At 35.8% G+C, this 67,779-nt stretch overlaps 3 protein-coding genes and 1 long non-coding RNA gene across 4 annotated transcripts; 3 read left to right on the top strand and 1 right to left on the bottom strand.

The window, feature by feature from the left end:
* Nucleotides 1-2,700: 2,700 nt before the first annotated feature.
* Nucleotides 2,701-11,457, top strand: LOC128554354 (heat shock 70 kDa protein 12B-like). The gene is made up of 9 exons (XM_053535638.1): nucleotides 2,701-3,095; nucleotides 3,328-3,452; nucleotides 4,754-4,861; nucleotides 5,728-5,820; nucleotides 6,844-7,062; nucleotides 7,376-7,535; nucleotides 7,982-8,572; nucleotides 9,550-9,612; nucleotides 9,925-11,457. Exons 2-9 carry the CDS (start codon nucleotides 3,336-3,338, stop codon nucleotides 10,329-10,331), a joined length of 1,758 nt encoding a protein of 585 aa, XP_053391613.1. The 5' UTR covers nucleotides 2,701-3,095; nucleotides 3,328-3,335; the 3' UTR covers nucleotides 10,332-11,457.
* Nucleotides 11,458-20,327: 8,870 nt separating this feature from the next.
* Nucleotides 20,328-44,588, top strand: LOC128554355 (heat shock 70 kDa protein 12B-like). Its single transcript, XM_053535639.1, has 7 exons — nucleotides 20,328-20,355; nucleotides 28,963-29,078; nucleotides 33,329-33,547; nucleotides 34,570-34,725; nucleotides 34,983-35,175; nucleotides 36,836-37,087; nucleotides 44,347-44,588. The coding sequence occupies exons 1-7, from the start codon at nucleotides 20,328-20,330 to the stop codon at nucleotides 44,586-44,588; spliced, it is 1,206 nt and encodes a 401-aa protein (XP_053391614.1).
* A 271-nt stretch (nucleotides 44,589-44,859) lies between these two features.
* Nucleotides 44,860-46,241, top strand: LOC128554353 (heat shock 70 kDa protein 12A-like). Its single transcript, XM_053535637.1, has 2 exons — nucleotides 44,860-44,929; nucleotides 45,760-46,241. Exons 1-2 carry the CDS (start codon nucleotides 44,860-44,862, stop codon nucleotides 46,239-46,241), a joined length of 552 nt encoding a protein of 183 aa, XP_053391612.1.
* Nucleotides 46,242-62,846: 16,605 nt separating this feature from the next.
* LOC128554356 (uncharacterized) lies at nucleotides 62,847-65,581 on the bottom strand. Its single transcript, XR_008369581.1, has 3 exons — nucleotides 65,437-65,581; nucleotides 63,619-63,689; nucleotides 62,847-62,972 (listed from the first exon to the last, which is right to left on the bottom strand). It is a non-coding gene; the product is annotated as an uncharacterized LOC128554356 (long non-coding RNA).
* Nucleotides 65,582-67,779: the final 2,198 nt, after the last annotated feature.

Raw genomic sequence — 67,779 nt, 5'->3', positions numbered from 1 at the left:
GGCTGTCGCCAAGATTACTTAAAGAACTTTCTCTCGAAACAGCTCCTTTTCTCACTAAAGTCTTCCAGAACTCACTGAAAACTGGTATAGTTCCAGAGGACTGGAAAACTGCTATTGTTGCACCTGTATACAAAAAGGGTCCTAAATATAAAGCCAGCAACTATCGACCAATTTCTTTGACTTGCATAGATTCCAAAATAATGGAGCATGTCATGGTCTCAAACATTATGCGCCATCTCGACAACAACAATCTTCTCACACCTTTCCAACATGGCTTCCGTTCTAAACATAGCTGTGAGACTCAACTTTTATCCTTCACACAGGAAATTTTTGACAATTTCCAAACTGGAAAACAAACAGATCTCATTGTAATGGATTTCTCGAAAGCTTTCGACAAGGTCGATCATCAACTTCTTCTCTATAAACTTATTAAACTTGGTGTCAACTAAACATTTTTATCCTGGATTCAGTCTTTCCTTAGTAATCGTTCTCAATCTGTAGTAGTTGAAGGCTCACACTCTGATTCTTTACCAGTTCTCTCAGGGGTTCCCCAAGGTTCAGTGTTGGGTCCTTGTCTCTTCCTTTTTCATCAATGACCTTCCCGACTCTGTTAAAAGTAGAATACGCTTATTTGCTGATGACACCATCATATACCTCACTATCGACTCATTAGTAGACTCCTACAAACTTCAAGATGATCTGACAAAATTAGAAGAATGGGAACGTAAATGGTCCATGGAATTTAATCCTGATAAATGCGAAATCATAAGAATCTCTAAAAAAAGAAAAAAAATCATCTTTCCATGTAAGTTACATAATCAAGAACTAAAAACCACAGAAAATGCTAAATATCTTGGGATTACTATTAGTGAAGACTTTAGTTGGAAGAAACATATTGAATTTACATCTTCAAAAGCTAGTAACACCCTCAGATTTATAAAAAGAAATGTACAGTGTAATAACCGTAATATCAAAGAAACTGCCTACAAAACATACGTTCGCCCACAACTAGAATACTGTAACACCATATGGCATCCATGGCAGAAAAACTTAACATATGAGATAGAAAAGGTACAAAGAGCCGCAGCCAGATATGTTATGAATGACTACTCATACCAAAGCAGCGTAACATCAATGCTTGAAACTCTTAAATGGCAGACATTAGAACAAAGAAGAATACATGCATCTTTAATTATGTTGTATAAAATTTCACACAACCTCGTCTCTGTAGATCATAACCACCTGACAACCTCTAGAAATTTAAACTTTATCATTTCATCTTCAAGAACACAATATCATATGAACTCCTTCTTTCCCCGCGCAATCAGATACTGGAACGCCTTACCTTATAACATCAAGGACAGTGTGAACCTTCAGTGCTTCACATCTGGCCTAGATTCGTATATGTACTAATGTCATCGTCCTGTGTTTATTTTTAACAAGCTGTATATATTACTGCTCTTACTCTTTTAACAACATGAATATCATGTATCATGCAACATAGCAACATGCTTTTAGCAACTGCCCCGACCTGCCAGATATGATCAGAGATTGATTGTTGGGAGTATCTCCCTAGAACAAAGATCTCGTGACCACAAAACAACCAATACTCCAATCTTATTGGACGAAACAAAGTGAAACTAGCCAATCTAAAAATAATCAGTTCGTGGAAATGGTGACAACATCTCAACTTTCTATACTTTAAAGGCCCTATGTTAGATAAGAAATAAAAGGTTTAAGGCCCATGATGTTGACAATTCTGAAATATGAGATGAGTTAAAATATTAAATGGACAAAATAATGCAAGTGTAAAAATGACACTGCTACAATATGACTTTGATGTTTTCTCAGTTTCATATCTTAGGGGTAAGTACAGCTATACCATTTGATGAAAGTCGACACCTTAACTCAAAGACAGTCTTGCGCGACGGAATGTACAAGTGCGAGGTTGTCTTAAGGGTATTTGTTAAAGCCGGCGCCACAGCTGTACCACATTAAACAAGGATAAAATATTCGTTCTGTGTACTATTCGAAGGTACATCAACGGCAAAAGCAGAGGTGTACACATTCCAAATCTGAGAAGCCAATGTATATATCAGATCGCGGATGCAGTCTCATTGGACAGATATCAATTGTACTTCTTGGGAGACCAAGGGAAGACAAACAAGTGTTGGATGTAGTGATGATGTTTGGAGATACTGAAATACATGTGACTAAAATGGAACGTCGGACAAACTATAAAGCGTCCGCAAAATTCAGTTTCCTTAGATAAAAAGGCCTATTATATTTCGATCTTCTCAGATCGTTTAGCACGACTTTTATGTCGTGTTATTGTAGGGTCTATTGTTATTTTACAAATTAAGTATAATTTGCTCCACTGGCATGACATAAACAAAATACATTCTTTAAACAGAATATGTCTACATCTTCCATATGTATGTCTTGTAAGGTACTATTTACCATAATGAAGTTTGTCAAAACTTGTTCCCGGCTTTCTTTATATTCTGTTCACGCCTATATAAGATTAACATGAAAGCCAGAAACATGTTTTGACAGGTCAACTTAATAGTACAATACTATTGAATATAAAGAAAGCCCTGATTTACCATGTCAGTAAACCCTGAATTACCAATAAAGACATAATCGTCTTTCCGATAATGTTTCCGTTATCGTTCTCTATTTATAGTATACAGTTGTATAAATAATACGTGCATTCATTCTATAACCCTCTTTTCATACTTTTAGAAAATCGATCACAATATTACTAAACAAAAATAATTAGAAAATACTTAATTTTAAAAAAAGATGCAGTGAATAGTTTTCAAAATAATACCAAAGTATTACTGAGTATTTTAAGATAAGAAAGAGTGGACTTCTTAAGTTTGTACGTGCTAATAGCTACATACCTTTATTAAGTGTGAAGGGGGTAGTGATTCATATTCATGGTGTTGGATTATATTCAAGTGGATTATATTATTCGTGGTGGGTCACCAATAGTGATATCATCATCTCTACCAACATAGTTTGGGCGCATCGTTAAAGTCAACGGTGGAAATCCTAGAACAGAACAGAACAGAATACCATTGATATCTATTGTACTGTTTTATTGACCTGTCAAAACATGTTTCTGGCTTTCACGTTAATCTTATTTATGCGTAAACAGAATATAATGAAAGCCGGGAACAAATTTTGACAGGTCAAATAAATTAATAACCTAGTGTAGTTTCGATTTTGAAATCCGGAAGTAAATTGATTTGATACAAAGAAACAGAACATGTTTACGAATATTTTAGTCTTTAGATATTCTATATTAAATTTTTATTTAAGGACGAGTTATGACTGGATATAAGGGATATAAGACAAAGTTGGTTGTTGCGGCGATTGATTTCGGAACAACATATTCTGGATACGCACATTCTTTCAAAGATGAATACCAAAAGGATCCACTAAAGGTTGGATTTTAAGTGTCATTTTAAAGGCATAGGCGTAGGAACAGGGGATTCCAATCTCTCTCTCTCTCTCTCTCTCTCTCTGCATTTTGAACAGGTGTGTTACAGGTGGGGGGAAGGGAATCAGCATATGCCATATACTTTGTCAATGAATAAGTATAAATAAAGGAAAGCCTATTTTCAAAAGCATATAGATATTGCTACTGTCAATAAGGTAAAAAATTAGAAATCAGAGTAATCATGGGTAGGTGTGCCAAGGGTACCAAAGTTGACGTTTATATTTTACATGTATTCATTGCTATAATTGTATTAGTTTATGTTGGAAATCGAAAGTAAGATAATGTTTAATGTATAATTCAAATGAGCATAACTATCAATTCATCTACGATATCTAAAAGATAAAGAACATAAACTTATTTAAAATGACTTAGGGGAATTTGTTCCTTGTATTTATTTTTCTGGAACTTTCTTTTGCTGGGATCGATCTTGGATCATTAACAAAAGAATGTTCCCGCAAACCTGGTGGTAGTAGATATATGTATCAGAAAATAATTGTTTCTCAAATCCTCAAATCAACATCACGACACAAATACGAATATCACTCATTTCACAAAGAACATGAGTTTATTTTTTTTTATTATAAAGAATTGCAGTGTACCTACAATTAACATGATCTGAGTAATATCTGCGATATTAATGATCCTTGATAAACAGTGGCTCTGTCGTCACAGGAACCTTTTGAACGTTTAAACATTTAATTATATAGCCGTGGATTTTTCTGTATAAATGGAATGTTAATTGGGACATGAATTCACCACTTTGTTATTGACGTTGATATCGACCAATTGATTAAACACATAGCAAAGCTGGTAATGCCTATGCACTGTAAGATAACACATTAATTTGATAGAATTTTCTTTTTTTTTCTTTTTTTGGGGGTGTGTGGGAGGAGAGGGGGGGGGGGGGGGGGGGGGTTAACGCCGTTTTACAACAGTATTTCAGTTATGTAGCGGCGGACAGTTAACGTAACCGGTGTTCCTGGATTCTGTACCACTACAGACTTGTTCTCCGCAAGAAACAGTTTTCTGTCAACTTCCCAACATAATCAGAGGTGGAGGACGAATTATGTCAGACACAATGTCTTTTATTAAATCGTACCGGAGAACATACGCCCCGTCCGGGGATCGAACTCCGCGACACTGCGATCCGTAGATTGCGCTCTCTCTATCAAGCTAAGCTGGCGGGCTTTATTTGACACAAAATTAAACCATATATTTTACGTAATAACCGCTACTTCTTTTCAGATCTATGCTAACCTGGACTGGACAGATGGCTCCGGACTGATCACAGTAAAGGCCCCTACCGTGGTACTGTTTGATCCGAAGGGAAACTTTCATTCATTTGGATACGAAGTGAGATATGCTTTCTATAGAACATTTTTTTCTGCAGTCAAATTGAAAGAAATTGAATTAAGTATAGTTTTTTCTGTATATCAGTCATGAGAAAGAACTGACCGGACGAAATGACAGAAAATCGATATCAGGGAATACAAAAGCTACTAGTATTATAGGTATACCCCAGTGACACATACGGCGCGGATAGCTACGTCTAGCCACGGGTAGAAACGTAGTAATCCGTATCGATCCGTGAGCCGTACCTTAAAGTAGTAATCCGTATCAATCCGTACCAATCCGTACGACTCAGGTACGAATTGATACTGATTATTACGTTTCTATCCGTAGCTAGACGTAGCTATCCGCTTCGTATGTGTGACTGGCGTATGAAGGAGACCAGTCGATATTGAAGAAATTGATATGCACTTATATAACTAGCGCGTTATTTCAGTTTCAAATAATTCTGTCTGCCTGTCTTTCTTTATATCCCAATAAAACTTAGCCGAAATGAGCTTCTTGAGCGGTATTCACGCTTCGTTTAGCACAGAAAAATTTCCACCTTAATGCCTTTATTTGTTATACAGTCAAATCTAGGGAGAGCCAAAATGTGGTCTTTATTGGGAGGCGGTCTTTATTCACGGGTTAAAATACACTGTAAATGTTAGATTGAGAAACAAAACATGTGGTCTTTAGAGCCAGGTGGTCTCTGTTCAGAGGTGGTCTTTAACACAGGTGTGACTGTACATATTTCTTAAATATGTACATTACAAACGTCTTCTTGACAGGATGTATACGAACCAGGGATGTAAGGTTAAAGTATGTATTGAATGTAAATAATGGCAGTCTTAATTTGGCTTTAACTTTTATAATTTTTATATTTGCAGGCAGAGACCCATTATGCAAAACTGTCTGAAGATGAAGAACATCGTGGCTGGAAATATTTCAGGCGTTTTAAAATGAAATTGCACGAGAGACTGGTAAATTTTATTGCTTTAGTTTATGACCTAATGAAAATGTTTTGTAAAGTCATATCAAATGAAACCAATAATTACATAAGCATTGGCATTCTCATCTGTTAGAAGTTCACCATAATTCAAAACCAGCAAACCTTGGTAAACTTCTTATGTGGTTAGACAAGCATACACGTACATACTAGTAACGTTGTATTTGAATGTACCCAAGCATTAATTTAAGCTAGCCAATAATGCACCAAAGAAATTTCTTTTAACTTTTATCAAAGTAAAACAAATACATTTGTAATAATTAAACAAGTACAAATATTTTTTTCGTCATGAAAGAAATATTATTACCATTTATGTTTATATATGATTATCATAATAATAAGTTGCATAAAGTGTACCTTTTTCATCTTCTACTTTATAACACTGAAATGCACGGAAGGGTAAATTAATCACACTATCATCACAATTAAAATCACCATCATTCATTTATTTGTAATTTATACTTTTACATTCATGCAGTGATCAGTGAACGTAAAGAAGCCATGGTTGTATGTAACATTTTAGGCCCATACATATATGTGAATCCAATACAAAATTTTCGCGAAATGTTTCAATTAAGAATGTATGTTTTATTGTAATATCACCAAAAATATACCGGCACACAGTTTGTGTACATCAATTACTTAGAGGTTATCATACCGGACTGGTGTGCCGTAAGGCGATATTGGCATACTAGGAGAGGTATTGGCCCGAGGGCCTTAGGCAAGCATGCTGATTTTCATACGCGTTGTTTTTGTTATAAATTATAGATTACGACAAATTTATACTTAAGCGGTGCATTTTTTAATAAAGTTGAATCTCAGAATCTTTCTGGAAGTTAAACAGACTTGAATTACGAGAATTTTATGGAGGACATGGAACTACCTGTTCTTTGGTTTCGGATAAGAATTTTGACCGTAAATTTGTGGTGTGGTAAATCTGTGGTCACGCTTCGCTGCCCACAAAAATGTTTGCTCTATAGTTTTTTTTTCTTGGCAGAATCTTAGTCGTGATATAATGATCTATGATGACCAGAAACAAAGAATGCCAGCAATGAATGTCTTCTCGGCTGCAATCAAATATTTAAAGGACCATCTTATGAAGAGATTGAAAGACAGAATAGGGGACTTACGTGAAACAGATATACACTGGGTTCTTACAGTGCCAGCTATATGGCATGATGGCGCGAAACAATTTATGAAAGAGGCCGCAGACAAGGTAATTTCTTAATTCAGTTATGAATGGTGTAACAATTACACTTGTACGTACAATGGTTTCCATTATTACACTTATTTAATACCATATTGATGACCTTATTCTGGTTCATTTATGCAAATTATTGTTCAGCCTGGCGAATGTCGGTCTGATGTATTCAGTTTTGTATGCGTTTATTGTATTCGACTGTTTTTTTTTAATTTTTATTTTTAAAAAAGGGACAGTTTTTTTCCAATATCCATTCGTTAAAACTTCAGAACTTTTCTTGGTGAGATCAGTTTGCGCACTTCTCAATGTAAGCTCTCTCAATACACAGGCCGGTATTCCCGAGGACCAACTAACTTTGGCCTTAGAACCGGAAGCTGCTGCCATTTACTGCAAAGAATTAGTCGTATCGGTAGCAAAAGAGCAAAGACAAGAAGCACAGCTACAATCGTTTAGTACTGGTGCACAGTTCATGGTCTTAGATTTAGGAGGTGAGTGTTGCTGAACAGAAATGTTTTTTTTTCTAAAGCTAAAATTCCAGTTTAAAACTAATGGTATCACTGGTGACAATTAAATCTATCAAATATATAGAATTTGCATCTTTTTATACAAGTATATTAATGATTAAGTTACCAAAAGCAAATTATCCTGAAACAATAGTTTTCAAAATGTTTATCTACAAGGGATTGGTCACATTAGAGATGATGTTATTTTTGTTTTAATAAAAATCGCGAATTCACTCGTGTATATCAAGCATCTCCAAAGCATTCGAGTAGTGTTTTAACTAGGGGGCTTACGTTTTACTTTAAGTTGAAATAAGGAGAAACGAAATAAAATCGGGTATGTTTTGCTATAGGGTTACCTCAGTACTAAAAAGAGGTATCAAAACGCTTGATAGATGTTTCATTACGTCTGATACATTTATCTTTTTTTATAGGTGGCACTGTTGACATAACTGTACATGAGGTACAGAGAGATGGTACACTTAAGGAACTACATTCTCCAAGTGGTGGTCCTTGGGGAGGTACTGTAGTAGACATGAGCATTGACGAGTTTCTAGATGAATTGTTTGGGCCTGATGTAATGAGGGAATTTAGAGACGAGTGTAAGACAGACGACCTTGACTTACAGAGAACAATAGAGCTAAAGAAGAGAACATGCAAGGATATCGAGAATGACAAAGTCAACCTTAAATTACCGACAGCTCTCTACGAATTCTATGAAGAAAAGACAGATCAGAGTTTTGCAGCATCATTACCGAGGAGCAAATTTTCAAAGTCTGTAAAAAAGAGAAGGGACAGGTTAAACATTGAAAATGAAATGTTTTTGAGAATGTTCAAATTGTCAAAGGGCAATTTGGTAAATCACGTGGAAAATTTGTTACGGAACCGGGAGCTTAGAAACGTGAAAACTTTGATGATGGTAGGCGGGTTTTCAGAATCTGATATAATGAAGAATGCTATAAAAACTGCCTTTCCCAGCAAACAAGTTATCGTTCCTGAACAAGCGGGACTAGCAGTAGTAAAAGGTACTAAATACACCTTGTTGTTTAACAACTGAATGCAATGAAACAAAACTGCTTGTATCACACAATCTTTAATATCTAGTGTAAAAGTAATCGAGCTTAACATGAAAGCTTTAAAGACTTTTCAGTTTTACGCAATATAAATAATTGTAATGTTTGGGAGTGAATTTACAAGCTATCAAAATTGTATTTCTGAAAATCGCAGAATTATTAATGTTATCCTTGGAACAACCAAAAGAAGTTCATATGTTTCATAAAGTATTTCAGTCTGTGGTTTTAAAAATGTCTGCATGCAAACTCAGAATTTAGATGTCAATGATAAAGCATGGTAACACCACCGACTGCTTTGAAAATGATCTACAGGAATTCAATTATGACGTCGAACAGAGTTCGCCTTAGATCAGAAGTATATATATTAAAGCTAGTTGACTTATAATAAATGGAAAAGGTTGGCTTCGGACTTGTTACAAATAGGTCATAACATAATGATGTTCATAAAGCGGACGTGTATTGTGAGGCTTTAAAAATTGTTTTTGTGGCTCAGACGATTTTAAAATCGGTCTGTTTCTTTTCTTGAGATAAGACGTGTCTTCAGAATAGTCACAATTGTGTGTTGTATCAGTGGCATTTAAATTATTTTCTGACAAATTGTTAATCAGCTTTCATCGGGTAACATTTTGGAACACAATGATAGGCATATAACAGTAAACAATCTACACAGCCCTGCCCAATCCAGCCTCCTTACTGCTTTGTTTTATTTATCTAATTTATGTTTGTAACTTAATCACAGATCTTCAATTTATTTAAAAACCAAAACATTGTTTAACAGTAATTGATAAATGCATCCAGATAAACCTGGAAATTTCTTTGTTTATCAGACAATATTATCTGTTTTATGATTGTAATGATTGCATAATTCAAAAAGTTCACGAGTATTTTTCTCAATAAATATAATAACAACCGTGGTTTATATTTTGCAGGCGCTGTAATGTACGGACACAATACAGACTCTATTAGCTCAAGAAAACTACCTTACACATACGGTATATTTCTTTCTCTAAGCTTGAAAAAGATTAAAATAGCTATTCTGTTTTGAAATAGAACCAATGGCTACCGAACAGGAAGAAAGTATATTACTGTTCAGTACAATGCAAGTAGTTATTATATTTACCAAAGGTAAACAAATTTCTGTTTCTAAATTATATAGTTATGGCGCCGCTTTCGAATTTGTACATTTTATAGATTGTTTATTACTGTGTGAATTCCATTTCTGCTGAAAAAAAAAAATGTTTACAATTTCAAAAAAGTAATGTTTGAACAATAATCTCTGGAAATGACCTTTTTTCATATCTTAGGTATAAGTACAGCAGTACCATTTGATGACAGACGGCATCCTATCTCAAAGAGAGTATTCCGTGATGGAATGTACAAGTGCGAGGATGTTTTTAAGGTGTTTATTAAAGCCGGCACCACAGTTGTTCCACATAAAACAAGCATAGAGTATTCGTTCTGCGCGCCATTCATAGGTTCATCAAAAGCAACAGTTGAGGTGTACACATCCAAATCTGAGACCCCTATGTATGTATCAGATCTCGGATGCCGTCGCATTGGAGAGATATCACTTGAACTAATTGGGAGACGAAGAGAAGAAAAACAGGTGTTGGATGTAGAGATGTTGTTCGGAGGTACTCAAGTAAAGGTTACTGCAAAAGAACACGGAACAAACAATAAAGTGTCCGCAACTTTCAATTGCCTTAGATAAAAAGGCCTAAGTGTGAAATTAAACTTTTGATGAAAAAAAGTTATCAGATAATGTGCTCTATATATTCCTTAAGTATCCTCGAAATCAAGTTAACTTTCAGAGATAGAAAATATAGCTTCTCTGGTCGCAATCAGTTAAAAAGACTAAAATGTCACTACTGATTTGTGAGACATGAAAACAGAGATTTGAGTATATATATGCAAATGTTGAACCAGTACGATTCTACCTATTATCCCTCATTTTTGTATAAGAATACTTTTTTCCGAGGTACTTAACAACTTTTGTGCATGGAACACATATGGTATTGTCTTCTATCAAATCGTAACAGAGAACATTATATCTTTATCGGAGACAGGACCACCGCCCCTTTAGCTTTACCCTGCTAAATTTCTAAAATGGACTGGTCCATCAAGTTTGGGCAGTACCGCTTCTTATTCAAAGGTGTGTTCACTTAAAATTAACTGACTGACTAGCGAACAGTGCATACCATGATCAGCCTGCACGGACAAAACCACTTGCCGCCAGCAGGCTGAAGGTTAAACTGGTAGCCCTAATTTGACATGAAGACCCTTTATATATGCGGACTTAATGAACTTAATTTTATGATGTCCTAAGCCAGCGTAATATATTAGTTGGTTAGGTAAGATTCTAGTAATTGTTTTAGTTTTATTGTATTGTTTTAAAATTGTAATGCATATATATATATATATAAGTTTTCGAAATAATAATTGCAGAACATTTAAACGGTGCTTTGTAGTAAGCTAAATCATGAATACGATTTAGTTCGTGCTACTTGTCTAAAAGTATGCATTTGTGCATGCAAAGTATGGGTCCATGTGTAATCCATCCGATGATAATTTCTCTGATATGTCAAACTTTATCATGATAATGTTAAGGGCTGTACTGCTGTGATAACGTTTGTGATGTCTATGAAAGACGTTTTGGTCAAATGATTAAAACGTTCAACGTGATCTCGTGTGTTAGTGTTAATATTCATTGAGACTAAATTTAACATATTCTGATCTATTTAATGCTGTTTTATCGTATATGATATTATCTGAATCCATCCATGTCCATGTCTCTTGTTATGATATGCTTTTATATTTTCTTTTATTTGTTACGCTGTATATCTAATAAAGCTGAACACTACTTTGTTTTAATTTACTCCAAATTTTACAAGTCAGTGTCGTGTGACCCCCCACCCCACTCCCCTGAATGTCAATGTCGTTGTTGTTGTAGGAGATTTTGAAACATATGGCGACGAAAATGCCTTAAACATGGTTCATTTTAATCTAGACATGGTTAAAAAGGGAGAAACACATTTCAGGGAATTGAACGAGGATTGCTTGACACTTTACAATAGAAAGATATAAACTTTCTAAGTTTCATATAGACCCTTCTAACAAAAGTGATTTTTCCCAATGTATTGCATTTTTTTTTAGAAAACTCGTTAAATATACTTATAAATGAAGATTTCTAAAATTATGCTAATAGTATACTTACTTGAGGTTTTATGTTATTTATGTAATATGAGTTAGGTTAGACACCACTCATTCAAAAAAGTACAGGCACTTACTGAGAATAAGGTGATGGGGTATTTGATAATGTTTAGTCTGTTCTGACTGATCAGCCATATAAACAAACAGGTGATTTATAATTCTAACACGAATAATTTGATTGTCATTAACCAATGTTTAACAAGAAGGTCAAGGTCTGTATATATTTTAAGATAAAAAAAATGTTTGAAGCGCGGGCCGATGAGAAAGCATTGCACGACGTCAATTATGACGTCAAATTGCCGCTTGACGTCTCGTTCATTATTACTCGAATAAAAGAAGCCCAGCATAATTTTTATCAAAGTCTATCTTGTATAAACATGTAAGAATAAAAACAATCGACGCCTTCTTGAGGATTGTCGTCTAATTTAACATGGTTCATCATTCAGGTGGGTGGATATTGAACCACTCAGGCTAACGCCCTGGTTCAATTCCTGCGCATCTGAACTCTGCACCGTGCTGAATTAGATTACAAACCTCTCGAAGGCTTTGATTATTTGTATTGAAAATAAACATCAATAATCATAATCAGCATATGACGCTGCAACAACGTCGCACTAAAGTAAATTGTTCTTCAAGATGTTATGTGAAAATAAACCGTATTGTAGTCCATCAACTATGTTTTCACAAAAATGAAAAACATATTAAGTAAAATGATACATCATTATGTTAGCTTTCATCTTTTTCTCATAATGTCAACGCGGCACTAGCAATCGTTTGTATGTGGCGATATAACGACTTTGCGCTGAAACTCGTTATTTTCTTAAATAAGTAAACAAAAATTAAATATGCATATTTCAAAAAACATTTATTGACAGTATGAAAATGTTTGTATCTAATTATTTAAAGTAAAGGTTTAAAAACAATTAAAATGACCCATAATTGACCATATTTAGACATTTAATATAAAAACAGAAGCAAAAAGGCGGAATGATGGCATTATGAAGCATGGCATAGACCTATCAAAATTAAAGATAAAATTTATTTTTACAAAAAAGCACGAGATGAATGAAACAATTGACATGTATAGACTTTCGCACCTAAGGATTCTGATTTTTAGTGTATTCTATATTAAGTAAAATGTGCACGTGTCCCTTTTATTTTTATATAGAAAATCTGATCGATATCGGTTATCCGCTTGAGGAAATATTCTTCGCACAAAAAGCGTCATATCGGAACAATAATATAGTTATTATTAATACATAATTAACGATTTCTGATATTAGGAAATAACTACAAACATTTTTAAAGATGTAAATTCCTTTATCATCACGTCCAGGTTTCTCTAGAAATCACGTGAAATAACAACATAATATATTTTTAAGTTGAATGATGATAAGATGTTTGTTAATTTCAAAATCCATATCCATTCCATTATCTGAAATAGATGATCGTCGGAGCCTGTACATTTACAAGTATGATAGGTCCAAATAATTGGATATGATTAAGTCGGTAATTTTAATTATTTACAGTGAGTACTATTTGTTAATAAATAAAAAGATATACGAATTATATTTCTTTAGTGGCAAAAATAGACATAAAGGAATCATTAGCTGGTCCTCTTCGTTTTACGGCAATCCATATACCTAGAATTGACAACTACTGGTCATTCTTGGGTTTCATTTATTCTCGTGTTCATACATGTGTAAACCCTACCGAAATATTGTTCATTTTTCAGTTAAGAACGTAAGTTTAGAAAAACACTTGTGATCTGAAGTCAGAATCTAGGATCTTGGTGAGCATCCGAGGAATTAAGATTCTAGGATTTACTGTGCAATTTGCGTGTCATAGGCAAGCAACTAATTCTGAAGTTATTCGCCAGTAGGTTGTAAAAAAAGGGAATCATCTTCCTCTTGTGTGGGTCTGCGGAACCTCTAAAGAGGAAAGTGCAAGAATAGAAATATGATTCTTGGCTTCTGGTCATCAAAGTGAATGGCCAGCATGTTCTGCGTAGATCTACAATGCTCATGATAGGTATGTGTTTCGGCATACGAATATAGGCACAATCATACAATAAATAACAAAAGTAAACTCAGAATTCCGCAAAAAACTTGAAGTCTGATTGGTTGAGGTATTATGATAAAATAAAAATTTCAAGAGACGTTTTGCACATTTAGTCATACTTTGATAGGAGGATACAGAAAGTCCTGTCTACCATGTAATGAGATTACAGCAACTATAAAAGCACAAAGATTTACTAGTACACTGAGGCGTTCATTACGTTATATAAAGGCAGTTTCGTCTGTTTATTTTTCCAAACTATTGTAGATACTGTTTTTATATACTACGATACATGGGTATGGGATTACTTGAATTATCAAGTTAGTAAAATACCCAGTCTTTATCCACAGAACTTGATTCAGTATTTTATCTTGCAAACTTAAATTTCTTTACTGATGTGTCTGAATCATGAAATGATATCAAAATACGTTAACCTGGGTGGCATCCATTTATTGTTTTAGTGGTAAAAACTTTTGTTGATTATTTGCATTGATGATAAACTTTTATGGAATCGGTTGCATGTGAGCAGATTATTTTACCTGGTACTATTATTATATGAATAACAGTTGCTGCAACAGCTGCAGGAGGACTGAATATGTTTCCAAAACTGCATTGGACAGATCTGAAATTCATATTCATACCATATGTTTCAGATTATACGAACAATAGAACAGAAATGTTTTATTACTCACTGTTCTAGATAAAATTTGTTTAAAACGTGGAACATCTTAACATCGAGATTTAATATTTCTCCAAACATTTCCCCATAACAAATGCAATAAGTGACTTGTATCAGTTGTATCAGTGTTTTTGTGTATTGGACTTTTTTATTGTTATCTCGATATCATATACCAAATACTTATAATTAGCAAAGCTACAGTCCTGTGTTTTTCTTCTAAAATTTGTAAAACTACAAAAGCTACTAATATGCACAAAATCTGACTCTACCCTCGTACCTTCCTGATTTGCTTTACTGTTTCCTTTGATGTTTTAGCCTTTTTGAATTTTGGTTTTAATTCCAACTTTCCACAGCTTAAACATTCAGCTATCAGTATGCTGCGCTACGCGCCTGGAAGTGACCTCTACATACTGCCAATTTCAGAATAACGCGCCGTTTCAGTGTTTGCATCATACACATTTAGTCACTGATTGATATCGATTTTCTTATCGTGAGTGGCTAATTTTGTAACCGTCATTTACATAAACTCCGCCCAAGACGCGAGTAAAGTTGAACTGAAAAGTCTGTGATACATGTTTTTATTATATACCTATAAAAATTCTGTAAAATATCGGCTTGTATTTCACAATCAAATATGAACAGACAGACATAAATTCCGTATTGTACCTTTTAAATTCCGTATTGTACCTTCCGTATTGTGTACTGCCGGACTATTTTCATTAATATGCATGACTAGGCACATTTCTATAAATAGCGCACATAAAAACTTCACTAAGTTCCATTTAATATCGATAAACATTGAAGATTTCGTTCAAGAACAAAACAAGAATCAAAATGGTAAAGGTATATAATAAAAGGGTTATTATAACAGTAGCTAGATTTGGGACTTTGTATTCGTCTCTCGTGGATTTTGCAAGGTCGGATCACACTCGGCGCTTGCGCGCATCGTGAGATCCGATCTGGCAAAATCCACTCGAGCCGAATACTGCATCCCAGATCAAGCTACTGTTATAATAACCCTATTTTTATGGTTTTTAAAATGGATGATATTACATTTTTAGCCGTATCTCAGACTCAGTTTCAAAACAAACATCACCGAATTTACGTGCACTTGGACTGATTACATTATGTCTGTAAAACTGAACTTGATTAACCTCGCATTCTCCCGATCATTTCACGTATACATTGTAAGTATTTTTTTCCTGTCACCGATGTACATCGATTTCCTTGTGACAATTTGCAATTCGATAAAAAATAATGTGTATTTTTATCGCTTGGTCAGGGAGCTAAGTTTACAATAGTAAATCATAGCCTGATGGGCATCACTTTTCACATTAAAAGTGATATATTTAGTTTAAACATAAATGTCCTGTTTACATACATTACTCAAGTTATAAAGGTAATAGCATTTCTGTGTGTTTGGTAATCTAGCAACATGCGATTCTGAAGACATGCTTGAATTAACTGGAATCTTTTTTTTCGTACATTGAACATGTATTTATGTCCTACTTATCAACGATTAAACTTCCGGTCATGTAGCCGTTGTACATGAAATTAAAAACCTTAAGTGCCGGGCTCCTTCATTTGGCTTTAATAGCAAATTGAAAGTTGATTCGGGATTCATGACTAAGTAAGTCTCCTTGCTAAGAAACTTACTCAAGACGGAAATTTATTTTCTTTGGTTTAACGCCAGATTTCAACAGTTCTTCTTTGATGTCGGGTGGTTAGTTTACTGATTTAAGCATCGCTCCTGGGAAGAACCAGTACTAGACTCTCGTCTCCGTAAGAAACTGCCAACTTTCTCACATAAAGAAATATGGTCGGTAGAAAGGCTCGAACCCGTGATCCCCCCCCCCCCAATCAGTGATTGGTAACAGGTAACAGTAATTTCAAGACAACGACTAACTACTCGACTACGGGAGCAGTCAAACGATGGATGGGTACTACTATTCGGATTCTAGAAATCACACGACAGAAATCGTCATAGAACTCTCAAGTTGATTATGGACGATGGAATCGACTGACAGCTTAGTTTTATCTCTACTTTTTTACGTTTGGCATATAAGTATCCATGACATCGCATACCCCATGTCTTCTGCATTCAGTAATAATTTGACGGATTTCTATGAAGTAATGTATATTTCTTCACATTAAAATCTTTTCCAATGAAATTCTAATCGATGTCGATCCTTTCCTTTGGTATTTTACAAATTATGTCGTAAATACAAAATAGATCCTCTAGAACTTAGTGTCTCAAAAGATTTTTTTTTATTTAAAACTGTGATAGTAAAATTGCACCTGTATGTTCACAGCGTTTGTAAAAGGCGATCTTGCTTATACTTTGCCTGTCACAAATGCAAGTTTTTAAAGATCGTGCAATCTGACCAAGATATGCATTTAATCAGAATCACATGTGCTTCTGTTTGTTTAAAATCATAACTTTATGTATAATTTCCCTATCGTAAGCTTGTCTGACTTCGACAATTCTAGTTCAAGGCAACCTAAATTAACCTACTTGAAACCTGCAAGACTGGATGTGGTAATTATACTCAGATAGAGGTAAAATTATAGTGATCACATCACTTTGTACTTTTTACCGACAATCGAATTACATCGCATCGTAGGAAAGGAAATGCGTATTAGTTTTTTTCAAAAAATGGCTGCGTGTTTATCTGCATCATTTAGTAATTTTTGAAGCTGTAAAATAATCAGTTAGGTTAGACAGTACACCAGCTACACACCTGTCAAGTTGATATATTGTCGATGCATTTATGTAATTGTTTATTATACCAAACCCACACGTTTTATACGTCAAATTGTCAGACAGTACATATGTATGGTGTTACAGAAAGACTATATAATGATGTCTAAGAGATCTCGAGACAGAAGGGTCTTGGAGAGAAGGGTCTAGAAGAGACCAGGTGCATGAGACCTAGGAATGGGTCTCGCGGATATTAAGTTAGGCTTTAGATATGACATTTGTTAAGGCTTAAGAAGTTACGAAATAAATTATGAAAGTATGTACGAAATATTCTACTGTGTAAATAAACATCAAAAACGTTCAGACTCGTGTTTGTGTTGTGCTATGTGACACAACTTATTAAATTTTTGGAGCCGCAGACAGGATGACGAATATCAAAATGGGTTGTGCGACATTACCAAGCGAAGTACTACTGCCAACGACGACACGCTGCCAAGACGAAAGAAGAGAAACTGTGAGTTGCCATTTTACCTATCTTCTAGTGCAATTTTGCAAGCTAGACTGTTCTTTCATTAAATTTTTGTTTCTATTTTTGAACAAAATTTCAAGGTAAATTTATTTTGATTAACTGTTAGACACCAAAAGAAACGTAAATTTATAAAATGATAAAACCTAACTCATAATATACAAAATTCTTAAAAAAAAGTAAAATAATAGAAAAAAAAAACACGTAAAAAGTAAGAAACAATGCATTGAGGAAAATACTCAAGAGACTGAATTAAGAAATGCAAATGTGAAAATATTTGTTTTTCGAAAATTTTGCTTGTCATGTTATGTTTATTTTACTTGTTCGATATGATATTTGTTTCCCTTATGGCCACATTTAAACAGTTTTGAGCATTCTCGCATTGACAAATTGTTTAAATGAAGGAAGATGGATTGTCCTATGAAACTTGTGTATAGTCATAGATATGCGCAAAATGAGTTGTAAATAGTTTCTGTTGAGGTTATGGGTAATATTTCATCACGAATATATGTGAAAATACAAGGAACGGCTGAAAACTAGTTAAATACGTGAAATACGTGTTTAAGATGTTTTATGCATGAGAATGTATTGCTGGGTTTAAGTGTCATTGCCGAATAAATGTGTACATGGTTATCTTTCTAACCATATGGTTACTTCAGGTATCAGTAAATTAAAAGGTTGGTCTGGTCTGTTGTGCTGGAATTATTTTGAAGCCTGATATGGCACAAGAATATGTTTATTATGCAAAAATGACTTGATATTTTCGCTGGAACATGTGGATTCCAGTAAGGTTGAATTTATATATATTGTGAGATACTTAGAGTTACCTGATATTGTGTTGTGAGACTGGAAGTTGTGATTCCAGTTGTTTTGTAAGATGTATACTATTATACAGACACAGATACTGTCTTCCGAAATATTAGTCGGAATCTTGCTATGATAAGGTGAAATCGATGCATATAATAAATTGCATTATGAGGTACGTGTGTTTACCGGTTATTTCAAGTTCAACAGCTTTTAATTTTGTTTTATGAGACCTGATGTAGTATTTTCGTCAAAGAGTTGCAAAACAGTCGAACGTGCTGTTACTTTTAGGTTACCTTTCATGGGTTTTAAGCAGGGTATTCTGTCGGAAAATTTATATTTTCTCGCGGACGACATAATATATCTGTCGAATCATCAAGAAAGGTTACATTGTGTAAATATAATCATGGAAGAAATTATTACCAGTTATTCTGTTTATATATTGGTGTTGGTTTTGTATGTATGTCTGTTTGTATTTGGAAATGACTAAATGCTTTATTTTGTAGAATTTTATAGCTATCTTATACATTTTTTAAAAAAAGTATATTTTTATGTTGAGAACATGTTTTGCTTTTTGTTAGAAACATATTTTGGCTGATATCTTTATTTTTTTGAATAATGTAAAACGTAGGACATAGCTTGCTAAAAAGTACAAAGAAGTAAGGTTTTCGGTAACATAACGGTTTATTCGAAGTACAGATACCGCTTATGAAAAGAAAGTATGAACTGTCTGAAATAAAATACGAACTGTCTGAAATAAAATACTGACAAACTGTCAAATTAACCTGGGAAAAAGTGTATTCCAAGTCAACATTATAAGTCGTGTCATATTGTGGACTGTCATTATATCAATCTGACTAAAGTACATCTCCTATTACGCTACGCGTAGGATCTGAGAACGACCTATTCATTGCCTCGTTCTGACGACCCTTTCGCTAGCCAATCAGAGCCTAACTTACAACATCTTGCAAATCTACCTGTAGCCTTGACTTTTGATATTTACAATTCTTATGTCGTAATGTATCAGATAGCCGATTAGCTCAGTCGATAGGTCACTTGCTTAGTAAGCGAGGGGTCCAGGGTTCGAGCCCTGGAATGACTGCACATTTTTCTTACTCTTTGACATTCGAACAAGTCGTCTGATTGGATAAAATAAAAATAGCAATACTGGAAATCCAAAATATACAGAAGACGAATGTGAATGGGTCGTTCTCAGATCTTCGTTTAGAAGATCAAGTACTTAAGTCAGATTGGTCATTATATAATAGCCAAAGGGAGACTCATTACATGTAACGGTTACATATTGGGAAGTACCTGTCAAAGTAAAATGATGACATTAGCATTGTGTATTATGACAATTTGTATACATGCAGTTTTGATTTTATCTGTCATTTATGACAAATGGGAACAATGAATAACAAAGTATTTTCGAAAGTCATCGGAATATTGGACATGACTTTAATAAAACAGTAATATTATAACTTGGAGAACTCTAGAAAATGCATCTGAAGTATTGAACATTTCGTTAATGAAACAATAATATTATAACTTGGAGAACTCTAGATAATTTCAGAAGTTAGCAAATGAAATTAGATGGATGAACATCATAAACTTGGATAGTGCGGTACAACGTTACGGCCTATGACGGGTGATTTTTAGCTACTGAGACTGATGGTGATGCGTTACGCTGTAAAAGAATGTCGGAACCAAAGGACAAATGTGTAGAAAGATGGCGAAACCAAGCGACAATGGCGAAAGTAAACTGCAAGCTGTGAGCCTGTGAAGTTTGGCGAAGAAAATGGTCCAGCTGGGAAATTACAGAACACTAAAAAAAAACTAATTATCTTCTCTCTCTTTCTACCTATCAGTACATAATTCATACATTTTGGTCATGACATATCGATTTTACTATTTATTTAAGATCTGTAGTCAAATATCAAAATATTTCGAAAGTAAGATAAATATGCTGAATAAAATCTTTGTATAAATAAGTGAAATTTAAATATCATGATAAATTTCTATACACGCGACAATAATTACAGACAATTTATCAATGTTATTAAACGAAATTGTTATCTTTTTCCTAACTCTTATATAGCATATATTCTAAAAGATACTCACCTGTGTTTTGCTTTATTTTACAGATATTGGTTTTGTGAAATATGAATGTAACACAGGTTAAAGAAAAAGTCTTGGAGGAAGAAAGGAGAAAGGCCACTACAAAGGCCGATATAAAATAAAAAAGACTTTTTATGAAATGTGAAAATTGTTTAGTTTTAAATACTATTCTCCTTTGTTCTTGTTTATCATTAATTGTATAAATGACTTAAGATTTTTTCTTTAACACTGTTCTTTAATATCATTCCTTCAGATAGTATTCTAATGTTCTTGATCATATTAAATATCATTCTACATGTCATACTGTAAGGCGAGAGATAGTACTTCAAGTCTAAAAAAAATTTAAATTTGTAATTCAAATTTTTTCTTTCGGTGGGTAACGAGTGTAAAATAATCAGTTAGGTTAGACAGTACACCAGCTACACACCTGTCAAGTTGATATATTGTCGATGCATTTATGTAATTGTTTATTATACCAAACCCACACGTTTTATACGTCAAATTGTCAGACAGTACATATGTATGGTGTTACAGAACGACTATATAATGATGTCTAAGAGATCTCGAGACAGAAGGGTCTTGGAGAGTAGGGTCTAGAAGAGACCAGGTGCATGAGACCTAGGAATGGGTCTCGCGGATATTAAGTTAGGCTTTAGATATGACATTTGTTAAGGCTTAAGAAGTTACGAAATAAATTATGAAAGTATGTACGAAATATTCTACTGTGTAAATAAACATCAAAAACGTTCAGACTCGTGTTTGTGTTGTGCTATGTGACAAAGCAAAAATAAAATAAAAATGCCAGGACTGCACGCGATTTACTCGGTCGCACTCAGCGCACGTTGCGCTCTTTACACACATGTGTAGAAGAAAGGAATTACTGATTCAGAACAAGACTTAGCAGTTTAAAAATCCTACCAGGACTGAACTATTTTGATATTTGTCTTCTGGCCTGTTTCGTCGGGCCCTTAAGGGTGTTTCTCTTGTTGCTCTGTCTTCTGAAAAGGCATTGAGTACATACGTTTTTGGTTCTTAAGGTTTGCTTTTTATATATTTATACACGAGCATTTTTGTGTTTTACATGCCATGTCTTTTTGTTTCCATTACGTGTGTTAGAGATTCACCTGGACGGAATTACTTTTATTTACACTGTCCCGTGTCTTTGGAACATGGTGGGGGTAAGAGTGAGGTTGGGTGCGCACCATAAACCGGTTTAAGCTCCCCAGTGGTGTTTTTGCCACTGACCGTTCCAAGGCGGTGCCCCACTGTGTTCCTTTGTTTGTTCGTTTTGTCCTGATGTGTTGGCTTTGTTTGTGTGTGTGTGTTCCTTTGTTTGTTCGTTTTGTCCTAATGTGTTGTGTGTGTGTGTGTGTGTGAGTGTGTGTGTGTGTGTGTGTGTGTGTGTGTGGTGCACGCGTTTGCGTGCTGTGGGTTTCGTTTTGAGGAGGCTGCGTTTTTGGTGCGTGGCATTCCCTGTTTGATATTTGTCTTTGTTTTTTAGTGCTATAATATAACAGTGACCTGAAAGCATGTTCAATAGAGTGACATCAGTCATAATTGGCGCGCTAAAATAGTAATCTACATGACGTGTACACTGAACAATAAATAAAGCTTTTTATTACAAAATCTTGTGCATGATCCGAGGTTTCTATTCTCTGTGCAACAAGAACGAAATGCAACAAGCTGCGCTCTTAAACCTTAACCTGCTAGATTTCTATAATGAATTTGTCCATCTCATCTTTCAGTTTGGATAGTACAATTAACTGTTAAAAGGGGCACTTATAAAAAAAGATACTGACTGAATGGCGAGCAGTGCAGACCATGATCAGAATGCACGGACGTGCAGTCTGATCTTTGTCTGCACTGGTCACAAAGGCAGAAGCACTTGCCACAATCAGGCTTAAGACTGAAATAGAAGAAAGGCATTATGCATACATGTACTAGGTATTACCAGACGTTCACGATTCTAGGGACAAAACTTTCAGTTGTGTTTTGACAAGATATTGCATGTAGTTTTAAATAAATATTGCCGAGTTTGTTTTCTCACAATTGAAAGCAAAATGGGTAAACGAACCTTATAGTTCAAAGTGGAAGACAACAACGATGATAAGCGGTATTTTCCGCGTTTGAAAAGAAATCCATGACCGACATCCGTGGATATAATACGAAGACTAGATACATCAATTCAAAATAAAAACATGAAACCAGCTGTGTTGTATTTCGTCGAAAGTTGCTTATAAATAAAAATTATACACATCAATGTCGGTCTTCAGACAGTTCAGATCTATTATGTAAATAGTTTTAAGTGTATATACTGCGTATGTGTACATGCACATCTATGATTATGCAGGATTATCTTGATATAAACTCCCGTATTATTTCACTTTTGTAACTAACACTTTACGAGGTTACTTTCCAGTGCTACCGATAGAAATATACGTTTGGGCGGAGCAAACTACAAGCGTCATCAAATTACTCTCTCACCAATCTCTAGAGTGATAGCTATGTTATTTACTACCTGCGTTTGATGTAAACGCCCATTCGGCGAGCTTTTCTGAAATTGGCAGTAACTGGCTAGTATTGTCCGTAAGAATTGACCTAGCACTCATGAATATTCTGTATATTTCCGTAAATGTATTTTCGGTGTCCGAACCTAAATAGCGATATAACCATTGCATATACATATTTCTTCATTGATGTGATGTCCACACAGGTTTAGCGTTTTGTCTCAGGGTTGTGGGTTCCAGTCCTACATTTGGCCAGATCATCTTTTTTTCCAAGTTTTATATGTAAACTTACCACTTACCTCATCAAACATATCGTGGTTTTTATCATTTATTGAAAGTTACCAACATGTTGTAGAAAAAGTCAATTAAAAATGGTTTTAAGGTATTGGACCCGTAATAGAGTACCTCCTTTTTGAAGAGTATTAAATTCCTACCATAAACCTACTTTGACTGCAATTTTCAGAGGGGCGTAGGTTCAAGCCCCACTTGGACCAAATTTTTTTTCATGATTTTCCTTTTTTTCTAGTAGCTTTTATTTCTTTCAAGACTTATTACGGATGTATTGTACAAAAGGGGAAAAATTTCATTTTATAAGTGATTTCTTGCTGTTCAAAATGAAATTACCTCTGAATCAGGAGGGATAGAGTTAGAAATCTTTAAAAATACTGAGTTACATGCGGTAAAAGTTCTCTATTTCGCCTTCTTCTTTAGATCATATATTTTGGAAGAAATGCAGGTAGGTTTTACTTATGCCCCAAGGTTATTTTTGAATGAAGTGAGCAAAAGTCAAAACAGACCCACATGATTCGACCTTAATTTTTCAATGTTGGAGTTCGAATTCTGTCACATTAAATCTGTTTACTTGAGGCACCCTCGAAAAAAATGCTATTTACAGTTTTATTTCGTGTTTTATAATTGTTTAACGGTATTTTGATGTTTCTTTTATAAAAAATAATGCTGTAATGAATTCTCTTCAAACGTTTTAGATAGTGGCCATCACATTGAGATTTGTCTCAACTTGAGGTTGAGGAAATACCATAAAATATACAAAATTTACAAAAAAGACGGCACGGTAAAAGTTGTTTAAAATTTGCAACACAGTGAGAAACATGATCATCGTTAAGAATACGTATACCAAGCAAATGCCATTTTAAACATTACTATTAGGGGCCCAATACCTTAAATGTATCTTTGATAAAATGACAAATTGCTTGTCACCAGCGATTCAAAAAAATAAATTTTACAAGAGAAAAAATAAAATTCATGAAATGTGGTACATAAAATCCTTACTAATTGAATTATTCCAAGTAAGGTCCCTGTAAACATGAAGTCATTGGGCCAACGACGAAAAACCGTCAAAGGATAATCGTTGTTGGGCCACTGTTGGCCCAACAATGATTAATAAGTATTGTAAATACAGCTGTTGGGCCAACGTTGAACCAACTTTAAATTTCAGTCACAGATATCTCTGCATTGGCCCGATATTGATTTTCAGGGAAAGACTTATACAGAGAAAACATCGTTGGCCCAACGTTGGGCCAACGTTGGTCCATTAGAAGTAATAATATAATAATTGTATATTTTACAGGTCACTGTTTTATCACAAGCCCCCACAGGTATACACAGGTTGTGTAGCTGTAACATGCAATATTTAATTAATTATTAAACACTTTTCTGCACCAATTCGTAATCAGTTAAATTTGGGCTAATTAAACTAAAATCTTATCTGCAGCCGTAATGATATTTTGAACTATTTCAAATCTACTATCTTGAAAAAATTGTGAAAAAAGTATTGAAAAAAAACCCTTACTAACTCTTTAACAAATATCTAATTTTATACAATCATAAAATGTTTACAATAAATCTGTTGAATATTCCAGAGCATGAACTCTCGTTAACCCGAGTTATGTAAGAAATCCCAGAAAATGTGGTTAATTTTACTCTCTAGGCCAGATTTCTAGCTTTTTAGACATGTGAAGTAAAGGAAACTATTATACATGTGATAGGTCTAGGTTTAACAAAAACCCGGTCTTCCAGCTATAAACTGTAAGTAGAAGTTTTTTTAAAAATATTTTTTGATAAAGTTATGGAATCTTATACAGAATTTCTTTTTATGTCCTGTATGCATGTTATATATGACTTGAACATATGTTAAATACTAATATCTAAAGCTGGCGAATGGTATTTGTGTTGAGTATTAAATTCTGTAAATAAAATAACTCATTTTCTTGTTAATTCTAACATATTTTTCTCGGTTAAATACAGACAAAAATTAATTTCATACATTAGTTATTGTTATCAATTTGACGTAGATGGTTTAATCAACATTATGATTTTTGTTTTTTACAGGGTGCTGTTCAAGTGAGTAATAATGGAGTGCCTAGCACTGTGGTGCACAGGAAAAAATAAAAATATAAAAAGCTGCAACTTCAGTGAGAAAAGATAACAAACAAACAGAACTTGAATATATAATGAGATAATATACAGACAGTAATTCACTTTAGTACGATTTAATTAGTGACTGCAATAAGAATAATATTTAGATTTATAAAAAACTGGAAACAATATTTTACATGTTGTAGTGTTGAAATATTCTGTTATATTTCTTCAGGAAAATTGCAAACAAACTTTAAATAAATGTTAGATTTCTTTTTGTTAAATGTTAACAAAATCACAACTATTTGAAAATAAAACATGTATTAAACAATGCTAGTTTTAGTCTTTTTTCAATTTTGTAATCGTTGGGATAGCGTTGGCATCCATCTTTGGCCAACAAAGAAACAGAGTTGGCCCAACGTTGGACCAACCGTGATAGACGAAAAAATGCTGTTGGCCCAATGGAGGGCCAACGATGAGTGTAGGATATCAGTTGTTGGCCCAATGGAGGGCCAACGATGAGTGTAGGATATCAGTTGTTGGCCCAATGGAGGGCCAACGATGAGTGTAGGATACCAGTCGTTGGGCCAACGGTGTACCAACCGTTGGGCCAACGTTGCGCCAATTAGCAAAATGGCGTTGGGCCAACGTCGGAAATCTTCGTTGGGCCAACGAAGAGTCTGCCGTTGGCCCAACGTTGGGCCAACGCATGTCTGCTATCTGGGGTATGGCCCAGTGGGTGTGCTGGCTGCTTGTCACGTAGACGATGCTAGTCCAAAACTTGTGGTAGACGAGGTATTTACGTTTTTTATGTAGCAAAAAATATAATATAGTTGAAAAGACATGTTACATTTGCTTTCCTTTTTTTTTGAAAAATGTTTTTTATATGTTTCTTTTGTTGTAAAAAATAATGTTGAATAAATTTACGTGCGGAAACAACGTTCCGCTGACCGGGTTTGAACTTCGTACCTTTCAATTCCTACGACAGCGCCGTTATCCTCTAGGCTACGTTTTCATTGCAGGTAAAGAAAAAACATAATGATTATCTAGTACAATATAAGGTATATATTGGAATGCAAACACAATATGACGTCGCAGTCAAGTATCCCTGGTCAGATAGTAGGTTTTGGTTTAAACAAGACGTAACATTGATGAAATAAATGTGTTAAATAACAAACAAGATACAACTGGCTGGTTTTGCAGAATAGTCGCGCTCGGCACCTTCATTCATGCGCATCAGTCAGCCATGTCCAGAGGATGTTGGCACATCATGGTTCTAAACATTTTCTTCTTTCAAATGTCTATGTTGTTCAGGTTCATTATTCTTATTGGCAGTAATATGCATTGGTTATTGCGTTACTGACGGGTTTAATGTCATGGGATAATGCAAAAGTGCTCTTGTTTTTAGAAAAAAAAAACAACAACAATTTTTAGTTGTTTTATTTTGTTAAGCAAATCTGCAAATACTTTGCTTTTGAACTTTAAGATATACTCAAGAAAAATATGGCCAAGACAAGACATAAGGGAAATTAACATTTGAGTATTTGGAAATGAAATATTTCATTTTCCCTCGTCGATAATAAATGTCAAAACAAACAAAAAATGCTGTTCCCATTTGGAGGTAGTTGAAATATGTGTTTTTCTTTTACTTTTTAAACAACGTACCCATAATATTCACCTTATTGTACCTTTTCATGAATTTTCCAACCGATAAAATTTAGAAACGTACACAAGGACGGCGATACTGGGCCTATTTTGGACATGATTACTATGGGCCCTCGCGTCGTTTAGCTAGAGTCAGAGCGCGAGCTCTGTATGTGGGTGTCTTAGTATTGGGCGGATCAAACCATTTTTAACGCGAGGTGACGTCAATATAAAGAAAAAAGGACACATTCAACTCTTTCAAGCGTCAATGTGAATACATAAGGTATTCAGAAGAAAGCTAGCGGATTGAGCGGATTACTCCAAAGTAGCTTCAGCTTCGCCGCTTTTGTGACGTTAACATGACGGTAAATCCATCAATTTTAAAAAAGGTAAAGGGCAATTTGATCTCCAAACTGTAGTATATTTTCCAGACTTATAGCTTTGGCATGTTCTTGATTATAGCATACCAGTTTTGGATTATACAGGTCACAAGCGTTGTTATTTTGCAAGAAAATAGTTAACATTGACGTTAAAATCATAACTTCGTCTATGTCAGTGTACAATAGTTTGACTTGCATTGCCCAACAATTTGTTATTATTGCTATTGCGTTGTTTGACGAAACATGTATACATGCACGTGCATACATTGGAGATGCACTACATTTCATTATCTTAGTCCAATATTCAGATAAAGGATATCTACCCTTTTAAAAAAAGGACAGTTTTGGTTATTATCTGAAAAATGTCCTCCCTGCATATTGTTTTTTCTTATCATCAATGCACTGTTTTTACCATCATTTTACGTTTTTAGATAAAAGCTGCCATCTGTCTTAAATGTGTTTTCTTAATCATTCCTATCTTATTTTATGCTTACATTTCAGTGTATATATACATTTTTAATCATTCTGTTAATAAATCTATGAAAAAATACATATAGGCTCAATGTACCAAAGGGGCCGTTTCGAGTTGTTTGATCAACATCAATTGAAATTTTGCAAGAAAAGGGTAAGACTATTCAAAATCCTCTTACCTGAACTTAAAAATAGTTTAATGTATGTTATATTCGATCGAGTGTTATTTCGCTAAGTATTAAATACAGCATGAATTACCATATGTAATATACACTGTTGTATTAATATCTCTGTGTAGCAAAACTTTTTCTGAACGATGGCAGTAAGTATAATATTGCATGTTTTTTGTAGAAAAAATATAAGTCGCATGACGATAAGTATAACGCGGTCTAGTCCAGCTTGTGACGTATTTATCAGTTACATTTTATTTCAGCTTGTGGATGGACCGTCAGGGGAGGTTACGAGAGCCGCGGTTTCGAACTAAATGCGGATCATGCATCCCCATTAATTCAGAAAAGTATAAACAAATAACTAATTACAACATAACAAACATCTATATTTTATATCTTGTAATCATTGTTTTATTAATGAATTAAATCTAGACGTACAGATATTCATTGATATCATATTTGGTAGTTCTTAGTATAAATAAATAAATAAATAAATAAATATCAATTTTAACACACAGATATATATGTAAGTGTTGGAATAATATTAACAAATCTTGTCAATCAGTATTACCAAAACAAACATTACTGATCTTGTTTACCTATACTCACTGATTATCTTATCAGTTGTAACGTTGTTTCGGTTTAGAAAATACCGGTCTTTAAATTCTTTAAATAATCTGTGTTTTTTATTATTTAAGGTGTAGTAATGAGTGGATATAAGACAAAGTTGATTGTTGCGGCAATTGATTTCGGAACAACATATTCTGGATACGCACATTCTCTTAAAGATGAATACCAAATGGATCAAATGAAGGTTGGACTTTTTATATCGATATCGAAATCTACATTGAATAGTATTTTGTTCATCAGGTTTAAAATCAAAAGTAGGATATCTTAATTTGTTGGGCAAAGAAGTATATTAATTGAACTGTGATATTAAAAGAAATAAATGCACTGACCTCCAGATCGTACAACAAAAAAGAAAGAGTTTTTTAGATATCAGGAAATCAATGCTTAAATACTGACAGACTATATGCTATGGAAACAATAGTTGTTTTTACTAATATTTACATTCAAAATTGAATAGCGCTTGTAACGGGGTATTCGAGTTTAACTACCCCAATAATGAATTTATATATTTAACGGTCGCTAAGTACAAATTCCTCCGTGGTATATTGGTAAAAAACGCGGGTAAGGCTTATTGTTGTGGCAGGTTCGATTCCCGCCTCGGGTTTTTCATTTTCTTGAAATGGATGGCATTTTAATGAAAACTCATGCTGTAATGTTTATTGTATGAACAAACTTTTTTTAAAGAACCCGCTTAAGCCAAAATCTTTGGACAAGTGCCTTTAAAAGGTATAAAATGTGCTATTTCAATCTACCAAGGAATTCTATAAAACATGAGGCACAAGTTTGGTAGAGGATCTGTACATACCAAATACATGTATCTTGAGGTTTTAGACAAAAAAAAGTTTTAAAAGAGTTTTTTGTATTAGTCTATGTAAAACAAGTGGCCATCATGAGCGGGGTAAATTTTGACCTCGGGGGACATGATTTGAATGAGCTTGCTTTGGCATCCCTTCCCCTTTTACTATGAGTATGTATCGTGCTCACCTTAATTTTGGCTGCCGGAATCCTAAGGCGGTGCCCGATTGTTGTTTTTTCCTGCTTATGTGTGTGCGCGTGTGCATCTGTGTGTCTTGGGCGGTGTCCTACAGTGTTGTTATATCTTACTGGTCTTGTTAATCTATGTAAGTTAGTTCTGTGTTTGTGTGTATGTGTGTTTGCTTTTTGTACGTGAGTGTCTGCGCTGCTGTGGATTACGTTGTAGGGTAACTGTGATTAAGAAACGTAGCATTCCCTTTTGAATATTCGTCTTTGTTCCATGTTCCACTTCTACCACACCCACCCACCCTTTCTACCCCTTACCCCTCCCTTCACCCTTTTTTATATTTTGCATATATTAAAATGTACTTGTTGGATTTTTGAAGCAACCTGTCTGTAATATTTTTTCGGTAGATCTTGTTTATTTTGTTGGCCTACTTCATAGATGCGTGGCTCTGAGGCTGTGTTTGTGGTGATCTGTGCTTCCAAAAATCTACCCTTACCTATTATCTTTGGTACAGGGCCACTAGACAATGCTACATACTAAATATCCAAGCTGTCGTTCTTTCAGCTTCAGAAACGAAGATTGTTATAGTTTTTCTTATATAACGAAGAGATCCCAGGGCTTGGTTACTTTTTACCCAAAGGCATTATTTGATCAAATATGGTAGAGGACTACTACACAATGCTACATACCAAATATCTAAGCTTCAGGGCTGGAGTGTTTTTTATGTTTTCATGTTTTCCCATATAAGGCAATGCAAAAAAACTGAATCTTAGGGCAGGGCGAATTTGACAGCAGAGACATGGTTTGAACGAACTTTGTAGAGAACCACAGCATGATGCCACATTTTTCATTTCTAAGCACAAGGTCTTGCGGTTTTTGTACTGTGTATCGAAATTCGAGTTGTAGCAGTCATTACCAAAATGCGTTTGATACAAGGCTTTTTAGAATTGCACTGCCAGAATGCGATACATATGTTCCCGCATAACGTAAAATGATATTACTGATAATCTGATGCTTATATGAAAACAGAAATGTTCGAACTTTTACAGTACGCACTTGATTACCTGAACACTCAACTGTTGCCTTGAGCATTTGCAATTACCTCACTGGCTGTTGTCCTTCCGTGCGTTATATTTTTCTTCTTGTCTTTGAATACAGCTACTGGGAGAGAGGGGTCTAGGATTTAAATTGCAAGCTTAAATGGGTACTGACCTACATTTTCTTAGCATGAATGTTCTATAAAGTATGATCAGTTGAAGAAGTAAAACATACAATTGACAGTCAATGAATCCAACAGCAACAAGTAAACACCACGTGCATTGGTGTGCCAAAATACATGTAGATGGTTAAAAAAGAAATAGTCTAATAATATTTATTTATTTTGTTTGTTTGTTGGGTTTAACGTCGCACCGACACAATTATAGGTTGTAAGGCCCAAGGTGCTCCTCCGTGCATTATTTCCTCCTCCGTGCATCACGAGCGGGGACATGAGTAGAACCACCGACCTTCCAAAAGCTAGCTGGATGGCTTCCTCACATGAAGATTTCAATGCCCCGAGTGAGGCTCGAACCAACATCGATGAGGGGCAAGTGATTGGAAGTCAGCGACCTTAACCACTCGGCCATTGAGGCTTCAAGTCTAATAATAAGGTGTAGTCTAAGTAATTCATTACACTAATTTCAGTTATTCATTAAATGCATTCACTTAATATATATCTAATAGATCTAGTTACATTCCATATTTCTTGACAAATCGTATGCACTTCTTTTTGGTACGACCAAAACCCGGCCACCATTTGGTACTGAGTGCTAAATCTACGTTAGTACCGTTAGGTATTGTAAGATAGCTCAATGCCAAAATGCTTTTAGCCAATTGGTCCTGTCGTCATGGAAATGCTATATATTCAAATATTGAATTATTGTCGTGCCGATATTTTTTCCCAATATATGAGAAAAAACTAGTAACTGGCATATACAAATGTATTACAGATCAAAGTAAATTACGTGAAAAATTGATCGTTTTACTACTTTAACAATACACTGAATCGACCAACAACGGCAAGTTTTATCTGATAAGTTAGATAGCAAAGTTGTTAATGGTCATGCATTTAAAGATTATACACTCATTGTTCGATAGAAACAGAACTCACGTTATTAGATATGATTTATTATATGTAATAATTATGTTATCTTCATGTATTTTTCAGACAAGTCACTTATTTGATTATATTTGATAATAATGTAGAAATCTCATTCTTTTATCGGAAAGGTTACTGATAATATAATACAACTGATATTACATATTAAACTATTATAGTCTATCTTACCTATAGAAATCGTAGTACCATATGACGTCACAGTACGATAACGGCCACTTCTTTTCAGATTTATGCTGATCAGGACTGGACAGATGGCTCCGGACTTATCACATTAAAGGCCCCTACCGTGGTACTGTTTGACTCAAAGGGGAACTTCCATTCATTCGGATATGAAGTGAGAAATGCTAATTTTAAATTATCATTATCGAATTTCAACAAATGAAACAGCATAATTTAATGGTGGAATAAAATGAATACGATTAGTTATTTATTTTGTTGTTTGCTTTCACGTCGCACCGACACAATTTTATGTCATACGGCGGCTTTCCAGCTTTGATGGTGGAGGAAGACCCCAGGTGCCCCTCCGTGCATTATTTTATCACGAGCGGGCACCAAGGTAGAAACACCGACTTTCCGTAAGCTAGGTGACAAAATAAATCATGTAAATGGAGAATGTAAATATATAAGAAAACACATCCAATTGGTCTCTATATATGTTTTTGTCTACCTACCGGTTTCATATTATAATCATCAGGGCAGACATATAAAAAAGATTTTTGGTCCGAAGCTTTACTAGCTCCTTATTATTTGTCTGTATATTGGTGTTGTAACGCTGACGTATATTATGAATGTAACAGTATTAAGGTCTTACTTTTATCAATTTCCTTCATATTCTCAGGCCGAAACACAATATGCAAAACTGTCTGAAGACGACAAGCATCATGGATGGAAGTATTTTAGGCGTTTCAAAATGAAATTGCATGATAAAGTGGTGAGAGTTATTGCTTTTAATTAGTTTATGACACAATTGTCTATGAAAAAACATTTCATAAACCCTACAGTTTCAATAAAAACATTAAATAGTATACTAAATACATTTGTACCGCATATATTAAGCCGTAAGAACAAAAATTAAACTAAAACGTCTGATACAGAACTATTCTAAGATAAACCTTGACATTATACAGCGAGAACATTTTTCTGACGATAACCTTACTCACTTTAATACAGTGGAACTCCTGGTGTGATGGTGTGACGGTGTCATAAAAACATTGCGTATCCTTTTCCGTATAACCGGGAGGTATGTATAAATTTATACAAGGCATGTAAATATATATATGTTATTTCTTTGCAGAATCTTCGCCGTGGTATGAAGATCTATGACGACCAGAAGGAAGGAATGCCAGCAATAGATGTCTTCTCAGCAGCAATCAAGTATCTAAAAGACCATCTCCTGAAGAGATTAAAGGACAGGGTTGGAGAATTACGTGCAACAGATATACACTGGGTTCTTACGGTACCAGCTATATGGCATGATGGCGCAAAACAATTTATGAAAGAGGCCGCAAAGAAGGTATGTAAGTTGTAGCTATGTCAAGTAGATGTACAGATAAAATACATGCAATTGTCGTTAATATTCTACACGCAACACGTTGAAATGTCTTATCAAATATCATTTTGTTGTAACATGCTTTTTCAGAAAATAAATATTTACCGTAACATATAATTTCTGTTTAATTGTGAAACCATACATCCGTAAAAACGAAGTAAATAATTTAGAATTTGCCCTGCTGTGGAACTTAATGCAAAATATGTGATGATAAAAATGAACGACTGTAGGTTCATAAAACACTTGTAATTTTGGTTTTTCATGCCAATGCCACCGTTGGGTAAGTTTGCAAAACTAACAAGTATGTTGAATCAACATGCATAAAGGGTTAATTTGGATACATCTCCAGTTAAAAACTGTGTTGCAAAACAATTCAGATCTTTTGCAACATGAACCATATTCTTAAAACTGATAACTTAAAGTAAAAAGTTAAAGTAGATTTCCCGGAAGCACAGAGTATCCCAAACATAGCCAGAGAGCCAAAATGTTACATATCCAGTTATTGACTGGCAAGTGGAAAACATTGTGTTATCCCGATTATGATCTTAATAGGACAAAACTTCCTTTTAGAACCTACTATTACAATCCACTGATGTGGACAATGCGATAGTAACGGAAAACTAGTACATGACGGGATTAAAGAAAATGTTGGACACAAATGGCCACTAAGGTAAACACCTAAATTTAAGTAGCAAACATACACAAGCATACATGCTGAAGAAATGTAGCAGGATACTATCGCTATTTAAACTCCCCAATGTGGTGTTGCCACTGACTGTTCAGGGCATGTTTAGTATTTAGCCATGCTACAGTTAAAACATTTTCTCTCCAAACACAGGCCGGTATTCCTAATGACCAGTTGACTTTGGCTTTAGAACCAGAAGCCGCTGTTGTCGCGTTTAAAGATTATGTCTGCCGATTATGTCACAGGTAGTGTCATGTGCATTTCATATTGCTCTGAGGAAAACTGTAATGGTTACATTTAGTTCATTCGTATAGGTGGCACCGTTGACATAACTGTCCATGAGGTACAAAGAGATGGTACACTTACAGAACTCCATCCACCAAGTGGTGGCCCTTGGGGAGGCACTGTAGTAGACAAATGTATTGATGAGTTTCTAGACGAGTTGTTTGGATCTGAGGTGATGGGAGAATTATGAAAGGAGTGTAAAGCAGACGACCTTGACTTGCAGAGAACAATAGAGTTAAAGAAAAGAACATGCAAAGACGAGGACGACAAGGTCAACCTTAAATTACCGATAGCAATCTACGAATTTTATGAAGAAAAGCTAGGTGAAAAGTTTGCAACAACTTTACCGAGAAGTAAATTCGCCACCACTGTGAAAAAGAAAAGAGATTGGCTAAATATTGAAAATGATATATTTTTAAAAATGTTCAGACAGTCAAAGGACAATCTGGTAATTTAAACCACGTTGAAAATCTGTTACGAAAACCAGAGCTTAGAAACGTGAAAACCTTGATGATGGTGGGTGGATTTTCTGAATCTGATATAATGAAGAATGCTATAAAATCTGCATTTCCCACCAGACAGGTTATTGTTCCTACGCAAGCGGGACTTGCTGTTGTGAAGGGTATGTATGTTCAGAGTATTGAATTATAGCAAACCTATCATACTTGATTGAAAGTATTTTTTATATTTACTTTTTTCATCGACATACTATTCTTTAAGAAGCTATATATTGTAACTAACTTTGCTTAAAACCAACAGTTCATGATAATTACATTTACGACCTTTTTGCTAAATGTAGGTAATATAATTGAAATTTACATCGGAGCAGTTTAATTTCACCTCTTTAACTGTGAGCTAATTATTTCTAAAAGAGAGATATTTTCCTAGTGTACCGACCATTTTGTTAACAAATGTACCTTACAAAGATATATATCGGAAAGACTTACATTGTTTCAAAATGTTATTTAAGAAATAATATATTTCATTTAGTGATTTGTCGCTGAATAAATCATTGTTTGGAGTTCAGATGCGAAGGAATTTTATCACGAGGGCGTAGCCCGAGTGATATAATAGTACGCATCTGAACGACAAACACTGATTTTTTTCAAGAGCAAATCGCTAAATGAGATATATTATTTCGATTCTTACACGTTACCAAGGACTTAAAAGTACATTTTTGACGGCATTCATTAAATATTTTCCTGTTTTCAATCGGTTTCTTTTCCAGCGCGCCGCTATGCCGTTTGACGCTATAACGTAATAATTGTGACGTCAGAACAGTGAATTGTTGTATAATAATTCACTGTTTTCAGCCTTCTTTGTTTAATACAAAAATGAATCGGATCGTGTTAGAATGAATATTAAAATCTGCTGCGATAGGTGTTCCATTTTCCATTTCTCTCGTACACAGACTCATTCAAATCGAGTCTGTAATAATCTTGCTTGGTTGCATTCTGTACTTTAAAAGGATCATTTTATAGATTCTGTTCATATTTATATATTCACAGGCGCTGTAATGTATGTACATAATACAGATTCAATTACGTCAAGAAAATTACCTTACACATATGGTATATATTTACCTTTTGATAGACTTTTATTAGGAAATGTTAAACAAGCATAAATAGATGCACAGTAAATACCTTGAGGTTTCTGACTGATACACTTACTGTATATTAATTTGTTAGATTATATTATTATACAACTATGATATTCTTTTTCTTTTTGGTTTAAAACCACTTCGACACAATCATAGATCATATGCCGACTTTCTAGCTTTTGATGGTAGAGGAACACCCCAGGTGCCCCTCCGTATATTATTTTATCACGGACGTACACGTAGGTAGAACGACCCAGCTGGATGGCTTTTTCACATTTCAAGCGAGGCAAGTGATTGGACGTAACTAGCCTCAAGCACTCGGCCACGGATGCCCCGATTTTAGTGAAAGGGATCCTTATATATGTAGTGCAATTTACATGTGAATTGTTGAAAATATCTGCATATGTTTCATAGAATAATGTGAAGAAAAGCTGTTTTTTTCCGCATTCATATTCAAATGTAGGTTTGAGACCAGAACCTAATGTTCCAAGAAGTCATGTATTATCTCAGATAGGAAAACTGGTACGTAAAGAGACCCTAACATTTAATTCTGACATTCTTTTTATATTTAGGCATAAGTACGGCCGTGCCTTTTAATGAAAGACTGCATCAAGACTCAAGAGAGTATACCGCGATGGTGTGTCCAAGTGCGAAGATGTATTTAAAGTCTTTGTTAAAGCAGGTACAACGGTTGTACCACATAAAACGAAAGCAGAGTATACGTTTTGCGCACCATTCTTCCAAACATCAAAGGCGGCAGTAGAAGTTTACACGTCAAAATCAGAAAATCCAATGTATGTGTCAGATGAAGGATGTAATCGAATTGGAGAGATCTCAGTTGAACTTGTAGGAAGACCAAAAGAAAACAAACAGATTTTGGATGTTGTGATGGTGTTTGGAGACACGGAACTACATGTAGTTGCGAAAGAACATGGTACAAACAACAAAGCGTCTGCAACATTTAATTGCCTTAGGTAAAGGCTGAGTACTAAATTCTGTGAAAGATCCTTTGGAAAACATAAAATGTTTGTATTAAATTACGTTTGCTATTCTTATGTAGTTTAATGATATCAGGGACAGTAAGTTAGAAGTTACTCCCAAATACACGAAGTTGTCATGAAAATAATCCATATATAAGTTAAAGAGAATCAGCTTTTATAAACTCGTATGATTTTGTTGAACATTTTAGGAATATTTCAAATACGGTTTAAACATTTAGACTTTAACCTGATGTCTATGAAGCGCGAAATGAGTGTCCGTTCTGTACTAAGGAGGTTTCAAAAGACATTACACCTACGAATAGAATGTAAAACCTGTGATTATGAAAAGAATATGGCTGTTATTTTCATTGATTCGAATTGCTTTTTTTCTCCATATTAAGTTACAATTTTGAACAAAATATTTGACTTAGATATCCTGATGCTTGGTGTAAAGATATTATTGTACCAGTTAATAATAAAATCCATGAAATTACAGAGGTAAAACACTTTTACATGCTATAAGATATATGATGGTAAAATATTTTCGTTCTTACTAAGATACAAATGGTGTGAGAAAATCATGTTTTCAAAGACTCATATGTTGGATTTAGAGTTGATAATACATTGAAATCAATATAACAAGAGCTGTCCGTAAGACAGCCAATTCTGACTATTCGAAATATTGTCCCAGAAGCAGGAAAATATTACCCAAAATGTTAAATATCAAAAGAGTTTTAAGTTCAAAAGGGGACATAATTTGACCAAAATGCATATCAGAGTTATGTGACTTGCTGCTATCAACTACATTTTTGTAGTTTTATAACCCCGAAGACACATGTGGAGTTTCAATTCAATATCTGCATTAGTTTTGGAGATAGTAACTTGCATGTAAATCTTTAACCAGAATTTTCTAAGTCTAAAAGTGGCATAATTTGCTTAAAATACATGTCAGAGTTATGGGACTTGACCCAGTGAGGTTGGTAATTGACCTAGAAAAAGAATAAAAAAGTTCAAATCTGTATGCCTTTTAGTAATAGCTGTATGTACTTGCCCGCAAAACTTTAACCAGAATTTTCTATGTCCAAAAGGGGGCATAATTTGGCCAAAATGAAGGTCAGAGTTATGGGACTTGCTGCTATCAATTAGTTTTATAACCCCAAAGACACATGTGAAGTTTCAATTCAATATCTGCATTAGTTTTGGAGATAGTAACTTGCATGTAAAACTTTAACCAGAATTTTCTAAGTCCAAAAGGGGCGTAATTTGCTCAAAATACATGTCAGAGTTATGGAACTTGACCCAGTGAGGTTGGTAATTGACCTAGAAAAAGAATAAATAAGTTTCAAAGCTATATGCCTTTAAATGATGGCTGTATGTACTTGCATGCAAAACTTTAACCAGAATTTTCTATGTCCAAAACGGGGCATAATTTGGCCAAAATGAAGGTTAGAGTTATGGGACTTGCTGCTATCAACTAGTTTTATAACCCCAAAGACACATGTGAAGTTTCAATTCAATATCTGCATTAGTTTTGGAGATAGTAACTTGCATGTAAAACTTTAATCAGAATTTTCTAAGTCCAAAAGGGGGCATAATTTGCTCAAAATACATGTCAGAGTTATGGAACTTGACCCAGTGAGGTTGGTAATTGACCTAGAAAAAGAATAAATAAGTTTCAAAGCTATATGCCTTTAAATGATGGCTGTATGTACTTGCATGCAAAAACTTAACCAAGGTGTGACGCCGACGCCGACGCCGACGCCAGGGTGAGTAGAATAGCTAGACTATTCTTCGAATAGTCGAACTAAAAATGACTGTATATTTATACTCCATTCTGTCACAAAAAGTGTTGCTTAGTAAAATCTAAATAGTACTATGAATTTATTGATTACGAGAAGACTTTTGATTCAGTGATTAGAGTTGTTTTATTGGCAAAGTTTTAAAAGGTTTCATGTGCAAAATGACAAGTAGTATTAAATGTGTAAATGCAAATGTTATAAAGCGTTTGTTCATATGTCTTCACACATGAATTTGTCATAGGTTTTGTTTTATCCATTGGACTGCCACATGGCAAACCACTCCCCCCTACGTTTTCTTCTTTTCATGAACGATATCAATGAAAATATTGGTTTAAATCAGTTAAGTGAAAACGGCATAAATCAGTTGAGTATGTATGTGCTTCTTTTTGCTAACGATATAGCTGTTTTTTTACTAAGCCCAAGTGTGTGCAAACTCGGTAAAACATACTTCATACTTATTTTACTTCATACTTATTTTACTAAACTGGTGTTTACATTAATAGTAAACAAAATAAAGATATATAAAGTAAAGAAAACAAATCGATTATAATGTTCAGAAAAGTACATACCGAGTGAATAGAAGTTTTAGATAATTTCACAGATCTCACTTATACAGGAAATATGTCAAGGTGAAAAATGTTTCAAGTGCTTTATATGCAACACAAACTTTTAGGCACTTTATGTGTAATTTAAATACTAAGTCAAGGTCCGTAACTCTGATCTGGCAATGTGAGATGAAAAAAAAAACTCAGAAAAAAATCCTGCGCATATTCACTTGCTTGATAATATTGCTACATTGTTTCTTGACTCTAGGTGAAATATCTTTAAGATATGTGCAACACAAACTCTGGTCTGACTGACAGAATTCCGGAACAAAATGTGCACAACTTCACATGCTGAATAATATTCCTATTATTTTTCCTGACCCTAAATCAAATGCGTTTTGAGATATGTGCGATAAAGTTTTATGGCCTTTTATGCATTTTTGACTCAGTCAAGGGCCATAACTCTTGTCTGCTGAGTGATATCTCTAACAAAACCCAGGTAATATGCCTGTAATGTGTCCTACGTAAAATACTTTTTGAGATACATGCGACACAATTTTAGGCCCGTTTATACATATTTTTACTATACAGGGCCATAAATCTGGTCTGGCTGGTGTGACATCCCAATTAACACCAGGTGTACAACTTCCCGTGCGGAAGAACAGGTTAAATATTTTTTGAGAATATGCACGACACAATTTCGGACGGACAAAGGCAAGTTTAACTTTATGATTCCATAATTGTACTAATTATCTTATAGAGCTCAGAGGTGTGGGTAACTAGTGGAAAATTGCACATAAAATTAGACGTTACACGGTAGACTACTAATTTAACTGTATTTCGAGAATTTGGGTAGTTATCAAATACAGTTGAAACTCGATGTCTTAAACTCACTTATCTAAAAATTCCGGCTATCTCGAAGACATTGTTAATTCCCGTCCCGAAAACACATGCAGAAAGTACCATCTTTAATCGAATCTCGGTTATCTCGAAGTAAATATCTCGATCCCTTGGAAATCGAGATACCGAGTTTGAACTGTATCGTAATCTTAACAGTTGAAAGTTAAGAAAAATCAAACTTCAGCAATGTATACATTATTTATTGAACAAGATTGTATTCTCTTAATCCAGAAATTGAAATTTGGAAGAGTCCATGGAACTCAGAGGCATGATAGCATTGTTAAAACTTGTAACATAAACAATATTTAAATAGAGTATGGCCATTTTTAATGAAAATTCCTTAAAACTTAATCATAAAACTTCTCCAAACCAGGTGATGTATGTAGACTGGTACAATTTTTAATCAAATATGCATGGCAATAACCATCAAATTCATGTTTGGCGTTCCTTACACTTAACTTTGAGTTCCTAAGATGTCTTATTATACCCCCACAAAACGAAGTTTGGGTGAGGGGGCGGGGGGTGGGGGGCATATATAGGATTAAGCTTGTCGGTCTGTCGGTCCGTTGGTTTTCATGGTTTCCGGATGATAACTCACGGAAGGCTTGACCGATTTAAATAATTTTTGGTACACAGGTGTAACATCAGAAAATACAGGTCAAGTTTGACTTTGGGGTCAGTAGGTCAAAGGTCAAGGTCACAGTGACTCATAAAGCAAAGCAGCAAATGCATTCAACAAAACCAAAGAAAACAAAGAAGACCAACCGAATAAACTCAAAATTGAATATTTGGCCATTGCTCAGATTTTGATAGTATAAATGGCTCATGGTGAAAATTACTTTCTTTGTAAAACGTATGTGACTCCCACAATTATTATACACAGCAGTGGTATTCTATTAACTCTGCACCTGTTGAATATACGTCCTCTGACGTCTTTGACCTGGTGACCTAGTTTTTGACCCAACATGACCCAGATAAAAATTCATACGATATTTCATGCAGATAAACATTCTGACCATGTTTCATGCACATCAAATGAACAAGAGTGTTAACACGCTTTTCCTTGATTTACTGGGTGTCCTAATGTCTGACCCCATATGACCCAGTTTCAAACTTGGCCTAGGAACCGTCAAGATAAACATTCCGATCGACTTTCATGAAGATAGTGTCATAAATGGGGCCTCTATGTTGTTTACAAGCTTTTCCTTTGATTTGACCTGATGACCTAGTTTTTGACCCGACATAGCCTAGTTTCGCCTTGAGATCATAAAGATAGTAATTATCTATATGGCTGAAAAGGCCAAAATAGAAAATGTTGCCCTTTCAGGACCAGTAACTCTAGAACCCATGATGAAATCTCGCCGGTTTTCGAAAGGAACCAAGATCTTATTGTGACTTAAGTTGTGTTTAAGTTTGGTTAAAATCAAATATAAAATGTCACTTCTATCATGTTCACATGGTAAACATTACCAAATTTTGGCTCTTTTAAGGTCAATCAGGGGTTGTAACTCAGGAACCTGTGATTGGATCTGACAAATTCATCACTGAATCCCAAATTTATTGTTGTTGAAGGTAGTTTGCAAGTTTGTATCTATATGGCTGCAAAACAGCAAATTTTGGACCTTTAAGGGGCCATAACTTTAGAACCCATGACGGGATCTGGCCAGTTTTCGAAAGGAACCGAGATATTATGCCAATACAAGTTGTCTGCAAGGCCAGTACAAGTTGTACGCAAGTTTGATTGAAGTTGATTGTAAAATGTTGTCTCTATCGTGTTAATAAGCAAAAAATAGCAAATTTTGGCCCTATAAGGTGCCATAATACTGGAACCCACGATGGGATCTAGCCAGTTTTCGTAAGAAACCCAAATATTATACCAATACAAGTTGTGTGCAAGTCTGATTAAAGTTGATTGCAAAATGTGGTCTCTATCGTGTTCAAAAGTCAAAAGGAGCAAATATTGGCCCTTAAGGGGCCATATCTCTGGAACTCATAATGGGACCTGGCCAGTTTTCGAAAGGAACCGAGGTATTATGCCAATACAAGTTTGATTGAAATCAAATTCAAAATGTGGTCTCTATCGTGTTCACAAGGAAATTGTGGACGGGCGGACGACGGACGAAGGGCGATCACAAAAGCTCACCCTATCACTACGTGACAGTTGAGCTTATAAATATGATAAAACACAAGAGTATTAAAGCTTTGACGTCGACGTCGTTTATAGTATAAAAGATGTTGGTCAAATTGATTTGTTTATATAGCAAAAGAAAAAAAGGTTTGATGTTTCGACAGGAAAGGCTAACATGTGAGAAAAAGAATATTCATGTGTGACTTTCCACACTGAATTTATTACACTCGTTGAATGAAATTAATAAAATGCGCGGCAGAGCTTCGCATTTAATTATTTTATTCAACTCGTTTAATAAATTCAATATGAAAAGAATCAGTTTGCCAATATTGGTCCGATATACCAATATTTGTTAGGAGAAACAGTTAATAGACAGACAACGTGTTGGACCTTCGATTGTTTTTAATGTTTATTAATATTTCTTGTTAAATAGAGTCTCTGCCTTGATATGACACTCACTGACGACCAGAAGAACACAATGTCAGCTATACATGTTTTCTCGGCAGCAATAAAGTATTAAAAAGATCACCTTATGGAGAGGCTAAAAACAGGTCAAATGAAGTTCTTGTTATACACTGGGTTCTTACGGTGCCAGCTATATGGCATGATGGCGCCAAACAATTCATGACAGAGTCAGCTAATATAGTAACTTCTCTTCTTTGCAAATATTTCGCCGCACAAGTTATTCTCAATAATTACCCAACTTGTCTGGAATAGCACACACTCAAACAATTCAATCATACCTATTGTACATACATCACGTTACGTTTAAGCAATGAAGCATACAAACAAATACATGTCTATGTAAAATACTTTAAATTGTTCCTTCTAATGGTTTATGGATTTATGAGCTCTCAATACACAGGCCGGTATTCCAGGAAACCAACTAACTTTGGCTTTAGAACCGGAAGCTGCAGCTATCTATTGTAAGGAACTGGCCGTGTCGAAGGCAAAAGAGCAAGGAGAGTGTGAACAATTGAAACCATTTAGTACCGGTGCACAGATCATGATATTAGACTTACCCCAAGTCACACATACGGCGCGGATAGCTACGTCTAGCTACGGACAGAAACGTAGTAATTCGTAACGATCCGTACCTGAGCCGTACCTCAAGGTACCGGTAGTCATTTGTATTAATCCGTACCAAAACGTGGTCAAAACGTATTCAAAACTTATTCCAAACTTGCAAGTTTCTCCAGCTTTTGAGCATGCACAAAAGTTTGAGCGAACCGTAGCCATTTGAGCGTGACTTTAGTCCAACTTGGCTGAAACGTATTCATCCGTAGTTAAACGTACTTAAACGTAGTTATCCGTGCTGTTAGGTACCTCGCCGTAGCCGAACGTAGTTATCCGAGGCTGCTCGTACTTAAGCATAGTTCAACTTAGTTTACCGCAGATCCGTCCGTGCGCTGGGCAAGTTGCAAGGCGCAGTAAAACGTAATTCAACGTAGTACTTCAAACCTATCCGTACTTATTCGCGTCCTGTATTGTTTTGTTTGTTTCCTGTTTCTCACCATTTTTACCGTACTAAGACGTACTGCTCCGTAGTTATACACCCACAGACTAATCCTATCCGCACCGTACCTCAACGCACGGGTGACTGTAGCTTAAATGCGAACTGATACCATCAGTTGTAAACGTTAATGTCAAAGACATATCATACTATTACCTTGGTTCATTTTACTAGCTATTTAATACCCACATACCTTTTATAAACTCCAAGAACTTTATCACTTTCAGTTTTTATCAATAATTATTTTTGAAATGCGCGGTCACTCAGACGTATCAAATGCTCTTTCGTTGTAATCTAATTACTTGTAATTTACTCATAAATTATCAAGGTGGCACTATAGACATAACAGTCCATGAGGTACAAAAAGATGGAACTCTTAAGGAACTCTATACTCCAAGTGGTGGTCCATGGGGAGGTACTTCAGTAGACAAGGGAATCAACGAGTTTCTAGACGAGTTGTTCGGATCTGAAGTAATGGAGAACTTTAGAGAACAATACAAAGTAGACGATCTTGAATTGCTGAAAACAAATAGAGATAAAGAAGGCAGCATGCAGAGACACCAAAGATAAGAATATCGTTCTAAGATTACCAATAACACTCTATGAATCCTATGAAGAAACAAAAAACGGAAGTTTTGCAAAAACTTTGAGTATGGGCAAATTTGCTGCACCTGTAAAGAAAACAAGAGATATATTGAATGTTGAGAATGACATATTCCTTCAAATGTTCAGAACGTCAAAGAATAATTTGGTAAGTCACGTGGAAAATCTTTTAAGGAAACCAGAATTAACGCACGTAAAGACTCTGATGATGGTTGGGTTTTTTTCCCAATCCGATATAATGACAGATGCTGTGAAAAATGCCTTTCCCGACAAGCAGATTATAGTTCCTGATCAACCCGACCTTGCGTGTGTATATGCAAATTATTGAACTTTAGAACAAAAGATGCAGTTTTAACAAACATCCTGGACTTGCATAACAGTATCTTGAATAGAAGTCTAACTAAATAGGAATAACTCGTTTTTTCCATTTTATATATTAATACGTTTTAATTAGATATCACCTTAATACATAACTAAGTTTAAATGTAATGTAAAAACAAATTGAAAGAAATAGAAGAGCCATAAGACTGTTTCATGTTAAAGTCGTGCCATACACTGACACTATTTTATGGACATGCAGACTTATTTATTTTGCAGGCGCTGTAATGTATGGACACAATCCAGACTCGATTAGCTCAAGAATATTGCCCTATACCTATGGTATTTGTTATTCAAATTTTATGCATGTCACGACGTAAACAATTCTTTCTGCCTTCTGTGTTCTTAAAGACAGTACAACTCAAACAACAGACACCGTAATCTATCAAATATTAATACGGTTCCATGTTACATCGCTATGCTACAGTAATTGATATTTTTAAAAATGTAATATTTTTTTTTTGTTTTATGCCATAGTTATAATAAGCACACTGAATTTCTTTTATTAAAACGTCATAAAATGAAAAGAAACGAGAGATATAAATGCACTAAACAAGTCATTAGCCAATTCAACGTAGGTTTTAATTCCACGTTTACAAATGCATTCTAAATCATCCTCATGCATACTATAGTAAACAACGTTAAGAGAATAAAACGTGTACGTTATTTCAGTGTCAATCGTTCGGAATCACAATATTGATAATGGAGAATTGTGTAAAACTTGTAAACAGTATAAGATTTATTAATTTTACTATTTTAGGTGTAAGTACAGCTGTACCATTTGATGAAAAACGACACCCTAACTCAAAACAAGTCTTGCGCGATGGAATATACAAATGTGAGGATGTCTTTAGTGTATTTGTTAAGGCCGGTACCACAGTTGTGCCACATAAAACAAGGATAGAGTATACGTTTGGCGCTCCGTTCATGGGTACATCAAGAGCAACAGTGGAGGTGTACAGATCCAAATCGGAGAATCCTATGTATATGTCAGATAAAGGATGTTACAGAATTGGGGAGATATCAGTTGCACTCAAAGGGAGACCAAAGGAAGACAAACAGCTGGTGGATGTAGTGATGCTGTTTGGAGATACTGAACTACACGTGACTGCAAAAGAACACGGAACAAACAAACTGCGTCCGCAAAATTCAATTTTCTTAAATAGAAGAAATAGAAGACTGGTCGCAAACACATTTGATCGAAACAAATGTCTATGTGTTGTTGACAATAGATGTATATAGATTAGGAAAATTGCACATTTGTTTTGGTTGTGTGTTAAGTGCACAATCACAGTTTTCTGCAGTATTCTAATAACAATTAGTCTTTTATCAAATCGTTAATGAGATGTTCGCCTATGTCGGAGACTGGCCTGCATCCCGTCACAAATGTATACTGGTTGTCAAGTGGTGTCCTAACAGATCTCACCAAACGGGCCTTGTAATGGTCACTCATTCATGAAATGTAGCTCCTCCCTCCTGCACCGCACTAGCGTATAGCGTGCCGGTTCTAAGAACGTATACATGCTTATATTATACTATAAAGCAGTTGTATTAGTTGTAGTGAAAAAACGTAGTGTTAAACAATCCCGTCTTGGGTCAGTCATTTATAATACAAATCCCTTTAAAGGTCCGAAATGTTCATATACATAATCAGAACATTACAGGCCTCGTCTTATGCGGAACTTTATTTATTTTTTTTTGGTTGGGTTTAACGTCGCACTGACACATTTTCGGTCATATGGCGACTTTCCAGCTTTGATGGTAGAGGAAGACCCAATATGCCCCTCCTTGCATTATTTCATCACGAGCGGGCACTTATCTACCTTCCGTAAACCAGCTGGAGTGAGGCTCGAACCCACATCGATAAGGGTTATGCTTGTGATCTTGATCTGCTGATGGGCTATACTTTTGCCATCAAGTTGAATATGATAGGTTGTAAAAATTGTCTCATTTACGTTCTTTGCTAACAATTGTATCATTTTAATGCATATATATTGGCTTCTGAAATAGTATTTGCAAAACAATAATACTTTGCACTAAGCTTAATCAGGTTTTATTTTTGTAAAAGTATGCACCTGTATATACGAGTATGGGTTCTTGTATCATCCGGATTTAAGTACGAGTTCCCAGATATTGCAAACATTATCACGATAGTCTTTACGACTAGACTGCTGTGATAATGTTTGTGATGTCACAAAAAGACGTTTTGGTCAACTAATTAAAATATTTCACGTGATCTCGTGTTTTCGTGTTAAGATTCCTAGAGTCAATATCAAACATATACTACAGTAATTGATCTTTTTAATATTGTCTTATCATATGTGATAACGTCTGAATCCATGTCTTTTGCTGTGTCTTTTGCAAACAGAGCCAGAGCCATATATTGCGAAGTAAGCCCGCCGGAAACAGAAATTGTAGAGGAGAGATGGAGAGATATAGCAGACGGGTTGCTTCAAAAGTCCAGCAACAAGTACATTTTAATTATATGCAAGATAAAATAATAAAATTACGGTTGGGGTAGAAAAGGGGTTGGGAGTGATGGTGTTGAGGAAGGGGAAAACAAGTATAAATATTCAAAAGGTCAATACCGTGAGGTCCGCTGAATGTCGATGTTGTTGATGTTGTTTATCTTTGCAAAGAAGGAAGGAGACTTTATTATAAAATTAGATCTATGTATATTTTTGTTGGCATAGAGAATGCCTTGAACAGGATCCTAACATAATGATTGTTGCATTTTCAAGGGAAAGACATATTTCAGCAAAATGAAGGGCTGCTTTACACTTAACAAGAGAATGATATTGACTTTCGAAGTTTCAGTCAAGATGCTTCTTACACTGACTTTTTAATGAACTGCTAGTGCCCTTTTTCAGCATCAAGAAGGCCCTGAAGTTCCAGTATCGCTTACCTGACCCCAGATAACCTAGTATCTAATTTGGCCTAGATTTCATATAGACGAACATTTAGACAATAGCAGATCATTAAACAATTATTTTAATGAGTTGACTTTGTGACAACGTTTTTGACCTCAAGAACTTTAAGTTTTATGATGAAAAAGTGACTTTATTGAAAAAGTGGCTTCTGAAGTTTTTCTATGATATAACCTAATGACCTACTTTTTCCCAAAGTGACCCAGTCACAAATTTATCCTATATTTTAAACAGACAAACATGCCAATCAAGTCTCATGTAGATCATGTTGAAAATTTGACATTTCAAGTGTAAACAAGACCTAGTGACCTAGTTTTAGACCTTGTAATCCACTATCGAATTTGACCTAGATTTCATAAAGACAAACCTTCTGACAGTGCTTAATGAAAATCATGTAAAAATGTGGCCATTGGAGTGATAATATGGTTTTTGTATGGTTTGACCACGTGATCCAATTAAAGACCTAAGGTAACCCAGACTTAGATTTCAAAGAGACAAACATTGACAACTAGATGTGTGTCCATAGGACAAAAGTGCCCCCACTCCTGCCACTGTAACATGGTTTAATGACTCAGGTTAAACAATTTTTTAAGATACAACATTCCTGTAAAGTTTTGTGACTCTACGTCAAATACTTTTGGAGCTATGCGCGACAAAACATTAAAATGACAATTATTTCCTAGGTCAGGGGCCATAACTCCTATAATACTGAATGAATCGGGACACGAAACTCCAAGTGCACAACTGCACATGCTGACCAACATTCCTTTAAACTTTGGTGACTCTAGGTAAAATACTTTTGGAACTACGCCCGACACAACATTAAAATGACCAATTTTTAACTAAGTCAGGGGTCATAACTCCTACACGACTGAATGAATCTGGACGCGAAACCCAAGGTGCACAACTGCACATGCTGACCAACATTCCTGTAAACTTTAGTGACTCTAGGTCAAATACTTTTGGAGCTACGCGCGACACAACATTGAAATGACCATTTTTTAGTAAGTCAGGGGCCATAACTCCTACACGACTGAATAAATCCGGACGCGAAACCCCAGGTGCACAACTACACATGCTGACCAACATTCCTGTATAGTTTTGTGACTCTAGGTCAAATACTTTTGGAGCTAGGCGCGACACAACGCTAAAATGACCAATTTTTACAAAGTCAGGGGCCATAACTCCTACACGACTGAATGAAACCCCAGGTGCACAACTACACATGCTGACCAACATTCCTGTAAAGTCTTGTGACTCTACGTCAAATACTTTTGGAGCCAGGCGCGACACAACATTCTCGGAAGGACGGACGGACAATAACAAATCTATTTTCCCACACCACTCAGGACGGGAGGGGGGGGGGGGGGGGCACTTTTATTTGATCTAGTGACCTAGTTTTCGAGAAAGTTTTATGAAAATCAAACTGAAAATGTGGCACAAGGACTTTCTATAATGTGACCTAGTTCTTTACCTTGTGTAATCCAGTTTTGAAATAATTATAGAATTTTCTAAAGAAAAACAAGAGCTGTCTCCATAGGATGACACATGCCCCCGATGGCACTTTAAATGAATAGTTATGGCCGATGTTAGAGTTTAGGACCTTTGACCTACGGAGCTGGGTCTTGCTCGCGACACGTCGTCTTACTGTGTCACACATCCATGCGTAGTTATTTTAAAATCCATGCATGAATGACAAAAATATGGACCAGACACGCCCATCAATGCACTATCATGAAAAATGACATTTAACGTCTAAGTGTGACCTTGACCTTTGAGCTACGGACCTGGGTCTTGCGCGCGACACGTCGTCTTACTGTGGTACACATTCATGCCAAGTTATTTAAAAATCCATCCATCGATGACAAAGATATGGACCGGACAAGCCCATCAATGCACTATCCTTTAATGTCTAAGTGTGACCTTGACCTTTGAGCTACGGACCTGGGTCTTGCGCATGACACGTCGTCTTACTGTGGTACACATTCATGCCAAGTTATTTGAAAATCCATCCATCGATGACAAAGATATGGACCGGACACGCCCATCAATGCACTATCCTTTAATGTCTAAGTGTGACCTTGACCTTTGAACTACGGACCTGGGTCTTGCGCATGACACGTCGTCTTACTGTGGTACACATTCATGCCAAGTTATTTGAAAATCCATCCATCGATGACAAAGATATGGACCGGACACGCCCATCAATGCACTATCCTTTAATGTCTAAGTGTGACCTTGACCTTTGAGCTACGGACCTGGGTCTTGCGCGCGACACGTCGTCTTACTGTGGTACACATTCATGCCAAGTTTTTTGAAAATCCATCCATCGATGACAAAGATATGGACCGGACACGAAAAATGCGGACAGACCGACAGACTGACAGACAGACGGTTCAAAAACTATATGCCTCCCTTCGGGGGCATAATAATCTGACAAAGTTTCATAAAGCTGAGGTACAAAATGTAGCCTCTAGAGTGTTAGCAAGGCTTTCCTATTAATTGACCTGGTTTAGTTTCTGATCTCAAGTAACCCAATTTATAAAATTAAGCTAGTTTCATAGAGAAAAACATTGTGACAAATTTTAAGGAGATCAAACACAAGTTGTCGCTTCTAGTGTGTTAACTAGGATTTTCTATGATTTGATCAAGTGACCTTATTTTTAATCTCGGGTAATCCAGTTCTGAACTTGATTTCGATATCGATGAGACAAGAATTCTGAGAAGTGTTAGAAGATCAAACAGAAAATGTGGCATCTAGTGTTAACAGGTTTTTTTCCTTCATGATTTGACCCAGTAATCTTGTTTTAAACCTCGGGTAATCCAGTTTTGTTCGTTTTCCTATTAATTGACCTAGTAACCTAGTTCTTGATCCCAAATGCCCAAGAAACAAAAACATCCAAGGTTTGAATAAAGGTAGTATTCTGACCAAGTTTCCGGAAGACTGAGATAAAATTGTGACCTCTGGAGAGTTAAAAGTCAAAATTGTCGACACAAGGTGTCCACAATAGCTCACCATGAGCACTTTCTGCTCAGGTGAGCTAAAAATCAATAAAGGTAATTTAGTACAGCATTTACATATTTCTTTTGCATTTCTAAAAGGTCTTACGTGGTTTTTGTAATATGCGATTAGGACATGGCTTTTTATGGATTAATGCATTTAATATTTGGTTGAAACCATTGAATTGAACAGCAAATGTCATGTCTTTGATAAAAAAATTTCAATGTTCTATTATATGCATATACATTGTAGTCTTCATCCATTCCACAAAAAAAAATGCAAATACTATGAGATTATTTAACAGTGTTGAGTACAATACCGAATTCTACTGGACGAGTACACAGCAGTAATAATCCATATTTAGACGAGGCGAAAGCCGAGTCCAAATATGGGTTATTACTGCTGTGTACCAGTCCAATTGAATTCAGTATTGTACTCAACACTGTTAAATTACCTCTTTATTTCACACCATAAAAAGATAGATGTACAAAACAAAACATCATACATTTAAGCTCGCAAACAACAACACACATTAATTTAAAATCCGTTCTTCTCTGATAACACAAAAAAAAATCGAAGACAACTTTTCGTGGACTTTTGAATCGAAACTATGATAATTGGATAGGAAACGTTCTAACTAAGAAACCGAGTGCTTACACTAACATGTTTCATTCAAAAATAAAAAAAGTTATCGCATTTCTTCAAAAAAAAAAAAAAATTACTGCTGTCGCTACATGTATATACAAGGGGAGTAATTCCAAATCTCCTTATAAGGAATCGGAAGAGTTGTCCAGTCCAATATGAACAAGCAAATTCGATGAATTGGAATCCCCGCCGAAAGGGTCAGAGTTGAGGAACGGCAAAAAAATATATCCAGCAAAAAGTTAAGAATGTTACCAAGAAGCAAATAATTTCATTAGTCAAAATCAAATTAAAAGAAAATGAATGGTTTGTTTGGGTGGGTGGGGGGGGGGGGGGGGGGGGGGAGTGGGGTGAGGATACAACAGTTTACATGTTGATTATAAATATTGATAGAAAACGAAAAATGAATGGGGGGGGGGGGGGGGGGGGGGGGAGGGGGTGACCAAGGTAAGGTGGTGACCAGGTGTAGGTACACAACATCACGTTTATAATAAATGTTCATGGAAAAGAATGGAAGAAGTTTAATGAAATTCTTCCAATTGGTTGGTTTGTTATGTACAGATCTGTGGATTTTTAAACAATTAAAGGGCAATAACTATATGGAAAATTGACCAATCGAAAAAAACTTGAAGGGCATCGTCGCAGTATCTTGGTTCATGTCTACTTCAAGTTTGATGAAATTCTACCTGCTAGTTACTGAGAAATGGCTGCAGACGGACATTTTTCATTAAATCAAGGGCAATAACTCTGAGGGAAATTGACCTATCAAAATAAAAACTTGACGGGCATCAGCGCAGTATCTTGATTCATGTCTATTTCAAATTTGATGAAATTCTACCTGTTAGTTACTGAGCAATGGCTGCAGACGGACATTTTTTATTAAATCAAGGGCAATAACTCTGAAGGAAATTGACCAATCAAAAAAAACTTGACGGGCATCATCGCAGTATGTTGATTCATGTTTATTTCAAGTTTCATGAAATTCTACCAAGTAGTTACTGAGAAATGGCTGCGGACGGACGGACGGACGGACTGACAACGCCATTTCAATACCCCCTCCCGATTTCGTCGGCGGGGGATAAAAAGATATGGATTTTTGGGACTGGAGTCCAATACGAAAAAAATATGGAGTTTGTGGATTGTAGATTTCGGATGTTACTACATATACTTAAGAAAATGTGACACACAGTACAATACTGGTTTCTATTGTATTGTCACGTGACAGAAAGAAAGGCTTCCAATTGGTTAAACATATGTAAGTGTGAAATAAAATGTATTATACACTTATTAAATTGCAATGGCAGATCTGATGGGATTATTAGCACCATTAAACATACATTTGCACTGAGGCGTAGCCCGAGTACAAATATAGATTTAGGAGTTATATTAACCACTTAACGAACGTTATTGCAATTTCACGAGTTGTTTTTACATACATATATACAATAACGATTACTGAATTGTTTGAATCAATTAATTATATAAATTATCGACGTTAAGGAATTTTTAATCACGACAACATAAAACGTTAAATGACGTCATTCAAAAATGAATAATTATAATACACAAAATGTAACAGGTTAGTTACTGTGCACTCTTCCTGTTATTTTGCAAGTGTTAAAGGTTTCTATGCAGTGTTGCTACTACTTATAGTAAGGTATATAACTATTATAAATTCAAGCAGCAAATGCATAAGTTTTGATTCAATCATAACTAACTTTTATATTTATATCATTTTATTCGTTTTCAGATACATATATATTTCAAAAAGTCATCTTTAAGAACATCCCATGAAAACTTGCTAGTGTCAAACTGAAAGAAAACAATAAATTCAAATATACAATAAATAAAAAGCTGTGAACCATTTGTCGAAAGTGTATAGATGTTGTAGAAAATATTACTATATAGAAAACAAAAAGCCCATTTAAGTTGCTCATCAAAGCAGTACCGTGATATTCAGACTATTCTTCCGACCAGGTTCGGTGAACATTTATTAAGCACATCTTTAAAAGTTATTCTGAACGATTTTTCTTTCTATTCTTCTCTGTGGTAGCCCTGGAAAGTTGCAAAATGGACCTATCTGAACAAATGTGAGAGAGATCTACGATACTGCAGACCAAATGTGATGAAGATCGTTGAAGTGATTCACATAAAAAAACATTTAAAGTTTTTCATGTAATTTTAAGCTGCTCTATAACGATCTCTGTGACAATGACTAGCATTCAAAAGGCCTTAATGAAATGGAGTATACTGGTCCTGTAACATTGAATAGTATTCCATAAATATACATTGTATATCAAACTGAGTACACTGGATCTGTAACATTAACTAGCATTTCACAGACCTATATAAAATGGAGTACCTGTCCGGTAACATTGACTAGCATTCAATAAACCTACATTCTATAGCATACTGAGTATATTGGTCCTGTAACATTGACTAGTATTCCATAAACTTACATTTTATATCAAACTGAGTATACTGGTCCTGTAACATTGACTAGTATTCAATAAACATACATTGTAGATTAAACTGAGTATACTGGTCCTGTAACATTTAGTATTCAATAAACATACACTGTATATCAAACTGAGTATACTGGTCCTGTAACATTGACTAGTATGCAATAAACATACATTGTATATCAAACCAAAGAACTACAAAATACACAGAATGGCAACTGGGGATAATCCCGGGTCATATCGTGTTAGCGCGTTATCTTATTTCAAAGCATTTGCCGACTTGACCAATCATGCTCAAATCAACAGACGCTTACTGAAGTATAAAACTGGCGGTATGCCCGGTGTAACAGCCCAGTTTTTCCCCCAGTCAGTTCTTTCCCCGGGGAAAAAACTGACTAGTCAATTCTTTCCCCCGGGGAAAAAACTGACTAGTCAGTTTCTTCCCCCCCTAGTCAGTTTTTCCCCCCTTGGAATAAGTTTTCTGATAGGGAAAGAAACTGACTAGTTAGTCAGATTTTTCCCCAGGGAAAAAACTGACTAGTCAGTTCTTTCCCCCTAGTTTACCCTTCAAGTACTGGATTCTTTTTTGTTATTTGGGACACAAGTGTCTATTCATTTTCCATATAAATTTCAGATGAAACAGGTATTGTTTTTCATTTGAATAAACCTGTATGTTTTTTTTTGTAACTTTAATCAATGTTTTTTTTGTCAAATCAAATTTTTTAACTTCTGTGTGATTGCCATAACTATTTAATATCTGTCAGGTGCGGGGAAGAAATTGACTGGTCAGTTCTTTCTCCCTTGCATATACTTGACCTATCAGGTGGGGGAAAAAAATGACCAGTCACTTATTTCCCCCCTAGCGTATATTTCACCTATCAGGTGGGGGAAGAAATTGACCGGTCAGTTCTTTCCCCCCTAGCATATAGGTGGGGGAAGAAACTGACTAGTCAGTTCTTTCCCCCCTTGCATATACTTGACCTATCAGGTGGGGGAAGAAACTGACCAGTCAGTTCTTTCCCCCCTAGACAGTACTTGACCTGTCAGGTGGGGGAAGAAATTGGCTGTTCGGTTCTTTCCCCCCCTAGCCAGTACTTGACCTGTCGGGTGGGGAGAAGAAATTGACCAGTCAGTTCTTTCCCCCATAGCCAGTACTTGACCTGTCGGGTGGGGAGAAGAAATTGATCGGTCAGTTCTTTCCCCCCTTGCATATACCTGACCTGTCGGGTGGGGAGAAGAAATTGACCAGTCAGTTCTTTCCCCCCTTGTATATACTTGACCTATCAGGTGGGGGAAGAAATTGACCAGTCAGTTCTTTTCCCCCTTGCATATATTTCACCTATCAGGTGGGGGAAGAAATTGACTAGTCAGTTCTTTCCCCCCTTGCATATACTTGACCTATCATGTGGGGGAAGAAATTGACTGGTCAGTTCTTTCCCCACCTAGCCAGTACTTGACCTGTCAGGTGGGGAGAAGAAATTGACTAGTCAATTCTTTCCCCCCTTGCGTATACTTGACCTATCAGTTGGGGGAAGAAATTGACTAGTCAGTTCTTTCCCCCCTACATTTGTAGCATATACCTGATCTATCAGGTTGGGGAAAAAATTGACCGGTCAGTTCTTTCTCCCCCTAGCATTATATTTGAACTGTCAGGTGGGGGAAGAAATTGACTAGTCAGTTCTTTCCCCCTAAGCCAGTACTTGACCTGTCAGGTGGGGGAAGAAATTGACCAGTCAGTTCTTTCCCCCTAACATATACTTGACATATTAGGTGGGGGAAGAAATTGACCGGTCAGTTCTTTCCCCCCAGCATATACTTGACCTGTCAGGTGGGGGAAGAAATTGACTAGTCAGTTCTTTCCCCCCTAGCCAGTACTTGACCTGTCAGGTGGGGGAAGAAATTGACTGGTCAGTTCTTTCCCCCCTATATATAGTTAGTACTTGACCTGTGGTGTGGGGAGAAGAAATTGACCGGTCAGTTCTTTCCCCCCTAGCCAGTACTTGACCTGTCGGGTGGGGAGAAGAAATTGACCGGTCAGTTCTTTCCCCCCTTGCATATACTTGACCTATCAGGTGGGGGAAGAAATTGACCAGTCAGTTTTTCCCCCCTAGCATATACTTGACCTGTCAGGTGGGGGAAGAAATTGACTAGTCAGTTCTTTCCACCTAGCCAGTACTTGACCTGTCAGGTTGGGAAATGAAATGGACCGGTCAGATCTTTTTCCCCTAGCCAACACTTGACCTGTCAAGAGGCGAAATGAAATTGACCAGTCGGTTCTTTCCCCCCTAGCCAGTACTTGCTCTGTTAGGTGGGGGAAGAAATTGACCGGCCAGTTCTTTCCCCCACCTAACAGAGCAAGTACCGGCTTTGTAGGGGAAAGAACTGACCAGTCAATTTCTCTCCCAACCTGACAGGTCAAGCACTGGCTATGGGGGAAAGAACTGACGAGACATTTTCTTCGCCCACCTAACAGAGCAAGAACTGGCTAGAGGGGGAAGAAATTGACCGGTCAGTTCTTTCTAGGAAGTACTGCCTAGAGGGGAAAGAACTGACCAGTAAATTTCTTCCCCCACCTGACAGGTCAAGCATATGATAGGGGGGAAAGAACTGACTGGTCAATTTCTTCTTCCCACCTGAAAGGTCAAGTTCTGGCTAGGGGGGAAAGAACTGACCGGTCAATTTCTTCCCCCACCTGACAGGTCAAGTACTGGCTAGGGGGGAAAGAACTGACTGGTCAATTTCTTCTCCCCACCTGACAGGTCAAGTACTGGATAGGGGAGAAAGAACTGACTAGTCAATTTCTTCCCCTACCTGACAGGTCAAGCACAGGCTAGGGGGGAAAGAACTGACTGGTCAATTTCTTCTCCCCACCTGACAGGTCAAGAACTGGCTAGGGGGGAAAGAACTGACCGGTCAATTTCTTCCCCCACCTGACAAAGCAAGTACTGGCTAGTGGGGAAAGAACTGACTGGTCAATTTCTTCCCCCACCTGACAGGTCAAGTACTAGCTGGGGGGAATAACTAACTTGTGTATTTTTTCTCCCTCCTGATAGGTCAAGTACTGGCTAGGGGGGAAAGAACTGACTGGTCAAATTCATTTCCCCAGCCGACAGGTCAAGTACTGGCTAGGGGGGAAAGAACTGACTGGTTAATTTCTTCCCCCCCCCCCTGACAGGTCAAGTACTTGCTGGGGGGAAAGAACTGACTGGTCAATTTTTTCCCCCCTTAGCCAGTACTTGCTCTGTTAGGTGGGAGAAGAAAATGTCTGGTCAGTTCTTTCCCTGCTAGCCAGTACTTGCTTTGTCAGGTGGGGAAGAAATTGACCAGTCAGTTCTTTCCCCCCTAGCAAGTACTGCCTAGAGGGGAAAGAACTGACCGGTCAATTTCTTCCTCCACCTGACCAGTCAAGTTTATGATAGCGGGGAAAGAACTGACTGGTCAATTTTTTCTTCCCACCTGAAAGGTCAAGTTCTGGCTAGGGGGAAAGAACTGACCAGTCAATTTCTTCCCCCACCTGACAGGTCAAGTACTGGATAGGGGGGAAAGAACTGACTAGTCAATTTCTTCCCCAACCTGACAGGTCAAGCACTGGCTCAAGGGGGGAAAGAACTGACTGGTCAATTTCTTCTCCCCAACCAACAGGTCAAGAACTGGCTAGGGGGGAAAGAACTGATTGGTCAATTTCTTCCCCCACCGGACAAAACAAGTACGTGCTAGGGGGGAAAGAACTGACTGGTCAATTTCTCCCCCACCTGACAGGTCAAGTATATGATAGGGGGGAAAGAACTGACCAGTCAATAAAAATTTTCCCACTTAACAGAGCAAGTACTGGCTAGGGGGGAAAGAACTGACCGGTCAATTTCTTCCCCCACCTGACAAAGCAAGTACTGGCTAGTGGGGAAAGAACTGACTGGTCAATTTCATTTCCCCACCTGACAGGTCAAGTACTGGCTAGGGGGGAAAGAACTGACCGGTCAATTTCTTCCCCCACCTAACAGAGCAAGTACAGGCTGGGGGAAAAGAACTGACTGGTCAATTTACTTCCCCCACCTTACTGGTCAAGTACTGGCTACGTGGGAAAAGAACTGACCAGCAGTAATTTCCTTACCTTAGAAGAAATTGAAACAGGAAAAAGGCAAATAAAAAAATACAACAGAAATTAAAATAAGTTCATTTAAAAACATTTCTTTAATTTACACAAAATATGAAACATATTTCTTATTTTATATGAAATTTAAATGAAAACCGACTATCGGAAATGAAAAACAGGCTAGTTAAAAATAACCAAGAATAACCAGTTCCAATTTACTAACAGGGGAAATAATTGACTAGCCAGGAAAATTGATGAGGGGGGAAAGAATTGACTAGTTAGTTTTTTCCCCCCATAAAAATGATCAAGAGTAACCAGTTGCGATTGGGGGGAAAAAATTGACTAGGGGGGGAAAGAACTGACCAGTCAGTTTCTTCCCCGGGGAAAAAACTGACTAGTCAATTCTTTCCCCCGGGGAAGAAACTAACTAGTCAGTTTTTTCCCCGGGGAAAGAACTGACTGGGGAAAAAACTGACCTTTACACCGGTGCGTAATAAACCGAATCGAGTCCATTTTTCAAACGACAACTGTTGATTTCTTAGAATTAAAATCATAAATGCATTCCTTCTGCGTGTAGAAAATACTAATAACATTAAAAAAGCACCATTATCATTATAAACAAACGATCTGACAGTAATCTTATTTCAAAGCCTTTGCCGACTTGATCAATCATGATCAACAGACGCATACAACGAGATCTAATTCAGTTGTCACAGGTTGTTGGCCAGATTTGCTGTAACATTGACCAGTATGCAATAAACATACATTGTATATCAAACTGAGTATAAACATGACTAGTATTCCATAAACATACATTATACAGTCTAACCCCTCCTAACAGTCACCCCTTCCCAACAGTTAGTCTGTGAAGCCCCTGTCCATTTTCACACTATTTTATTACCCACTTCAGCGGTCACCCTTCATCCGCTGTCAACGATTTTGTCTCCCGCCCACCATATTTACCCCTATCAGCGGCGATTCATTTCTTATTCCAAAATTTTGGGACCGTTCGAGCACAAAGGTCCTATCCAAAAATATGAACATTTGTTTATTAAGCGACAGATTAGTTATTTCGCGACAGTTTGATAATAACTATAATTATCTGCACTTAACTGTTCAATAAAAGAATTTTTTACTACAAAAACACCATTTTTATTAATTGACTAATTAAATGAGAATATCTTTATATGTCGAAATGTGCGAGCCATTTTCTTTAATTAATTAAAGAGATTAACGAAAGCTTACCTAATTACGGCGCTTGCTTTATGAAGATCAGAACTTCGTGTGAAAAACGATCCGCATTCTCAAAAGTATGGTTCGTTTTTAAAATGCGCGAATAAACAAGTTGTATAAAATACTATTTTTCGCTGTCCATTTTCAAATACTTTCAGAACTATACTTCATTTCATAGTGTTATTATTTACTGATTATGATCTCTTAGTTGGAATTCTATGTGTTAACAAGGATTTTGTCTTCTAAACGGAAGTGTATGACTTTGGATGCCTACTTCGCGGTCGCTGAAGATAGAAAATGACATGATCTTCTCAATTCAAACTGATGACAAAAGGTGTGATCGTCTTTTTTGTTAAGATAAAATGCCAAGTTTTCATTGGCAATTAGCGTGTCACCTCGTATCAATTTTGTTATTCAGTTTGATCTCAGTAAAAGATAATACTCGATCTTTAATTAGTATTTACAGATTTGTGATTTTTTCTTTTATATTTCTTTATCAAAATACTATTAAAATTTTGTTTGGAAAGAAATACAAAGCACTCAATCTTTTACGGAACGTAACGGCGATCTAAGATTTTAGCCTAGACAAAAAGTGCATAGAGTAGTTTCCCTTTATCGAAATGGTGGAAATGACAATTTTTGTTGTTTACTATAACACACACCGGAGTTGTCGACTGCGAAGAATACCATTAGTACTGCGAAGTTAAATGCACGTCAATGTATTCTAGTAAAATGATAAGAGTAAAAGGAAAAAGAAATGGGCATTAAGTTATGATTGAACACTGGGCAGAAGTCTGAAATATATAAATATATATACTGGCTGCCTCTCCGATCAGCGGTCAACTCGCTTAAGCGGCCAAATTGTCTGTTTTCCCTGGCTGGCTGCTTATGAGAGGTTAGACTGTATATCAAACTGAGTATACAGGATCTGTAACATTGACTAGCATTTCACAGACCTATATAAAATAGAGTACTGGTCCTGTAACATTGACTATCATTCTATTAACCTACATTCTATATTAAACTGTGTATACTGGTCCTGTTACATTGACTAGCGTTCAATAAACCTACATTTTATATTAAACTGAGTATATTGGTCTTGAAACATTGACGAGAATTCCACAGACCTACATACAAGAGGGTCATGATGGCCCTATATCGCTCACCTGAGTAGCATTACCATTCAATAAACCTACATTTTATATTAAACTGAGTATATTGGTCTTGAAATATTGACGAGAATTCCACAGACCTACATACAATAGGGCCATGATGGCCCTATATCGCTCAACTGAGTACCATTGCTCTTAATGATAGGATCAAGTTTTGACATAGATCACATAAGCATATACATTAAATATCATCAGCATAAATATTTTCTTGTAACCGTCCCTTTTGACCTATAGGTCACATACTAGTCAGGGCCAATCTCCATACCAAGTTTGAGGGTCCTAGGCTCAAATGCTGCATTTTTGTACTAGCATGAGTATGATGACTATTCCTTACCCTGGAAGACAATAACATTTAAAACCAATCTCATTAGATGCTGCTGAGGTTTATTCATTTACACAAAATAAAGGGAGGTAATTTGTCATAAATTCAGTCAAAGTTATTTACCCTAATTGTCTGAGTCCATCTGATGGCATAAATGAAATTTCAAATCAGTATCTTAATTGGTTACTGAGATACACCCATTTTCATTTGAAACAAAGGGAGGTAATTTGACATAAAATTAGTCCATAGTTATCTACCCTAATTGTCTCAGTCCAACTAATGACAATAATGAAATTTCAAATGAGTCTTACAAATACTTACTGAGATGAATCCATTTTTATTAAAATCAGGGGAGGTAATCATGTATTGGTATATGCATGCAGAAGATACAGAGTACAAGCCTTTACAACAATATATTAGGAAAGTATTCATATTGACTAACGTTCAATCAAGAGTTATCTAACATGACTATTTCTTACCAAGGAAGACATAAATAACGTTTCAAACCAATCTCATTAGAAGCTGCTAAGGTATATTCATTAACATAAAAAAAAAGGGAGGAAATTTATCATAAATTCAGTCAATATGTACCTACACTGATTGTCCAAGTCCATCTTATGGCATAAATGCAATTTCAGTTCAGTATCCTCATAAGCTACGGAGATATACCAGTTTTAATTTGAAATAAAGGGAGGTAATTTGAAATAAATCAGTCCATATTATCTACCCTGATTGTCTCAGTCCAACTAATGACAATAATGAAATTTCAAATGAGTCCTATAAGTAGTTACTGATATAAATCCATTTTGATTAAAACCAGGGGAGGTAATCAGATATAAAATAACTGCATAATGTCTGGGTCAACCTGATGAAAAACATTTAGTTTCAAAACCAATACCATCAATAGTTTCAGTGATATAACCATTTTATGTACAAGTGCTGATCTTGACCTCAGTGTGTGACCTTGACCTTCAAGCAACGGGAACAGATATCTTACTGTGATTTAAGTTGTGTACATGATTCTCTAAAGTTGAATGCAAAATGCAGCATCTATCATGTTCACAAGGTAAAAATTAACATATTTTGGTACAATGTTCATTCAGGGCCCATAACTCTAGAACCTATGATTGGATCTGACGTGTTAGGGTTAGAGTTATTTTGCAAGTTTTTATCAAATCAAACCGTAAATGAAGTCTCTATATGGCTGCAAAAGCCGAAATAGCAAAATTTGGCCCTTTAAGGGGCCATAATTCTGGAACCCATGATGGGATCTGGCCAGTTTTCGAAAGGAACCAAGATATTAAGCCAATACAAGTTGAGTGCAAGTTTGATTAAAGTTGATTGTAAAATGTGGTCTCTATTGTGTTCAAAAGCCAAAAATAGCAAATTTTGGCCCTTTAAGGGGCCATAACTCTCGAACCCATGTCGGGATCTGGCCAGTTTTCGAATGGAACCAAGATATTATGCCAATACAAGTGTGCAAGTTTGATTAAAGTTGATTGCACAATGTGGTCTCTATCATCTTCACAAGCCAAAAACAGCAAATACAGGCCCTTTAAGGGGCCATAACGCTGGAACTCATGGTGGGATCAGGCCAGTTTTCGGAAGGAACCGAGATATTAAACCCATACAAGTTTTGTGCAAGTCTGATTAAAATTGAATGGAAAATGTGTCTCTATCATGTTCACAAGAAATTGCGAACGGATGGACGACGGACAAAATGCAATCACAAAAGCTCACCGTCACAACATGACAGGTGAGCTAAAAATGGAGTACACTGGCACAGAAGCACTGACTAGCATTCAACTGACCTAACAAATAGTGTTTACAAACCCTATAACATAGACTAGCATTCCACAGAGACCTAAATAAAATAATATATATATATATATATCCCGTAACACTGACTAGTATTCCACAGACCTAAATAAAACGGAGTATACAACAAGCATTTCATAGACCTAAATATAATGACGCATACTGACTGAATATGTGACTGCAGCAATCTGGATACAATAAGATCTTAACTTACAATGAATGGTTTTGATCTCATTATATATGGCTTCCTGCACAGTTCTCGCAGTCTCTTATAAAGCTGCTGTTCTGTATTGTATAGACATTCTTCTGAAAAATGAGCATATCAAAATTTTGCAATACTACCATCTATAGGTCACAGGAATATATTCTGACACCCCAGAATTAAAAGGTGGGAAGTTTTACCTTATTCTTAGTGTTACCTATACATTTTAGGAAACTACATTCAAAAGCCCACAATCTGAACTTATCTTACTTTAAGGCATATAGTACATGCTAACATTCTGGACAGAAAATTGAATATCTTCAATTACATGAAGTTTTATATAAAATATATATCTGAAAAAGAGAAAGAGTGAAAGAAGTTTAACAATGAACCAGTAGACAAAATCTGTCACAGGCAATGATTTTGTCATTCATTTTAAATGTGTTTAAAAAGGTTTACTTATTTCTTTAAATTTGTAATTTTACATAGATCCATCTCAAAAATTCATATATCAGTAACTTAACATAAATGGTCACTTTTACACTAAAATATAGCATATTTTACCATTTTGAGATGTTGTTTTCACATTGAGGTTTTAAAATATAGAGTTAACAGTGTTTTCCAAGTTCCAACAATTTTTCCAAGAATGGCTATAATTTTTTACATGGGCGGTACAGAGATATAAAAAAAATCAGCCTGCAACAATCCACTGGATGAGGAGACCCCAAACTAACATATCAAAATACTCACTTGGAAATATCTCTGGATATACAAGTTTGCTGGGACACAGGGGGAAACAACCAAGATGAACAGCCTCTAACCTGGAAAAGAACAAACACAATTTTGCAATAACTGTCAATTGCCAAAGCTGTCAGAGGAGGCAGTGTGCTTGTCTATTTCTAAGCTTAATTGTGAAATAGTGCATATCTGAGAAAGCTCGAGCTATCACTGGAGTGATTATCATCCCCCCTCCCCACTCCCCCTATGTGGATGATATGGGACAACATTTTAGTTAAGTCAAATCCATTTAGTAATGACAGAAATGGAGTGACAGTGCATCAAAGCATTAACAGTTAACCAGAATATTTCTGCCAAAGTAATAAATGCACTCTGTGTCTTATAATGTGAGTGATGATGTGAAACAAATACTATAGTCTGAATAAAATCCATTCAGTAATACCAGAGATAAGAGTGAAGTTCAAATTAAAAAGTGGGCATGATTCATGAAATACTCAAACAAAAATTATTGACCTTGAATCATATGACGTGGGTGTTGATGTGGAACAACTGTCTGAAGTTTGGTTCAAATCCATTCAGTCATAACATTTCAATATTCAAGCAAATCCATCAAGTAGTAACACAGATAAAGTTGCAAACACAGTTGCAAACACATATGCTGATGCCGAGTTGAGTACGACAGCTCTCCATACACTATGTATAGTCCAGCTCAAATGACTTAGTTACAGAATTAAGTAAATCTATCCCATCTACTGATACTCTGCCTCTACTAGTTACTATATTAAATGCTACCTTGTGATACTTGTGGAAATATACTGACATGGGGTAAATAAAAAGAAGATTAGTCTTGCATGAAAGTTTGTACTTGCTACGTACTTTTATTATAATTCTAAACCAGTGCTTTTGTTATTAGAAAACAGCATTGATCACAAATAATGCACTGGATTTTTGATTTCTGTCATCAAAACATTTTAAACAAATCACTTCAATTTTATATTGATGGTGAGACAAGTAACTTGAACTAATAACTTTTAATTGCAACAAGCATTTATCTAAATGTGGGCTTCAGGAAACTTATCTGTAAACTGTGGGGCTAAAAAGCTGTTTTGTCAACTGTGGCCTTCAGAAACTGATTTGTCACCTGTGTCATTTACATTTGAAACTTGTGTCTAACTATACATTTGGTAAACGCCCATGAGTTTTCATATACAAGTGGCATAAAAGGATGGCAGAATCATGGCAAATAGACAGATGTCTTTAACTATGTCATGTAACATATATCAATGCTTTAACGTGCATGTTTTATTAACTAAAGTATGCAATAGTAGATTTTCTTACTTTTTACATTTTTGCAAAGACATTGCATTTTGGTGTGATTTTTATAAAAATATTATTGCATGACAGACAGGGTTTGCCTGGTGCTGGAAAAACTTCAACCGGGGTGTAAGATGACTAACATGCTGTCTAAGTTCATAAGCTAATGTAATAAAACAGATCTTATTTATTTATTTATTTATTTGGGTTTTACTGCGCACCAACACAGTACAGGTTATAGGTTTTAAAAGAAAAGCTTCATTTAACTTCAATTAAAGTTCTTCTATTACTTGAAGAATATAGTATGCAAGAAAAAGAATCCATCACTGATAGAAGGTGCAGATGGAAACATCATGCTCTCCGGTAACCGTTTTTGTGGTAACTCAGCAGAGCCTCGTTACTGCTTAAACATAATCAAGTCATAAATTTCAATCCGCACCGTCAACCAGTGAAAGATTCTTACAATAATGTTAGTTGCAAATTTCCTGAAACATCAAAAGGAACAAAATATCTTACATAGCAACACCAAAAAACTCGTGTTTGGCAGTTGACACAACACAGTCTGCTGACTTAAGAACTTCATAATACTGTTGTTTGGATGGCAAAAATCCCCAGTGTAATATCTTGTCTTGTAAAACACCTTTACTCCTCTCAAACACTCCTGAAATTGTATATATATACAATATGTTATATTATGAATCAAAACCAAGCTGAAATTTTCACAAGGGTTCAATTTTCGCTATATTCGCGAGATCCTACATCTCGTGAAAATTATTCCTCGCATAAATATTCACCATTTTTTATTTAGTATAATTCTAATTCAAGCAGGATACCATTTTTACAATATTTGCGAATATTAAACTTTACAAACATACTCAAAATTTCAAAGTCGTGATATTTTGACCCCACGAAAACGTGCGAGTTTACAGTAATAACATTAAGGTCAGATATTGTTTTTGAATACTGGCTTTGGATTAGTTGAAAATGGCCTTAGTGAACGAGACATAAGCTTACTGGATAAAAAGGTAATGTGTTAAAATCAAGCAATGCAGTGTTTTCTGTGACACCTGGGACACAGTACAAGTGTCTGACTGAAAGCACGACTTTTGGGGTCTAAACATCATTTGTGTTGATTTTCTCATCAACAATGGCATCATGATCTGAAAATAATTCAGCACCCTTTCACCCCCCATACTGACATTGCTACAAGACATCAACATCAGAATGCGCTGACATTCTGGTTACTCGGGCCCATTATGATTACAGCACGTGAGACGCACTGAGCCATTATTGATTTGCTGATAGAGGCCGTAATGACTGTTTTAAATGGCTTTTTTGTTACTATTTGTAGTAATGAATAAAATAAAGTCAGTAAATGTATGCTTGTAATGTATGAGCTTTTGGTATAGAAGGTAGGGACATGGGCCTTGCATATTATACTTTATCATAAGATTAGATAATTTGTAACAATTGTTATTACGGACACAAAATATGTGTCACTGACCTATAATCTGGAACAACAATAATTGTTCTCAAAAATGCAACACATCACATCATTTTCAGGTTCTACTAGAGATAAAAGCTATTAAAACACCCAAATGCCAGATGCCACTTCGTTGCAGAGAAAGTAAAATGTTGTGATCTTTACCTCGTACCTACGGACCCAGGTTTCACACTCTGCAAGACATTTTGATGAGGTTAACAATTGAACATTATGAAAATTTTACCAGTGGTTAAGAAGATATGGAGCAGACAAGATGCAGACAGGACAGATGGATGGACTAAGCGTGACTGCAATATAGTTCAAATATACATTTGGGTGTATAATGATTAGAATCCTAAAAACATAAAACATTGACAACCTAGATGTCCACGGGCAACATGTCCAGCCTGCCAGCTGTCAAAAGGACTGGGAGTTGCACACAACACTCATTGCAGCAAACATTTAAGCCAAACAAGAGGACCATGATGGTCCTGAATCGCTCACCTCTTCCCACATGATCCAGTTTTGAGTATGACATCGTTTTTTCTATTATTTGACATAGTGACCTAGTTTTTGAGCTCATGTGACCCAGTTTTGAACTTGACCTAGATATTATCAAGATAAAAATTCTGACCAATTTTCATGAAGATCCATTGAAAAATATGGTCTCTAGAGAGGTCACAAGGTTTTTCTATTATTTGACATAGTGACCTAGTTTTTTAAGGCACGTGACCCAGTTTCAAACTTGAACTAGATATCATCAAGGTGAACATTCTGACCAATTTTCATGAAGATCAATTCAAGGGTATGGCCTGTAGAGAGGTCACAAGGTTTTTCTATTTCAAGACCTACTGACCTAGTTTTTGATCGCAGTTGACCCAGTTTCAATCTTGACCTGGATATCATCAAGATAAACATTCAGACCAACTTTCATACAGATCCCATGAAAAATATGGCCTCTAGAGAGGTCACAACGTTTTTTCATTATTTGGCCTACTGACCTACTTTTTGATGGCACTTGACCCACTTTCGAACTTGACCTAGATATCATCAAGATGAACATTCTGACCAATTTTTATGGAGATCCATTCACAAGTATGGCCTCTAGAGAGGTCACAAGGTTTTTCTATTTTTAGACCTACTGACCTAGTTTTTGACTGCACATGACCCTGTTTCGAACTTGACCTAGATATCATCAAGATGAACATTCAGACCAACTTTCATGAAGATCCATTGAAAAATATGGCCTTTAGAGAGGTCACAAGGTTTTTCTATTATTTGACCTACTGACCTAGTTTTTGATGGCACGTGACCCACTTTCAAACTTGACCTAGATATCATCAAGATGAACATTCAGACCAACTTTCATACAGATC

Source organism: Mercenaria mercenaria, unplaced genomic scaffold (genome assembly GCF_021730395.1).
Source record: "Mercenaria mercenaria strain notata unplaced genomic scaffold, MADL_Memer_1 contig_4964, whole genome shotgun sequence".
In the NCBI taxonomy this organism is placed as follows: domain Eukaryota; kingdom Metazoa; phylum Mollusca; class Bivalvia; order Venerida; family Veneridae; genus Mercenaria; species Mercenaria mercenaria.
This window is presented reverse-complemented; position numbering and strand designations above follow the sequence as displayed.

Coding starts and splice junctions, on each gene's coding strand:
- LOC128554355 (XM_053535639.1), top strand. CDS start 20,328: ATGGCGAAACCAAGCGACAATGGCGAAA. Junction 20,356..28,962: donor ACCAAGCGACAATGGCGAAA/GTAAACTGCAAG, acceptor TTATTATTTAAG/GTGTAGTAATGAGTGGATAT. Junction 34,726..34,982: donor ACGAGTTGTTTGGATCTGAG/GTGATGGGAGAA, acceptor AAAAATGTTCAG/ACAGTCAAAGGACAATCTGG.
- LOC128554354 (XM_053535638.1), top strand. CDS start 3,336: ATGACTGGATATAAGGGATATAAGACAAAGTTGGTTGTTGCGGCGATT. Junction 4,862..5,727: donor TTCATTCATTTGGATACGAA/GTGAGATATGCT, acceptor TTATATTTGCAG/GCAGAGACCCATTATGCAAA. Junction 8,573..9,549: donor GGGACTAGCAGTAGTAAAAG/GTACTAAATACA, acceptor TATATTTTGCAG/GCGCTGTAATGTACGGACAC.
- LOC128554353 (XM_053535637.1), top strand. CDS start 44,860: ATGACAGATGCTGTGAAAAATGCCTTTCCCGACAAGCAGATTATAGTT. Junction 44,930..45,759: donor TGATCAACCCGACCTTGCGT/GTGTATATGCAA, acceptor TTACTATTTTAG/GTGTAAGTACAGCTGTACCA.